Source organism: Mytilus galloprovincialis, chromosome 11 (assembly GCF_965363235.1).
Source record: "Mytilus galloprovincialis chromosome 11, xbMytGall1.hap1.1, whole genome shotgun sequence".
Classification (NCBI taxonomy): Eukaryota; Metazoa; Mollusca; class Bivalvia; order Mytilida; family Mytilidae; genus Mytilus; species Mytilus galloprovincialis.
Window position 1 is genome coordinate 77,121,281 of NC_134848.1, and position 72,089 is coordinate 77,193,369.

General features: G+C 32.9%; 1 protein-coding gene, 2 long non-coding RNA genes and 1 pseudogene across 3 annotated transcripts; 3 read left to right on the forward strand and 1 right to left on the reverse strand.

The window, feature by feature from the left end:
* Nucleotides 1-7,952: 7,952 nt before the first annotated feature.
* LOC143050910 (uncharacterized) lies at nt 7,953-8,779 on the reverse strand (annotated as a pseudogene).
* A 15,601-nt stretch (nt 8,780-24,380) lies between these two features.
* LOC143052838 (uncharacterized) lies at nt 24,381-29,489 on the forward strand. The gene is made up of 3 exons (XR_012971268.1): nt 24,381-26,264; nt 28,918-29,016; nt 29,390-29,489. It is a non-coding gene; the product is annotated as an uncharacterized LOC143052838 (long non-coding RNA).
* Nucleotides 29,490-32,620: 3,131 nt separating this feature from the next.
* On the forward strand, nt 32,621-43,726 carry LOC143050911 (E3 ubiquitin-protein ligase TRIM71-like). The gene is made up of 7 exons (XM_076224015.1): nt 32,621-33,425; nt 34,730-34,786; nt 35,357-35,422; nt 36,248-36,268; nt 38,625-38,643; nt 43,456-43,458; nt 43,583-43,726. Exons 1-7 carry the CDS (start codon nt 32,647-32,649, stop codon nt 43,724-43,726), a joined length of 1,089 nt encoding a protein of 362 aa, XP_076080130.1. The 5' UTR covers nt 32,621-32,646.
* A 7,608-nt stretch (nt 43,727-51,334) lies between these two features.
* On the forward strand, nt 51,335-52,669 carry LOC143051402 (uncharacterized). Its single transcript, XR_012970749.1, has 2 exons — nt 51,335-51,653; nt 52,484-52,669. It is a non-coding gene; the product is annotated as an uncharacterized LOC143051402 (long non-coding RNA).
* Nucleotides 52,670-72,089: the final 19,420 nt, after the last annotated feature.

A 72,089-nucleotide genomic window follows, 5' to 3' on the forward strand; every position in this document is an offset into this window, starting at 1 on the left:
TTCTCTTGAACTGAATTTTAATGTGCGTATTGTTATGCGTTTACTTTACTACATTGGTTAGAGGTATAGGGGGAGGGTTGAGATCTCACAAACATGTTTAACCCCGCCGCATTTTTGCGCCTGTCCCAAGTCAGGAGCCTCTTGCCTTTGTTAGTCTTGTATTATTTTAATTTTTGTTTCTTGTGTACAATTTGGAAATTAGTATGGCGTTCATTATCACTGGACTAGTATATATTTGTTTAGGGGCCAGCTGAATGACGCCTCCGGGTGCGGGAATTTCTCGCTACATTGAAGACCTGTTGGTGACCCTCTGCTGTTGTTTTTTATTTGGTCGGGTTGTTGTCTCTTTGACACATTCCCCATTTTCATTCTCAATTTTACTATAAGTTTTATCAAGAAAATTGAGAGCATTTACAACCATTTTTCATAAACTGAATATATTCATTGATTCCATTGGGCATAACTCTTTTGGAAAAAATGGATCGGCCAAAATTATAAAACTTGACTTGCAATATGCTTATATTAACCTATAGAATAAGTTAAATCTGGTAAGACAAATATAAACACCTTACAATCATTCCATAAACATAAAGTAGTTCACCTAATAATAGAATACTTTTAGTATCTAAAGAAAAAGGCCAAATCAAGAGAAATTCAATATACACAGCATAGGTTTCTGACACAGAATGAATGTGGTCCAAGAGCTTAAAAACTTGAAATTGGACATTGACCTATTAGTTAGATGGCCCAATATTCAAACAATAAATATAGGAAGATGTGGTATGAGTGCCAATGAGACAACTCTCTATCCGAGTAACAATTTATAAAAGTAAACCATTTATATAGGTCAAGGTTCGGCCTTCAACACAGAACCTTGGCTCACACCGAACAGCAAACTACAAAAAAGGTCCCCAAGAACTACTGGTGTAAAACCATTCAAACGGGAAAACAAACGGTCTAAAGTGTTTTTTTTTTTCTGTTTATAGTTTATCCTGACCTTTTTTTACATCAATTGTCATACTGTCTTTTTTTTTTTTTTTGCAAAGTGTTTCATCTTGCCTTGCATCCAGGTCAAACTTCCCCCTCCGCCCAACACACATAAAAAACAAATTATAGCTCACTTAAGGGGAGGGTTTGGCATCAATAAACTAGTCTGACTCCACCAAATCCTGCACAATACCGTATGTGTCTGTCCCAAGTCAGGAGCCTGTAATTCAGCAGTTCAAGATGTCGTTTGTTCACATTTGTTTTACATTTGTAATTTTCATTAAATGTCTTTTATATAATACATGTAGCTGACTTTGTGGTATGTGTTTTGCTCATTGTTCAAGCAATCTTCAGACTTGTATCATAATTTATAGCTGTTAACGTCTATGTCGTTTGATCTCTGGTGGAGAATAGGACTCTTCCCATTTGCAATCATACCACATCTTCTTATTTCTATATTTACATTTAAGTATATGTAAAGTAGACCATTCATGCACTATAGGAGTCCACTTCTTATAATTTACAAGGTGATAAGACCTGCCGCTGTAATAGACTGGGTCATATTTTCAGCCTTAAAATATATGAATAGGTGTGAAAAACTATCAGAAGTATAATACATGTATGATAAGGCTGTTAATTCATAGATGTGTATTGTTATAGTTCTCAGTAGTAGTAGTCTCAGACTCAGGTTAATTGAGGCTTATTATACTTTAATTGTCATATGCAAAGCCCTGTAATTTTTTTAAGTTGCAAGTCTCGTTTTGCCTTAAAGTAAACATAGCATAAGGACTTGGAGCCTCAGATTTGAGCTTTAATCAAATGGGATGATTTTCTCGGTAATTCCATAATATGATACTTGTACTGAAATCACTCATACTTAAAATTGGGAAAAGGTTACATGAACATTATTACCTACGCAATGTATGAAAAGGTATATAAATATATATACATTTTTAAATCTAAATTATATGAAAAGAGGGGAGTAGTTGATCCCCAGGGACACCTCTATATATTATATGTAAAATAGCTAAGTATTTATTGCTAGAGAGGTAATAAATTTGGTTGCACAGTTTCATCGTTTTAATACAACTCATAAACAAATACAAATACCACACAAGACACGATTATACAGGTCTGCATCAGTAAAAGTAATTAAGTCCTGTGGTGACATTAGATAAACAATTTTACCTTTTATACATTTTATCAAGTATATGATGTCCTCCCCCTCCTTTTTCCAAGTTTATCTTATTGTCTAAAGAGTATACAAATTATATGGTTTTTATGGTATGTATGAGTGTCTTAATCTTGTAACATCCTCATCATGAGATATATAAATAGGTAATGAAACGGATTACCCAATGCAATTAAATCTATATTACAATATCGTTCTCATGTTTATAAATATCTACAGTCTTAGTCTGATTACAGTTTTTCGTGAAAAAGAAATCTTTAGGCTTTTATCCTATAATCAAACAACATGTGCCTAATAATATTTATCTTTTGTTGTACGTTTAGGGTACGTAAAATTATCCATCAAAACAAAAAAACTTTCGTTGCGTTGAACTTCATAAATTTTCCATGTTGCGAATTCGTTCACCGGTTTCTTCCAGTTAATTGACAAGTCACCCATTTCAATGTATCTATTTACAGTAAATGTTGGTTCACCAGTGGAAAAACCAGAGTTCTTTGTATCATGTATCTCTGCCCATTCTTCATAACTTAAAGAAAAACAGCAGCAGATGATCGCGTGAGCGTCCATGGATTTTGCGTCATAATATAAAAAAAGGTAACCGTGAAAAGATTTCCGGCTATTCGTATTCGACGTACCATGCACGCTTTCGTTCATTTACGTTATATGAGGGCTCGGTGGTTCCACTTCCGATAGACAAGAAGATAGGACGTGCCGCTGGAATAAGTCACCTTTTCAAGCTTAAAACAAAAGTGAAAAGTTCGGGAACTATCAACAGTATATGATAAGATCAATAAAGTTGCAATAATTTCGTCTGTTATCTTTTTTAGTGTTCCGGACCGTGTTTTATCGACATATTTTCTCTCTTTTGGCACTTTGATATTGGACTTTTACATTACACTCCACACACAATTCTAACAATATGGGAAAAGGCATACATTTTTAAAATTTCAATTATATGGAAAGGGTGGTGTAACAGAAGCCCAACGTAACCCTTATCAATTTAAGTATTAGAGCGTCACTAGTATGAGGGTCTGGAACACCGCTATTTGTTAAAAAGAAATGACATAAGAGGGAATTAGCAGGCTTATATGCTTGATGTTTTTTTTTTATTATTAGTAATTTAGTTAACATTCAAAATGGAGTACGTTTATATGATGTCAATATAAATGTCATCCTCATGATACAGTTTGAGAATACATCCCCTATCAATTAAATGTAAGAGTGACCCCCCACCCCCGAGTATCGGGGTCTGGAACACCGCTATTTGTCGAAAAGAAATAACATAAGAGGGAAATAGCATGCAGCTTTACAAAAGCATTACATTCGCTGCATGTCTATTTGTGCATGGTTAATATTGTATACTGGCATGTATACCATGACATTTTTTCTGAAATATCCGTTATTATCAAAACTTCGTTTAGCTTTAATTTGTTATTAGTTTAAGTGTTCTTATACAAATTCAAAGTTTTGCTTTGATATAAGACAAACCGTTTTGAAGAACCAACGTTATATCTTAAATGCTTATTGATATGGCATGTTGATGTGGCAACTACTTTTGCAAACATTATTTTAAGCATTATGTTATATAGTAAATCTTACATCTTGTGTTTCATTTTGGCACTGCATATGGCATGTTTTCATAACACACAATTGTCGATTCGTACTTATTCAGCTTTAAAAAAAACCATGTATGGATTAATTCATACGTTGAGCTTGATACATATACTAGCTTACTTTTTTGTATTCTTTGGTCGGTATTTTAAGGCATTTGACCGTGTTATTTGTTGTTTTGCTATGTATTGATATAGATAAAGCCTTTTAAAGTGTTTATAGTTTGTTCGTGAACATGTACTGATCAAATATGTCAGTTTTACAACTCACGTTTACAGTTTGTATTGTACAATATTACCACTTTTTGGGGCAAGCATTATCTCAGCAGAGTTTTTTAAAATTATATTACTGGTGTATGACTTATTATACCCACTTGTTTGATGACACAGCTTATTCTTCAGCCCTGGGAGTGTCTTTATGACACCCATATTTCAATTTATATAATCATCGATCACAAAGATTAAATATGCATACATCGACAAACTGAGAAAACACATCAGGAAAATAGCTTTTAAATGAAAAATAGCCACGCAGTCTTTCAGAGATTATCATCAACATCACCTTTGTCAAATTAAAACAAATTAAAGATGTTGCTTACATTTTTTTAAACATTAAATGACAACGTTCCTATGTAAATGCGATACTAAAATATTCATGGTTGACCACACAACGTGTTCGTCCTTTACATTCTCTAAAACAAGTATTATATCATTAACAATTTCAATGTTTTATTGTTCATAACCTTTTGTCGGTAAGTGACACTTAGCAAACCGATAAGTATGAATAATAGCTTTGAGCATTTGTTGTTATAGACAATATATGACAAACGGCCAATATTAAGATGTGGTGCAATTGTATGATGTAATGTTGAAAATTGAATTCAAAGTGCAGAACAATGTGATTAAATAAACGTGGATACTTTAATCAGATTGATTACGCCTTGATTACAAATCCTTTATAGAAAAAAAACAGAAAGTAAATATAACAGCATGTGATTAAATATTTCCAATGAGGCAGCTATCAAGAAGAAGCATAATGAAATTAGGGGGTAGTAACAAAACTTCAGCCTACTAATTTTAATAATTGGCATTATAATAATATAAGTTGAAGAGATCCCTACATGACAGTATGTGAAGTAATTTAAACGTGAAAACTTTCACTCATTAGTTCGACTAGTAAATCTGAGCGACTCGCTCGACATAATATAATATTTTCTTATTTTAGCTGTTTGTGTGGAGGGTAAGTACTTTAGATAAAACTTACTATCCATATTTCGTTTCTATTGCTTGGCAGTACATAGTATGAATAAGTCATACAAAGACGAAGAGATCGTAGTTTTAAAAGTATTAGTATCACAATTAAACGAAGTATGACATGCTTATTTTGAGTTGTTTTGTTTGAATCTTCCAATTAGCATTATTTAATTTAGTTATGCAACGGCATGACAGGAATGTGGAGAGAATAGACTTGTCCTGCAGTAGTCCTTTTAACATCTGTTTTGAAGGGTTCAAGAAAGATTAAACTTATATTTACAAATTGTTTCTTTAGAAGGACAGTATTGATTTAGTTTGATTTGATGGTTGTTTCTGACATAGATTGTTTCCACTTGAAAGCATACGACAATATGAAGGACGAGCCATTCACAATTAAAAAACATATACGAACAACTTTTTAAAATGAAAATAACCATGATAATGGTATTTTGATGCATACATTTATAGTGTTGTAACTACAATTCCCTTCTTTTTTATCGAATGCAACCTACAAAATCAATCTACTACCGGGTTTGTAATAACATGTGCATCACGACGGGTGCCGTATGTGGAGCAGAATCTGTTCACCCACTCGGAGCTCCTGCGATTTACTCTGGTGTTTTTGAGTGTTCGTGTTGCGTCGTCGTTAGTTTTATATGTTGTGTTGTGTGTGCTATTGTTTTTCTGATTGTCTTTTACTTTTTATCCATGTCAATGTCAGTTTATTTTTGATCTATGAAATGTCTTTCTAATATCTTTCACCCTCTTTCATAGCATCAATGAATGTTTATTGTATTCATTTTTTGCAGAGTTTGGAAGTGTATCCCAGAATAGTAAAGACACATACTGTACCATTCGCCAGAAAGAGAAATATACACGTATTTTCTTCTGAACTAAACAATGGAACACAATTTGAAGCTTATGTATGCTTAAACGTTAATTTTGTTATTATATATATGATTCTGGTTTATACAATTATTAAAATAGTTATCTACATTGAGGTTTTAACAACATGCGAATACAGTTTTACTCGTTACATCACACGAATCATTCTAACTTCATTGACATTTCCTTATAACTGATACGAACTGCATCCATTATTTTCATTATTTTATACACAATTTGCTAGTTTAAATTAATTGTACATATGTGTTACACAACTACAATTTATACAATAGTGTATTTTGATATATTTAAAACAGCAATCCAATAAATTGATTTCACCTTTCAAGTAATCATAGAAGAATTCTTAGTGTAGACTTATACGTAATGAAAACAGCATAGTTATGTCGGGTATGTCGATAAGCAATTGATTCTAACCAAATTAATAATGTGCAAGAGTACTCGTAAGTTTTTCAAGTTATGCACACATGTAAAATGAATATTCTGACACATATTTGATTAAAAAGTAAAATAACAAAATTTACGATCTCAATTCAAAATGGAAAGTCAATTATCAAATTTCAAAATTTAAAACTCAAATATCAACTGAATGGATGAAACAAACTCTGATATTGCTGACTTGTTTTTATGAAGAAAATTGTAAAAAATGGAAGAAAATGAATAAATTAGTGTTGAAGAAAAATTCATTGTTTCTGCGTTTTAACTAATAGTCCGGCAGATAGGTGAAACAAGGTGGGTGTGATGGTTAAAGCACTTAATTAGGCACGATTTTCGTTCTTGGTGTTTCCAAAAATGTTAGCTATGGATCCATTTTGCAATTTCAATATGGCAGCTTATTCCTAGAGTTAAAAAATGTGGTTACAGCTAACTAGCCCTGGACTTATTGACAGCAGGATTTTTTTAGTCCTGGTCGAAGAAATGCTAGCCCATCAAAACTGACCTGCTACCCCATGTATGCCTTACAAATCAGAGTCTGCTGCATAATACAGGGTGGGTGTCATGTTTTGAAGGGGATATTAACCACTATTAAACTAGTTCATTTTTTTTTTTTTAAATTATACATACTTTATTGAAAACTTTCACATTTGTTAGTTTGATACAGAAAGTACCGGTACCTTATCCCGGCCTCGTTAAACATTAGATTGTATATTTAGAAAAATTGTTAGTAATTGTTAGTACTCAAAATTACAAAATATATATACAGTATATTATTGTGTATCAATTATTTCAATATTGATCAATAAAGTGAGAATTTTATTTAAGAGAGAATGTGAGAAGAGAAGAGAAAATAATAAATAATTAAAACACAAATACAAAACAAAAAACAAAAAATAAAAACTAGAGAAAAAAAATAAAAATAAAAAATAGAAAGTCCTTGAAATTTGGAATTTGGCAGCAGTAATTTTTTTGGCAACATTAAATAGATTTGGCAAAGTTGGTTTTCCATTGTAAATAATTCATACAAACACAACATAGATATTAGAGAATGTATATGCATTTTAGGCACAAAACAAGAACAAAAGACAATAAACAATAAACAACATACAACAGTATATTAAATAAAAACATATATGATGGTGTGAAAAGGCTAAAATAAAATACATAGGGTAATGCTAATTAAGTTGCTTAAGTGTAAATTATTCTAATAATGGAAGCCAGGGGTCCCAGTAGAGGTTGGCAATGTGAAGAGGCTTTGTTTTAAAAAATATATTCTTTTCTAGTATTAGATTTTCTTTTAGATAGTTTTTCAGCCCTGCAAAATTTACTTGATTTTCACACAGTTTTGTTCTATAGATAAAGAATTTTGATAAAAGTATTATTAAGTTTTTTATTTTATTATTTTCTGTTTTTCCTAAATTTCCAAATAAAATTATATCCATGTTAAATGGAATAATTATTTGTGTTTGGTTATAAATCCAGTCCATGAGTCTTATCCACAGATCTGCTATTTTATGGCATGTCCAAAATATGTGTTCAATATCTTCAGTAACTTCACTGCAGAAAGTTCATTTATCGCTTTGTTTTATTTTTATCTTAAATAAAAATGTATTTGTGCCCAATATTCTGTGTATTATTCTATATTGGAACCAGTGGAGTTTTGAGCTTTTTGTGGAGTAAAAAGACATATTATGCACAGTTTTCCAATCAAAATTTTTGTTGAGTGTTAAGGACCATTTTTCTTCACATCTAAGTTTAGTACTGCTTTTTTCAAATAAAACATTATACATATCTTTCGAGCCTTTTCTTGATAAAAAGAAATTCTTATATTATTTGGCATAATTGGTCCTAGTGTTTTATAACAATTGTTTATAGATATATAGTTTTTTAAAGCCTTTCTATATGATTTTATTGATGAAATGACCCCATTATAAGTAAGAAAGTTTGACTTAATTTTATAAATGTTTTGGAATTGTTGAAAAGTCATTAGTTTTCCCTCATCGTTTAATAAATCATTTATCAAAAAGATCCCTTTATCTATCCAGTCTTTATAGAAAATGGATGTTGTTCCTATTTTTATGTTTTCATTATTCCAGAGCGAATCTGATAAAAACTCCTCTTCATTTTTTGGTATGAATTTATTTTGTAAATCTGTCCAAGCTTTAAAAACTTCTTCCCAAAAAGGGTTTTTACATCTTTTTGTTGGGCCTAAATAAACAAGGTTTTCAATACTAATTTTTTCAGTACTTTCTAATAGCTTATTTAGTTTTGGGTTGTTTTTCAACAATCGTCTTATCCAAATTAGTTTCAATCCTTTTATATATTTGTCAATATCTATCATTTTCAGCCCTCCTAATTTGTGTTCAGAACATAATATTTCTCTTTTTATCTTGTCAGGTTTGTTTTCCCAAATAAACGAATAAAGGAGAAGGGGCTATAAGGGGCAAAATTGTCAGTTAGTTGTTTTAAAGTATGTTTGCATGGTGCTTGTAATGTTAAAAACAGATGGTTCAATTTTGAAATAATTAGTGTCTTAATGATAGTTATTTTTCCAACTGGTGTTAATGTTTGTTTAGACCAAATTTTTATTATATTTTCAATTTCTTTAATTCTTGGACCATAATTCAACAGTTCCATTTCATGCAAATTGACAGAAAAGTTTATTCCTAGTAATGTAAACCTACTGGAACCCCATTCCAATCCCCATTTTACACACATTGGGTCTTGACTATATTTTTTTTTTGCCTATCCACACCACCTTTGTTTTGTCCAAGTTCATATGGAGACCAGACATTTCAGCATATTTTTGGAGTAAGCGAAAAGATGCATCTAGAGATTCAGGTACACCGTCAAGTATTATTGATGTGTCATCTGCGTATTGGGAGATAAGATATTCTGTGTCATCAATTTTAATTCCTTTAATTTCTTTGTTTTTTCTGATTAAAATTCCTAGAATTTCAGCACATAAAAGAAAAATATAAGGTGATAAAGGATCCCCTTGTCTACAGCCTCTTTGAATCTGAAAGAAATCTGATAAAAAACAGTTTTGGGATACTGATGAGCTTATATTTGTGTAAAAAGTCTTTATCCAAAGTTTTATAGAGGGTCCAAAATTGAAAAAGTCTAATACTTCATTTATGAATTTCCATGATACCGAATCAAAAGCTTTTTCAAAATCTATGAGAAGGAGAAGACCTGGCAAATCATTTACCTCTGTATAGAATAAAATATCATATATGAGACGAGTGTTTTCTCCAATATATCTTCCAGGAATAAAACCTGTCTGATCATTGCTAATAATAATGGGTAGAACAGATTTTATACGCTCTGCTATACAACTTGATGCTAGTTTATATGTTGTATTCAAAAGACTTATTGGTCGCCAATTTTTCATAAACTGTCTAGGTTTATCACCTTTTGGTAAACAAGTAATAATACCCTGTTTTTGAGTTATTGATAATTCCCCTCTTTTGTAACCATAAATTATAGATCTGAAAACAAATTTTCCTACATTTATCCAAAAGAATTTAAAGAACTCATTTGTAAAACCATCTGACCCTGGACTTTTCTCATTTTTCATTCTACGCATAGCTGTTGTCAATTCATTATAAGTTATCTCCCCCTCTAAAGATTCTTTTAAAGTATCATTTAATTTTTTAATATCAGAATCAGGTATTTCACTATTAAGATTTACTTCACTCAAGCTTTCTGTTTTAGTATACAGTTTTTTATAGTAATTTTTGGCCTCTTCTAATATTTTATCTTGTTTACAAATAGTTCATTTTTATCCGTTGTATTACTGTGGGTCATAAAAGGGGCTCGCGGGTCTAAATCATTTTTTTTAATTTAATAGGATTTCTCTATGGGTTTCTATAAATGAACTTTATCTTACACCTACATGTAATAGAAAAATAAAATAAAACTAGATTTGTAATTGCTAGTAATAACTGATGGCACCCTTCCCCCTTTGCCAGGTGAGCGGCAGCCATTTTGAAAATTCAAAAGTGAAAAATCAACTCTGCTTATACTAGTGACCATTTCTGTAAAGTTTCATCCAGATTGCAGGATTTTTTTTTTGACCTTTTTGCATTGTTTCCATGGCAGACTGGTAACATCCGACATTTTGGAAATTCCAACGCCAAATGCCACATTTTCCAATGCTGTTCGTCGTTACCTTGGAGTTTCATGAAGTTTGGAGCATCTTGAAATTTTTGGTGTAGTTTCCATGACAACATAGTAGTTCCAATGAGTTCCAAAATCATCAAACACCTGTATATAGTGGGCACCTACATTGTATTATTAAAATATAATGATTCTGGGTTAAAGCATATCCAAACAGTTCACCAAAACAAAAAACTTAATTTTTGCACATTTGTTCCGTTTCCATGGTAACGGCAGCCATATTTAACCATTCCATGCTTCGTGCACAACCTAACATGGGGGTCCTCACTATAGTAGAGTTCCATCAACATTGGTCCCTTGGATTTCGAGAAATCACCTGGACAATTGTGTGGAAGAAAATTTAGACTAGTGACCTATCAAAATGAGCAAGTCTTCAATATAGTATAATGTATATTATCGTTTAATGTTGATTTATCTGAATAAATATTGTTAAAACTAAGTCTTCAATACAGTTAGAATTAACATATGATTTAGAAACTACTGCCTTTGATCCTACAAAAAAAGATGCCAACAATGACAACTTGTTACATTTAAATGTGTTTTATGAATTTATTTTACTTTATCATCACTTTCTTCGTCTGTCGAAACCTTTAAGATTTTTTCTCAGTACTGTTTTGTTTTTCTAAAGGGACGTAACACCACTACTAACTGTGTATGAAATAAGCCCTGCCTCCTTATTACCTTATATGGAATATAAAGGGACGTAACTCCTCTACTTACCGTGTATGAAATAAGCCCCGCCTCCCAACTAACCTAATATTAAATATACACGGTTTCCACGAAGACGCTTTAACCAATCATATTCCTAGAAATGTATAGGAGGTAAGATAAATTATAGTCCATTGATATTGGAAACAGTTAGAACTAGAACAACCGCTTACAAACCAAAGGAAGAATTCGTGTAAGGCGGAACAGGGGAGTACATCAATTTTTAAAACGGGGTTTCAACCCAGGATAAAGGGGAGGTGTTCCCAACCATCTGTACCTATTGAAGACAAGTGATCGTCATAAAAGGAGGGTTATAACTCCGCCTTTAGCCCTGGATCCAATACTGGGAAACCTAGAACTGAAGAACTTTCTACTACCTTAAATTATGTGATATATTTTGTATTAATCATATGAAGACTATACCCTTGGCATGAACGGAGAACCTTGTAAATGTTATTTTTTTCATCCCCCGTCCCCCTAATGTAATGCACCGAAATTAAGATGATATCAAGACAATTTCTTCGACATGTCTCCGAGTCTCCGAGCACAGAACAATGTAATCACCGCATTCGATCCCTGATTTTTTCACACGACCATCCACTGCTGTGATCGGGTGTGGAGACTACATTTCTGTTTTTTTCTAAAGGTTTTGCTTTTACACAAAAAAAAACTGTTTTCATATCCAAACTACACAAAAGAAACTGAGCACGAGATCGTATAAAAGTCACTTAGTGTCAGGTTGTGAGGATACATGTTGATCAGTTTGATCACATATATAGATTTCTGTTGTTTCTAATTTAAAGTTCCCCAAGGGTGACTGGGGAAACGAAATATGGGCACTTGGTCTTCTCCCGACCGGCAGTAAAAAGTTCGCAGTCACGTTTGGTCAGAATGGGGAATTTAAATCCGATGCCTCGTGAAAAGAGAGTGCCACGTTCTTTGCACGTTAATAACCCTTGCAACAACTCTTTGAGGGGTCCGTAGGTGGCCTGTTGCAATGCAAAATTTCTGTCCCAATCCAATATACTATCATTTTCCAGTGGCAGTCCATATTTTCCCGACCATCATCCCGAATGGTCTCTCTTATGAATAGACCTACCTATTATTTTTATTGTTAACTTGTTCTCCTCCTGAATATGCATGAAATATTTGCGACTGGACGTTAAGCAACCAACAATCAATCAATCAATCTAATTTAAAGACGCAACACTTTTGCCTCCTGGTGCAAGTCTCATAACATCACTGATTATTCGCCCAAAGAAAGTAGAATATCAAGAGAAGTTGGTTGTAGCATCACCTTGTCACACACCAAATCTCCGCGAAACTTCAATAGTACTTTTTTCCCCGACCACTTGCATGCATATTAATTGCTCTGAGGTTACACATTGACATACAATGTATTTTTTATTTTTAATTTCTATCTAAAAAAAACAGCCAACTCTAAGTTTGAAAGTTTTACTTGGGAATAGTATTATATTTATGTATTCATCATTCCGAAAATATCTACGAAAATAGCGGGAAATTTAAACAAAAAATATATTTTTTTGGATTTTAAGGTAACTACCCCAAACCGTAAATTGAGGGGTACCCCATTAAAGAGATAACATACAAAAATATGACAATAGAAACTTTTTATGCCCAGACGGAAATTAAAATATAGATATTATTCTATCATTTAAAACAATTTGCAGCCGTTTGATATTCTGACCATTAAACTCGTTAACTAAGCGTCTTTTTCGATGTCAGTTGCAGTACTACTAGTTTGATTGGATTATCGGAATGTATTATTTTGTTACTTTGCTATACATGAAAAGCGAGATAACTCAGATGTACATTATTCTAAAGCTTTTGTTTTGATTCAAATGATACCTCAAATAATTTTTTTTTTTTTAAATCAACATGTTTTATATAGTTGAAGGAAGGATTTGTAAAGTATATAAATCCTTGATTGAATGCTGAAAGTGTACTAGAATCACTAAATACATAGATTTTTTTTTTTAAAATCCGTTATCTTATCAAAATCTCTATATACTGCTATTGGTTTAAGATTTTCTGCAATACCTTCTAGATCATTAGAACTTCGGCAACCGCACAACGAAGTGGGAAGGAAACATTGTGATAAAATAAAAGAAAGGAAAAAAACAGCATGGAAGTTATTCATCTCTCTCTCCACATTAGAATTTCACTCTGCTCTCTCTCTCTCTCTTTTTTTTTCTCTCATAATATTTGTGATTTGTGTTTGTTGTATATTATTACATTTATAACGTTTACTTAACAAAATAATAGGCTGAATTTTAAATATCCAAACGACCTATTGAAGTCCATACCATGTATTTCGTTACAATTTATATTGTATCTCAATAATGAAGATAAAAAAAATAACTTTGATAAAACTCGACGAACGGATGATTGTATTCATTATGAAACTGACCCAAAACGTAAGGTGAGATAGATTTGGGATAAATGTTTAAATCTAAGTTTAGTACAATACAAGTATTTAAATACCATATTTGTGGGACAACTAAATAAAACCATCATAAATAGTTCCGCATAGAACATCTATATAATGTTATCAGTTTGTTTAAACATTTTGGTAATTTAAACCGTTATAATGACAGGTATGCACAGTATCCCTTCGAAAGGCCTCGGTAAGTATTGATTGTATCGAAATATTTATTTTGGAGTCGTTAACATTGCAACCTTATCAAAAATGGGGACCACATTTTGGTAAGTAATATAAACACGAACTTTTGATGTTTATGTCAAGTCAATCTAATATTTACGTACATAAGCCGAATGATGTATTTTTTTCTGTTGAACATTTTAAAGTTTAAAATTTTAACATGTTTAAGGTGTAATTTATAAACAAAAAAAATATCCAATGCGGAAGATAAACTTTAACTAGGGTACATTTAAACGTGACAAACAAATCAAATCTATACATGTCCAAACCACTGCGGTTGTCTTATGGTATCGAGTGAGAGCCATCGTTGATTGAGCATATTGAGCCCTGCCTCGTTATATTTTAGACTTTGAATTTAGTGTTTTCCGCATTCAGAATTAAGTGCAACGTATTGCCGGGTCACACCCACTTATCTTATCAGTCTGGATAGATAAGGTTACATTATTATGACATCTCGGTGTCATCTTTCTGAATGTGCATGTAATATTTGCCGCTGACTGTTAACACTCAAATGACAAATTAGTTATGTAACAACTGGAATTCTTTTTTTAATTTTGTCGTGAAAGATAATGCATTTTTTTTATTTCTTGTCAGTCATGCCCCAAAATATAAAAGATAAACACAGTATAATCCATGACGTGTACGTAGTATGATTGCCATTGAAACAACTCTCCACAAGAGACCAAATGATACAGTAAAACAACTATAAATCACCGTACGGCCTTTAACAATGAGCAAACACATACCACATAGTCAGCTATAAAAGGTCCCGAAATGACAAATGTAAAACAATTCTAACGTGAAAACTAAAGGCCTAAATTATGTACAAAATAATTAACGAATAGCAAACATGTAACACAGCAACAAACGACAACCACTGAATTACAGGCTCCTGACTTGGGACATGCACACTGAGAATGTGGTGGGATTAAACTAGTTTGTTGGTGCAAAACCTTCCCCCTAACTTGGAACAGTGTAATAGCTGAGTTTAAGGCCTCAAGGAAAACTAAAGTCGCTTTGCTAGGGTTCAGGATATTTATTACTCAGTAACGTAAAACACCCTGTAATAACAATGATAAAGTTATACTAATTTTACAGATCAAATAATAAATTAGTAATATACGTGATAAGTATAATATTCTTTCATTACATATAATGGTATTATACAAAACATTACACTTTAAAAATACATTTAAGTTATGAACATAATGAGATCAAATATTATGTTTAATCATCAGATCATAGTATTAATGTCTTTACATATAATATTCAATTGTTCAGATTAACAACATTGATAAATTAAACAAATATTAAAAGCATCTAAAATCAAGGGAAATAACTCTTTATCAAAACTATGTGCTTAACATACTCCATAGTTAATTCAACCTTTTAAGGTTCATCATAACAAATGGACAAATATGGCCATATTTTCACCTCAAAAACTACTCTGTGTACAGACTTACCTGTGCTGTTTGGAAAGTTTTAATGCCTAGCATCCACTAGATATATAAATGTTAAATACATTTTGTGTTTAAGAAAGATAAAATCTTTCTTGGTTTTTGATGAGCATTTTTTTTCCTTTCTGCAGAAGGTGCAAAAATAAACAAACACCTGAATTACTTTGATACTGTCCACTCACTGACTCAGATAAACTCTTTAACTCACCTATAGTTGTGCAGATACCTGGTGTCCATGTCAATTAAGGACAATGAAAACAATACAAACCGGTTTTTTACCTGAGGGAGCATCTCATAGTTGTACCACAACTTAGTCAATTTTCACACCTTTTGCATGAAGGAAAAAAAATGCCCATCAAAATCCAAAAGAGATTTTATCTTTCTGAAACACAAAATGCATTTAACTTTTTTATATCTAGTGGATGCTAGGCATTAAAACTTTTCCAACTTTACAGGTAAGTCTGTACTCAGAGTAATTTTTGGCATGTAAATACAGCCATATTTGTCCGTTTGTTATGATGAACCTTAAACGAAATACATTATAATTCTAATAACATATTACTAATCCTTACCAACTTATGGAGCAAGGTAGTTACTGTCGTGGCACAAACCAATTCAAACGTACATACTGGTATATCACACAGTGATATTTATATAACAGCTTACAAATTCTGTAAACCAAAATTACAATGTTAAATAACGGATTTTAATGAAACCGTATTTAAACATAGACCTAATTATAAAACATACAATATAAATAATGTCCTTGTGTATAAAATAAAACATAACTCGGACAATACTTTAAATATGTGCAGAAACGTAGTTCGCTATCTAATACAACTTTGTTTATGTTTTCTATTGATAATCAATCAACAATGTTATTGTGTACGGACTAATTCACACAAATAATACACGGTGGTATTTAAAATCTACTCATAACAAAGTCTTATCGAATACACCTCAAAGTATCGATCGGAATGTGTGTACTTTCTAAAGTGATTTACATATAGCTCTAACGAATGACTACCAGTACTTTATATAATAAAATAAGTGTATAATATATGCATTTTATGTAGCGATAATACTTTTCGGGATCATAGAGAAAAATAACCATTCATACCAAAAATCATTCAATCTATGAAAATATATTAGAAATATTATTAAAGAAGTAGATAAAGAAAACTCACGTCAAAATGTCAAGTCTGTCAATGTAAATAGAATCATGACTATTCTCTATAAATTCTCAAACACTTCAATGGCTACTGGATATATACGTCTGCCCATTTTGACTCCATTAGTCCTTCTAACTCAAAACAAAGAACCTCGGAACTAAGCGGTAAAACTTTAAACTAACCAATCAAATCCAAGTAATCATGAATAATGTATGGAAACATTTCAGTGTAATAAAAGTTTATATGAAACAATATGTTTTGAAGTTTTATTTATATCAACATAATTATACATCTTTATTTAACAATTACAATATATACAAAATAAAGAGGCTACCACATTCTCCCCTGTGTTGGAAAAATGACTTCCACGTCATACGACTCCTCCTCCCTCTGACGAAGAAATGACGTTCTCGGCATTCTAAACTGGTATTTCTCTATGATGTTTCTTTCACAATCTCAATGATGGTACGTGTGATGTCATTCTCCATTCCTCTAAACATTCCTTCTTTCAGTTGTAACTTTAACCATTCTGCTTTCTGTAGCCAAGATGATGTTTGTCCAATAGCTTGTTTGGTGATATAATCTTTCAAATATGCAGGTGGTTTTCTAATTCTTGTTCTTGATGGTAATTCTCTTGGTGGTGTAGGTAATATTCTACGTCGTCTGAGCCTTATTGGTTGTTGCTGTGTGTTATCTTGAGCCGTTGTGTTATCTGAGTCTACCTCGGTATCACCTGATGTGTCTGGGAGCGTACTGCCATCCTGCTCATCCTGTTTGTCAGAAGTATCACCTCTGTCAATCTGGTCAGTCGCTTCTTGACCTGTTATAACATCAGCCCCAAGAGGTGGTTCACCAGTGTTTATCTGTACTGGAGGGATAACGTCTTGTCCAAAACCATTCTCTTGACTACCATCAACTAATAACTGATCGTCACCAGCCAAGTTGACGGTTCCTTGTTGCCCATCTACCACAGGTACAGCATCACTGTTGGTGTTGCTCTGTGCGTCTTCCTCTGGCAAATAAATCATATAGCCCTGCTCTGACTCCTCATCCGATTCTGTGTCAGTTTCCTCTTTGGTATTGTCGGAGTTCGTCTCCTTTTCCTCAAGGACTGTCTTTATAGGCGGTTTCCTTGGTGCAGGGTTTCTCGTAGGCTCTGTAGCCTTTTCCAAACCGGGCAGATGTCCAATTGGTAGAAGGAAGTTCCTATGCAATGTTGTTTTGCGTCCCTCTCCAGTTTCCTTCTGGACCACATAAACAGGTATGTCTTTGTTAGGCTGTCTAACAATTCTGTATGTGTCCTGTTCCCATTTATCTGCTATCTTATGCTTCCCTTCGAATGCAACTACTTTAACAAGTACTCGATCTCCAGGTTGCAAAATGGCTCCACGGGCTCTTTTGTCATATCCTTCTTTCGGTCTTCCAGGGTTGGGAAAGTATTACCCGCCCGGGAAAACCCAGGCGGGAATTCCCGGGTTTTCCCGGGCTGGGCAATTCTCCCAGAAATTGGTATTACTGGGTAATACTGGGCAATAAGACTTTTTAAGCTTATTTTAACACAAAATAGTAAAGTCTTGTTGTAGTTTCATAGTATTATAGCTAAATATATACATTTTATACAGATAACCATTGAGAGTCATGTTTCTAGAAGATTGAAAATTCAATTTCATTCTTTTCTCCACTACTTCTATGTAGGCAGATTACAAAATTTGAATATTTTACGATTATTAATACCTTGTTAATTTCCATGTGTTGTTTCAACTATCCAAACTTTAAAAAAAAAATGCATTTTATACCAGTGTTTATGTGAATTATAAATTTAAATGTCTATGCAATCATATTGCTAAATAAACAACCTACAGGGTCAAGTCATTAACCCTTATAGAAATGAAAAGGCTGAATATTGTTATATAAACAGATCAATGTCCTAATCTGAATAATTACTTATTAATTAGTGATACATGCACATATAAATAATGCAAAAGTAATTTTTCTTACATTTTCTTGTTAATTCTTAATGTAAGATATATACATTTGAAAAATGAATTCTTTGAATTTATGTTAACAGTTTGACCAATCTAGACGAGAGGGTGATTTAATAGACTTTCAGAAGAGAATTATTCCATTAATATTTGTGTAATGTGTGCCTACATGTTTACTTGTCTCATAGTTGCAAGAATAGTACTTTTTCAAATGTATATATACACTTTTATTATCACTCTCAAACAAGTCAACTAATTTATAAATCAAAATGTGTTTATAAATATCTTAAATGCATTGCCATTGAGTTTGATCACTGAATTCTCTTTAAAATTCAGGCCAGTATTTTATATTACCCAGTATTGCCCAGTATTTCCCATTAAAACCCAGTAAAACCCGGGTTTTCCCAGTATTTCCCACTGGGCTGGGCAATACTCATAAAACCCGGGTTTTTGCCAACCCTGCTTCCTTGTGCTGTCTTTGCTGAACGAGATGCAAGTTCATATGCTTTCTTCAGACGCTCCTTCATAGCTTCAGCATACTTTGTAGATGGTTCCTTAGTACCAGTATCCTCAATCCCAAATGCTATGTCCACAGGCAAACGTGGCTGTCTACCGAACATTAAGAAGTACGGAGAAAATCCGGTGGTTGTCTGTTTGGTACAGTTGTACGCATGTACGAGCCCAGCTACATGGGACTTCCAATCTTTCTTCTGCGTAGTCTGTAGAGTTCCAAGCATATTCAACAAGGTACGGTTGAATCTCTCTGTAAGTCCATTACCCATAGGATGGTAAGGTGTTGTTCGGGACTTTTCCATTCCTGTAATGTTGCAAAGTTCCTTGATGATCTTGCTTCCAAAGTTCGCTCCTTGATCAGAATGAATACGACTAGGCAATCCATAGTGAACAATGAAATTGTTGAAAAACGCATCTGCTGTGGTTCGTGCGGTCGGGTTCTTTGTAGGAACTGCTAAAGCATATCTCGTGAAGTGGTCTGTGATTACCAAAATATCTTCATATCCTCCTTTTGATCTTTCAAGTTTCAGGTAATCCATGCAAACCAGTTCTAAAGGTTGTGTTGTTTCTATGCTGATAAGTGGAGCTCTATCATTCAGAAGTTGTTTTCGACGAATACATCTTTCGCAGTTGGTAATCCAGTTCTCGATGTCTCTATTCATACCATACCAGATGAAGCGGTCACATACCAATGATAAGGTCTTGTCTCTTCCCTGGTGGCCCATGTCATCATGTAAAGATGTGAGAACTGTGGATATGCAATTTTCTGGGAGAACTAGTTGTCTTGAAGTTTCACCATCAGATTCTATCTCTCTATACAGCACTCCGTCTATAATCTTTAACTTCTCATAGTTGTTTAAGAACCAGTTGTTGAGTGGTGAATAACTCAGCTGTTGTTTATCTGGTTTACGATGTTCGTTTATCCAATATATCCAGTCTTTGATGAATCTGTCTTTCCGTTGTTCGGCATTAACATCAACTAACTTCTGAGATGGTAATGAATGATCCACAGATGTATCTGAAATAATCGATAAGCTCTGGTGATGAGGTTGAGCATGTTGCAGGTTACAGATGGCTTTCACTGACTCTGGTTGAATGGTTTCATTACATCTAGATAATCCTGGAAGTCTAGATAATCCATCGGCATCTGCATTAGCCTTTCCTGGTCTGTATACAATGTTGAAGTTGTAAGATGACAGAGCTGCTATCCATCTGTGTCCGGTAGCATCTAGTTTAGCTGACGTCAAGACATAGGTGAGTGGGTTATTGTCCGTTACTACAGTGAAGGTGTTTCCAAATAGGCAGTCGTGAAACTTTTCTGTCACTGCCCACTTCAAAGCTAAGAACTCCAATTTGTGGACAGGGTAATTCTTCTCGGATTTACTCAAACCTCGACTGGCATAAGCAATGACTATCTTCTTCTCATTCTGTTCCTGGTACAACACAGAACCTAGTCCAAGCATCGATGCATCTGTATGAAGTTCAAAGGGCTTGGAGTATGATGGAAATCCAAGGATCGGGTGGCATGTGAGCTTTGACTTCAGTTGTTGAAATGCATCTTCTTGTGATTTTCCCCATATCCATGATGTATTAGCTGGTTGTAGTTTCGTCTTGCGCTTTCGTGTCTTCTTAGGTGGTGGCATAAGGTCAGTAAGCGGTCTGGCAATCTTCGAAAAGTCTTTAATAAACTTCCGGTAGTATCCAATGAATCCCAGGAACTGTCTTACCTCGTCTGCAGATGTTGGAGGTGGCCAGTTGACAACTTTCTCTATCTTCGCTGGGTCCGGTTGTATACCATCACTAGATACTATATGACCAATGTACTTTACATTTTTCTGGAAAAATGCGCACTTATTTGGTGAAAGCTTGAGTCCACTCTCTCGTAGTCTCTGTAGAACTCTTTGTAGTCTATCTAGATGTTCTTCGTAGGTATCTGAGAAGATGATCAGGTCATCAAGGTAGATGAAACATATGTTCAGTGGCTGGACTGTTGACGAGTCCCAATGGCAGTCTGTTGAATTCATAAAATCCAAGGGGTCCTACGGTGAACGCTGTACGTTGTTTATGGGTTTCCTCTAGCTCTACCTGATGATATCCACTTTTCATGTCTAGTACTGTGTAAAAGTTGTTTCCTCCAAGTGCATCAAGTATTTCCTCGCTTCTTGGCAATGCGTAGGCGTCTCTATAGGTGTTCTGGTTCAATTGACGATAATCTATGCACATGCGCAGCTTTCCGTCCTTCTTGCGGCATAATACAACGTTTGAAGACCATGGTGAGTGAGACCGGCGGATAATCCCAGCAGCTAATAACTGTTGAAGATGGTCACGTACTTCGTTGATCATGGCTGGAGGAATACGGCGATGTCTCTGCTTAAAAGGTCTTTCATCCATGAGATCAATGCGGTGATGAACTGCTGTACTATGGCCAATGTCTATATCGCTCTTGCTGAAAACATCTCTGAACTGTTGGATCAATTTTTTTCCTTGCTGTAATTGCACATCTGACAAGTTCGTTGGCATGGTTACTTGATGTGTAGGATCATCTTCTAACTCAGCATCTATCTCTATATCAGCTACTGAAACTGGCTGTATCTCGCATAAGATGGCATTCGGCGAAATAGTAACTGTCCTAGTGGTGACGTTGCTTATGTGAACTGGAATAGTGCCGTTGTTTCTGTAACTGTATGACAACAATGTAGGAGCCACATCTAAGTCAGTTGGAATAGCTGCTTTCTCAGTTGGTTGTAGCATAGCACATACTTTGTGGTACGGTAATTCATGATCTGTGTAACCCTGAATAATTACATCTCTGTTTGGAAGAATCTTGATGGTTTTTCCTTCAGCTGATTTTACAAGTCCTAATCTGTTTGACCCCTTCTGCAGTTCCTTCTCTCTCAATAGCAAACATCGAAAGGTAAAGTACCAGTTGGTATGTAGGTTGACATCTTGAAGAAACTTTGAACCAAACCGTAACTTGACATCTTCCATGATTTCCTTTAAAATATTAGTACCAAGCAGTAGTGGAACCTCTCTGTTGTAAGTGCTGTCCGGTACAACCAAAAATAAACATAGGTGACGACTACCAGTTGTTGCTGCTCCTGGTAACTCGATGCTAGCTGTGGTGTATCCTAAGTATGGCATATCTTTTCCATCAGCACATTCTATCTTGATAATCAGGTCCAATGGCTGAATAATCTGATCTTGAAGATATCTGTTGTAAAATGTCTCGCTAACTGTACTAACGGTTGATCCTGTATCAAGTAAAGCTGATGTTGTAATGTCGTTGATCTTTACTGAAACTTCATTTGGACTTCCAAGTAAGCCAGGTGATTCTTTAGATGTTTGTTGTTGATAAGAAGCATAAGTACGGTCTTCAGCACCAATCTGTTGGAAGTTGTATGCCTTGCGAGAGTGATCTAGTATAACTCGACATCCTATAGCTATGTGACCTTCATTCCCACATCTGTAGCATATAAAAGGCTTCTTTCTATTGTCAAAAGGTATGCATGGTTCATGTGGTAAGTCCTGTTGCTGTGCTATATCATGTTCCTGGTCATACCAATACGGCTTATTCTTTCTACGTGATCGTCTACGTCTCCTTTTAGGTTGTTGGTTAAATATGTTGAGATCTTCTTCATATCTATCAAGGACGTGTCCAAGTCGTAACAACACCTGCTTAAAATCCGAACTCGACATACTAATCTAAATAAATGTGAACGTAAAAATATCAAACAAAAGTCTGAATGTGAATGAAATAATCTGTAATAAATCTATGTTCTATTCAGAACTTTCAGAATTCAAATAAAGTATATAAATAAATCAGATATAAATCTGCAAAAGAGAATAAGAATCAGTGCAAAGTGAAAAGAATAAATCAATAAAGTATGACTTAATAATTAAATCTGAAACTAAATTCAAGTAATTAAAGTAAGATCATGAAATTCAAAAGTAATTATGTGAAAATAATCAAAGCATATAATCAATATATCAATAAGAAATGTAAATGAAATATATGACAAATATGATTAATGAAATCTGAAAAAGAAAATTTTATTAATAGAATCTCAAGTACCTAAACAAGAATGTGAGAATGTAAAACTTTTACGTTTATAATCTCAACACAAAGTTTACAACAATACAAGTGTTACAATGTAAGTATGTTCACAACAATCACAACAATCACATGTATCAATCACAATCAATGTAATGTATGCACTATAGATCAACAATATATGTATGTATATCAATAAGTCAAGTTCAGTTTCAAAAAAAATTAAAACGTTTTCAAGTTCCAAGATACTTCAAGTCTCAACTAAGTACAATCCTAGTATGCTCAATCCTTGTTGAACAAACTAACCTCCAAATCTGACACAATGCACAACAGTTTATTCAAATCTCAAATGACCAAAGTGAAACTACAAACAACAAATCAAACTACAAATATCTCACTCGACTACAATAAACTATCAATGTATACGTCGAATGTCTAAGTAAAGTCAAGGGAAAATTAGTATAAGTATATTAGTATCAAATTAATCATTTATATTCAAATACTCAATAAGTCATGGGATATTATAACAATATAGTTATCACATAAAACTAATGACAAGTTATTGCTATATCATAATACTACACCAATATTATATCACATTCTCTGTATGTATACAAACAATTTATAAAATAGTCATCAGTATGTACTCATGTGAACATGAACAATCACATCTATATTTAAAAAAATATAATATACAAAATCACATATTCAAATTCAAAATCTAAGTATTACCACATATTATGCAATAATATGACATGGTTCTGTGTTTCACAAACTCATGGTTACTTGTGAGTCAGCCAACATACTCATAGATATAATATACTATCCCTGTATACCAAAAAAATAAAAATGAAAATCCTAAGTGTGTATGCAAGTGTTCTGTTTTTATTTCATCAATGCACAACTACAACTACTAAGTTCCAAGTATGAACTTCTAGGTGTGTAGTATAAGTTGTGTATTGCAATAAATCAACTAAGTGATACTAAGTCAGGTAAGTATCAACCAAATATCTAAGTCCAAATGTAAACAAGTATGAATGTAACTAAGTACCAATGTACCCAAGTATGAATGAACCTAAGTACAGATGCACCTAAATATGCACGGAAGTGTAAGTTAAATCGGGTATCAACTGTAGTGTAATGCTAATATGTGTATGTGTAATCGAGTATCAATGTATCAATGTATGCTATCAACAAATACTAAGTACTGTATGTATACTAGTATATGTGTAAACTAAATTCAACTAGACCGCACGAACTACAGCAGATGCGTTTTTCAACAACTTCATTGTACACTATGGATTGCCTAGTCGTATTCATTCTGATCAAGGAGCTAACTTTGAGAGCAAGATCATCAAAGAACTCTGCAACATTACAGGAATGGAAAAGTCCCGAACAACACCTTACCATCATATGGGTAACGGACTTACAGAGAGATTCAACCGTACCTTGTTGAATATGCTTGGAACTCTACAGACTACGCAGAAGAGAGACTGGAAGTCCCACGTAGCTGGACTTGTACATGCGTACAACTGTACCAAACAGACAACCACTGGATTTTCTCCGTATTTCTAGATGTTTGGTAGACATCCACGTTTGCCTGTAGACATAGCATTTGGGATTGAGGATACTGGTACTAAGGAACCATCTACAAAGTAGGCTGAAGCAATGAAGGAGCGTCTGAAGAAAGCATATGAACTTGCATCTCGTTCAGCAAAGACAGCACAAAGTCGACAGAAAGAAGGATACGATAAAAGAGCCCGTGGAGCCATTTTGCAACCTGGAGATCGTGTACTTGTTAAAGTAGTTGCTTTCGAAGGGAAGCATAAGATAGAGGATAAATGGGAAGAGGACACGTACAGGATTGTTAGACAGCCTAACATGGACATACCTGTTTATGTGGTCCTGAAGGAAAATGGAGAAGGACGCAAAAGAACACTGCACAGAAACCTCTTTCTACCAATTGGACATCTGCCCGGTTTGGAAAAGGCTACAGAGCCTAAGAGAAACCCTGCACCAAGGAAACCGCCTATAAAGACAGTCCTTGAGGAAAAGAAGACAAACTCCGACAGTACCAAAGAGGAAACTGACACAGAATCGGACGAGGAGTCAGAGCAGGGCTATATTATTTATTTGCCAGAGGAAGACGCACAGAGCAACACCAACAGTGATGCTGTACCTATGGTAGATGGGCAACAAGGAACCGTCAACTTGGCTGGTGACGATCAGTTATTAGTTGATGGTAGTCAAGAGAATGGTTTTGGACAAGACGTTATCCCTCCAGTACAGATAAACACTGGTTAACCACCTCTTGGGGCTGATGTGATAACAGGTCAAGAAGCGACTGACCAGATTGACAGAGGTGATACTTCTGACAAACAGGATGAGCAGGATGGCAGTACGCTCCCAGACACATCAGGTGATACCGAGGCAGACACAGATAACACAACGGCTCAAGATAACACACAGCAACAACCATCAAGGCTCAGACGACGTAGAATATTACCTACACCACCAAGAGAATTACCATCAAGAACAAGAATTAGAAAACCACCTGCATGTTTGAAAGACTATATCACCAAACAAGCTATTGGACAAACATCATCTTGGCTACAGAAAGTAGAGTGGTTAACAAGACAACTGAAAGACGGAATGTTTAGAGGAATGGAGAATGACATCACACGTACCATCATTGAGATTGTGAAAGAAACATCATAGTAATACCAGTTTAGAATGCCGAGAATGTCATTTCTTCGTCAGAGGGAGGAGGAGTCGTATGACGTGGAAGTCATTCTTCCAATACAGGGGAGAATGTGGTAGCCTCTTTATTTTGTTATATTTTAATTGTAAAATAAAGATGTATAATTATGTTAATATTAAATAAACTTCATAAGATATTGTATCATATAAACTTTTATTACACTGAAATGTTTCCATACATTATTCATGATTACTTGGATTTGATTGGTTAGTTTAAAGTTTTACCGCTCAGTTCCTAGTTTCTTTGTTTTGAGCAAAAAAGACTAATGGAGTCAAAATGGACAGACGTTTATGTTCAATAGCCATTGAAATAGTTTGAAAGTATATTGAATAGTCAGCATTGTATTATATTGACAGACTTGACATTTTGACGTGAGTTTTCTTTATCTAATTCTTTATTAATATTTCTAATATATATGTTCATAGATTGAATGATTTTTGGTATGAAAGGTTATTTTTCTCTATGATCCCGAAAAGTATTATCGCTACATAAAATGCATATATTATACACTTATTTTATTATATAAAGTACTGGTAGTCATTCGTTAGAGGTTGCACTTTGTAAATACAGCTGTTTCTCAAAACACGCCTCTTTTGGGGAGTAATTGAATATTCATAGAAAATTGATTTTGTTTACATACTGGTTCCCAGTTATACTCTCTGTGTTCCATATCGCAGAGACAGAACTTGGGAATGTTACCAGTAAATAGACACGTGCATATTGTTTACATTGAAATCTGTGGTAACCTTTCATTTGAGGTAGGGGTAGTTAAGAAAATTAGTGTAAGTTTAAACTCTGAGAAGTTCAGGGCATATAAACGTTGAAAATATGCCGCACAGCCCTATATTTCGACCTTTGAAAAAAATTGTGGTGCATATGAACTTTCAATTCTAGGATAAGATTTTTTTCAAAACTTCATAGTAAAATTGGTACAGTTTTAGCCGTTAAAGGAGTTCCTATGGGAAATTGCATTGTCAATATTTACAGAAATGCAACCTATATAGGGTGAAAAAGGGGAACATTCAGAATTTAACCAAATTTGCTTTATTTCACAGATTTTAAGAAATTAACTGAAATAAGAAGTTTTATAAATATTTAATGAAGATTGATAGAATCCTGGGCCTTAAATATGATGACTCAGCATAAATTCAGAGTTTACAGTATGCATAGTTTACTTAAAGTCCTGGATACAAAATTAAATCATAATATTTGCATATTTGTAAGTTAAATTGTTAAGAAGTGCTTATATTTACTCTTCGCAGTCATTGAAACTCATAGATCCTTCCTGAATATTATTTATGGGGTATTTGTGTCCTTTCGATAACCCAAAAGTAAGCCGCAACACCTAAGTCTGCTTTTTTGTCACCACGGCATAATAAATACAAGCTAGAAAAACAAAAATATCTCAAAAAAACTTACAATAGTGTGTTCTATCCTGAATATGTACTAAATATTCCAAATTGCTAGAAACAGCAGAATGATTTAGGAAATTTGAGGCCCCAGGGACAAAAAACATAGCAAATTGTCTACCCCCTAGGTCATAAAACAAATAATTTAACTTGTAAATGCTATGAATTTATGATTTTAAAGTTCTTGATATAGAAAACAATAACTATGCTTGGAAGTTATGCAAAAATCAGATGTTAGCAGTCATCTCTACAACATTTTAAGTGAATTTATATCTCAGACTGGTATCTGCATACATACAACTATTGCAAATATGGCTTTGTTTGAACACTTCTAGTATATATAGTAGCTAAATTGTGTCAGATATATGGTTACAGATGATACTGTTGTGACAAGAATTCTATATTGACCACTTGAGGCAGAAAATGTGTTCTTTAATTGACAAATAGGCATACAGTAAGATGTGGACTGGAGATAGAGGCTGGATTGGATACTTTATATAATCTTGAATGTTGTAATGATTGACTGCTGAACATTACAATTGTGATATTCTGATATGCTTTCAATATGTTATAAAAACAGTTTTTAACAGGTTTTAGGCATTTTTTATCAGAAAATATGCAAATAGGGTAAGCTGGCAATCATTAAAGTCTTGTTTTCAAATTCTTTAAAAAATTGAAACAGGGGAGGGGGTATAAAATGTATAGTAAAGAAAAACTTAGAGTATACACAGTGATTTCTTTAAGACTTTAATTCTGATAAATGAGTATTAATGTGAGAAAAACTGATTTTAGAGAGTTTTCTATTTGAATAAATGTCTCTATAGGTTGCACTTTGTAAATACAGCTGTTTCTCAAAACACGCCTCTTTTGGGGAGTAATTGAATATTCATAGAAAATTGATTTTGTTTACATACTGGTTCCCAGTTATACTCTCTGTGTTCCATATCGCAGAGACAGAACTTGGGAATGTTACCAGTAAATAAACACGTGCATATTGTTTACATTGAAATCTGTGGTAACCTTTCATTTGAGGTAGGGGTAGTTAAGAAAATTAGTGTAAGTTTAAACTCTGAGAAGTTCAGGGCATATAAACGTTGAAAATATGCCGCACAGACCTATATTTTGACCTTTGAAAAAAATTGTGGTGCATATGAACTTTCAATTCTAGGATAAGATTTTTTTCAAAACTTCATAGTAAAATTGGTACAGTTTTAGCCGTAAAAGGAGTTCCTATGGGAAATTGCATTGTCAATATTTACAGAAATGCAACCTATAGCTATATGTAAAACAGTTTAGAAAGTACACACATTCCGACCGATATTTTGAGGTGTATTCGATAAGACTTTGTTATGAGTAGATTTTAAATACCACCGTGTATTACTTGTGTGAATTAGTCCGTACACAATAACATTGTTGATTGATTATAAATGGAAAACATAAACAAAGTTGCATTAGATAGCGAACTACGTTTCTGCACATATTTAAAGTATTGTCCGAGTTATGTTTTATTTTATACACAAGGACATTATTTATATTGTATGTTTTATAATAAGGTCTATGTTTAAATACGGTTTCATTAAAATCCGTTATTTAACATTGTAATTTTGGTTTACAGAATTTGTAAGCTGTTATATAAATATCACTGTGTGATATACCAGTATGTACGTTTGAATTGGTTTGTGCCACAACAGTAACTACCTTGCTCCACAAGTTGGTAAGGATTAGTAATATGTTATTAGAATTATAATGTATTTTGTTTAAAAGGTTGAATTAACTATGGAGTATGTTAAGCACATAGTTTTGATAAAGAGTTATTTCCCTTGAGTTTAGATGCTTTTAATATTTGTGTAATTTATCAATGTTGTTAATCTGAACAACTGAATATTATATGTAAAGACATTAATACTATGATTTGATGATTAAACATAATATTTGATCTCATTATGTTGATAACTTAAATGTATTTTTAAAGTGCAATGTTTTGTATAATACCATTATATGTAATGAAAGAATATTATACTTATCATGTGTATTACTAATTTTATTTGATCTGTAAAATTAGAATAACTTTATCATTGTTATTACAGGGTGTTTTACGTTACTGATTAATAAATATCCTGAACCCTAGCAAAGCGACTTTAGTTTTCCTTGAGGCCTAAAAGTCAGCTATTACATTGTCATTAAACAATATAAAAGAGCACGTTATAGAAAAATATGTAGTAGATACATACTTCGCCATTCTTTCAAATATACATCAAAATATAATAATATAGGATAACTCAGTATAAAGAACTAGTCATATTTTCATTGAGACCCTTTGAGACAAAAATAAATGTCACACACTACAGTTAACATTTAAAATGATCTTGACATCAAAATACAACAACTAATAAGTTCCATAATCATGATAATATTTTTAAAGGTATGAACGGTAAACTATGCCATGCCTTGGTTGCAGTATAATGAATAGATTATTTTCAACGGCAGGGTTATCAACTTTTAGATGAATCGTGAAAAAAAAAATGAATTGTATCCTTCCTTTCATCGAGTTCGATATTATAAATACATGTAGCAGTCAGAAGGTCGACACCTCAGGATCATTGTCTTCGTCTTTTTAATTTAAGGTTTCAACTGTATAATCATAATTGTACCTTAAACAAGACACTTGTGTAAAAATTGCTCATTGTAGTGAACATGAAATGATTCCGGACCGTTTGTAGTACGCCTGGATTCTGTTAATAGTAGTAATGCACAAATACTTGGGGAAATATGGACTTAATGTTTGTGCCTTGAGCCACACATGACTTAACCTGTAGTAAAATTGAATGCCGCGCAAATGTAACAAAAAACTGCACACAAACGTTTTCCATTCTCAATGTTATTCGTTCTCTCCTAGTTTACGTTTGTTCGAAAACAATATATATGCCTGATGATGATATTTAGTTCTAAATTACAACTTGTAAAAAGAAAAATGAACCGTTCTTTCTTTACGCTGCTGACTTTACATCCTCAGGAATTTTTGGCTAATTTGGATCGAAGCGATTCGATGAAATTTCATAGGAGTTATCTACCTTTACCAAATAAATTTGTCGGTATGTTTTTTTAACTCATAAACCGTTAACCGTATAACCCAGGAAAGTTTTTATTTGAGGTCCCTGGGTCCTAACTTAGAAATATAGGTCAAGGTCAAAGGTCAAGGTCATATTTTAGATTTTCATATGTCTTTGATTTCCCTATAATTCTTGAATGGTTATAGATACAGAAAATTTAAGCAGTGAAAAATGCTAAGTACTTCAAGTGGCAACTTTGTTACATTATGACTGTATTGGTTTTACCATTATGTAAGGGACATAACCCCCATTGATGGTTTATAAAAAGCCATTATTAGGCAAAACTCTTAAACAAAAGGTCCTTGGCCCATACGGTCTTTTGCAATGACATTGTAGAGCAATGACCTTGACGAAGGTCACAAGGTCAAAGGTCAAGGTCATGTACTAAGAGGCAAATTTTGTGATTTTTGGCACTATTTAAAGAGTTTTATGTGTGTTTGAATTCCAACCAACCAACCAACCAACCAACCAACCAACCAATCAATCAATCAATCAATCAATCAATCAGTGCATGAATGTTTCTGTTTCATGTGTTTAATCAAGATCTTTTTTGTTTCTATTTCGCTGTTTCAATTGCCCTATCTAACGTGTTTAATCAATCAATCAATCAATTAATCAATCAACCAACCAACCAACCAACAAACCAACCAATCAATCGGTGCATGCAATTTTCTGTCTCATGTGTTTAATCAAGATCTTTTTTGTTTCTTTTTCGCTGTTTAAATTGACCCTATTCAACGTGTTTAATCAACCAACCAACCAATCAATCAATCAATCAATCAATCAATCAATCAATTAATTAATCAATCAATCAATCATCTAACCAACCAACCAACTAACCAACCAACCAATCAATCAATCAATCATTGTATGTATGCTTCCGTTATGTGTGTTTAATACGGGGTCCAAGTTCTCATTTGAGTTTTTCCGCTTGTTTCAAGAAAAAAAAAATTCACATGTATTCTGAAACTACAAGTCCAATCGACCTGAAAATCAGCAGGGCATACATGTACTAAAGGTTCATAAAAAAACTTGGTGCGGATATCTCTCAAGACATTTCCTAGAGAAAAAAAATGGCAATGCTGTAAAAATCGCTTGCTAGGTCCGTAAATCTCAGTGACATCCTACAATAAAATGTCCGCTCCTTGATTAAAATACTAATCTGTGTTACAAACTGGTGCTGAAAAATGTACATTTTAAGAAAATAATCGTTAAATGTGTATTAAAGTTACACCGGAACAATTAAATCCAAAACATGCACTGCTGGTGAACTGTGATCAACATGTCAATTTCCTACAATGACAAAAGAAATTACATTGTGTACATTCCGTCTCTATACATGTTGTCTGTTCAACATCCCGACCTAAAGAGAAATAAAAATACTAAGTTTTCGTTATTATAAACCCAAGTCACGTGATGTCTCCTCAATCTGGCGCGCGCGCTGGACCTAAAATAAAATAAAAACTTTCCAAACTAAACATGAAACTTCTCCGGTAACATAATAATATAGACCCTTTACAAAAACAAACAAATAAACAAAAACCAACACCCCCCCCCCCCCAATCAATCATGTTTCAAAGGGGGAAAGACTGTCTACAATTGCTTTTAGAAAGCAATTGATTTATATTTATACTTGTAATTGTTTATATAAGTTTAGCTATACATACTGCAGTTATGATCATATAATTATACTTGTAATTGTTTATATAAGTCTATCTATATATACTGCAGTTATGATAATACAATTATACTTGTAATTGTTTATATAAGTATATCTATACATACTGTAGTTATGATAATATAATTATACTTGTAATTGTTTATATAAGTCTATCTATACATACTGCAGTTATGATAATATAAATATACTTGTAATTGTTTATATACATTATGTTTACATTAGTTTATCATAAATCCAGGTCAATATTTAGGTCATTAATAAAGCCGTACCATAGTCCAGTAGTCAATACAATGAAGTCTTTATATAAACTATTCAAACGATGTCCTTATTATAACTTAAAGTGTCAATGACCAATTTCATTAATAAAGCCGTACCATGGTCCAGTAGTCAATACAAGGAAGTCTTTATATAAACTATTCAAATGATATCCTTATAATAACTTAAAGTGTTTCATTTAAATACACGACATACATATATAACCGATATTGATTTAAATATAGAGCGTTGTTGTCATTGGTTATATACCTTACCTGTATATTACACATTCAACACGATGAGCGACAAAATGGCACAGGCAGCATCTAAAACTTGTGAGATTTGTGTTAGTGCCTCTGGATCTCATTACTGCTTAGAGTGTGAACAGTACTTTTGTGAAAATTGTAAAGGCTTTCATAAACGGCAGAGAGGGACAAAGAACCACCAGTTCCAGTCTTCCTCTGATGTTATACCGGAAGGTAAATCCAAATGTAAAGACCACAATGAAGACGTAAGTTTTGTATGTAATACCTGTAACATAGCGGTATGTAGCAGTTGTGTGACTGGCAGTCACTCAGGCCATGCCTTTTCCAAACTCCTCGACAGCATATCACAGCTGAAGGAGACGAATACAACTGACCTGCGTAGTAAGGTACATGAGGCAACCCAAAACATGAAGCAGATAGAAGAAGGTCTAAAGGCATTTGATGTGAAGGTGGAAGGAATAGTCAAAGCTATAACAGAAGAAGGTACAAAGATAAAGACTATGGTTGATAAATGTATCTCAGAGAAGATTGCATCGGTCAAGGATCAATCCAGGAAGGAAAGGGACAAATTAACAAAGCTATTGGAAGATACTCAAATGGATTTGGAGGCAGGACGCGACTTAGACAAGAAAATACATGAACTCAACAATACACGAAACGATGGAAAATTGTTGCAGTCTTTACAGAAGCTTACAGATTACATCGCAAAGCTGACGGTAAAGCCTATACCTGAATTTCCTTACATACAGTATACTGCAAAGTCTGCAACAGATAACGACGTTAAACAGCTGTTTGGTAACTACATAATCAGGTAATTCTACTAAAAATGACTGAGCATTTTGTAGTCGTCATTCATTTTTCAATATAACCATAATCGGAACTAAACACATTTATTATTAATAAACCAGTTGTTGGCATGACACGGGTTATGCTCTTCTCATATATGTTATGATGGTATGATACTAAACCCCTCACGGGGAGGATTGTGCCTGATATTCATATGATGAAGACATATTTTTTCAATCAGTTTAATTGAAGTCCGGAGCTGGCATGTCAGTAGTAGTCTGATATTATTTATGTATTATTGTGATTTTTTTTTTATTTTCTTTGGTTACATCTTCTGACATCAGACTCGGACTTCTCTTGAACTTTAATTTGCGTATTGTTATGCGTTTACTTTTCTGCATTGGCTAGAGGTATAGGGGGAGGGTTGAGATCTCACAAACATTTTTAACCCAGCCGCATTTTTTAGCCTGTCCAAAGTCAGGAGCCTCTGGCCTTTGTTAGTCTTGTATCATTTTAACTTTTAGTTTCTTGTGTACATTTGGAGTTTAGTATGGTGTTCATTATCACTGAACCAGTATATATTTGTTTAGGGGCCAGCTGAAGGACGCCTCTAAGTGCGATGATTTCTCGTTGCATTGAAGACCTGTTGGTGACCTTCTACTGTTGTCTGCTCTATGGTCGGGTTGTTGTCTCTTTCCCCATTTTCATTCTCAATTTTATAGTATCTTAAAGAGACACGTATTTTTGCAAAATCAAAATTATGTTGTTTTTTAAAATATCAACTTATGTCTGGATATTATATGACAGACGAAGGAGAGATAATTCATGAAATACAAATATGTGGTCTTTACAAATGTATTGTTTAATATTATGGATTCACAATGTGCGGATAAATACGGGGTCTATGGCAGTGTACATTTTAAGTTGTATTGAAACATGTACATGTACCAACCATGACAACACGTAAAAATGCAAAAATACTTGCTTTCAAAAAATTACAGATATATCTTTTTTTTTCTCGTTATTTAGAAATTTTAATCTAATTTCATGCATTTTATGCAATATTATAATATAAATAAAGACAATAGAAGTATACCGCTTTACAATAGACATAAATCGATTAAACTGGAAAATAATGCGAACACAACTGAGGGAAACACACATAAACTACAAGTGGAAAGCAAAAGAACAATATTAACACTGTACTGCTACAAAAACAAACGCCAACATACAAAGAAAAGGATTATGTGTTAACAACTGTTATAATCCTGACACTTGACAGAACACTTTGAGAAAAAAATGTAAAAAGTTCAGTTGTTCTTTTATCAGTGAAATGCGTACACAACAAACCATGAACAGAGAAAGAGAATTGCCTTCACCAAAGAGGTAGGGAAATATATTTGTATATTATACAGTTTTTAAAGTTACGTATTTGACAATGTAAACTTGTTATCAAGTGTTAGAGTGAATTACACATAATCTTCTTGTATACTTCACCATTTGACGTTGCAAGGGTCTGATTAAATTTGTATTAAATATTGTGTACACAAGTTTACCATTTAATATTATTTTCGATAAATCAATTAGAAAGTCTCTCTGATTTATGTCTCTCCTCTTTTTTCCACTACGTACGTTAGAACACACTGGCTTGATCAAAATTGCATTTAAGTAAATAAATCTTCTTATTATATGCAAACGCATACTAGAAGCATAAATTATTTTCAATAGTGTTTAAACTTTGTTGCATTTAATTTTCGTAAATATACTGCTCATTTAAATGTGCCTGCATGTCTAGTTTAAACATATAGGATGTCTCTCTGTTGTATGTCTCTCCTCTTTTTTCCGAGATTCAGTCACATAATATATGACTCTTGCATATATTTCAAATGCTGTTTGCTATTTTTGCACTGATTATGTGTCTACCAGTTAGTAATAGCTTAGTGTTGCTAATTATAGTGATACCAAACAGGAAGTGAACCCAAAAGAGCGAAGGAGAAACGTGTGGAAATGCGATACGTGTGGGTAAGTTCCTTGTATTGATGGACATGACACAAAGATGTATATATGTATCATATGGCGTATCCAAAGTATGAAGACATAACGTTTTTTATTCCTTAATTTCAATGAAGTGAAGAATATGTTTGGTCTTCGAAAATGCAACTTCTGTCATTTGTTCTTATTTAAAACCAAATCCATTGTAGATGATTGCAATGTTTCAGAAATATTTTAAACCAATTGATGAAAAAAAACAGAAAGAGTGTTTAAGAGCAGAATTCTACCTCTCAACTTGTAAATACTTTGATATTTAAGCATAGGGAAAGTTGAGATCTCACTAAACTTCTCTAACGCCGCCGCATTTTTTGCGTCTTTCTAAATTCAGGAGCCTTTGGTCTTTGTCTTTTCAATTTTATTTCAGTTCATTAATGCGATTGGAGAATAGTATGGCGTCTATTTTCACAGAGCTTGCAGGACTTTTTCGCTGTTTACAGACCCATTTGTGGCCGTCGGCTGTTTTTTACTCTTAAGTCTAGTTTTTGTCTCTTTGACACATTCATCATTTGATTTTCCATTCTCAATTTTACATAGATGACATTCTTAAAGGGAAGCATGTATGATGCGAGGACAATTAAAAAAAAAGGTCGTCCAATACTATACTCAGTTCTTGATAAACCATTGATGTCTGTTTGATTGAGAATTCCAGAACAACATTGAGCAGCCTCAGTCCTCAATAATGAACGACACATCACATGTTCACATTGAACAGAAGCAAATATACTGGCCTGTTTGTTTAGACATCTTTCACTTACACATATATAACTAACACCATTGATCTGTTCTATCTTTCAGAAAAGAAGAGATTACTGATATGTAAGTATTATCTACGTCTATTGTAAAAGTATTTAAAACGGTCATCTACTACAGACAAGTTTAACAAATACATTTTGTGTATCTTAATCACTTGATCGTTCCGATACTACACATGTTATAAAAGAATAAATATTAAACACTGACCATTAGATACATACTGCAATATTAAAACAAGATCTTGATGATATCAGCTGGATATGATTGAGTATTACCACGTTTACGATATTTTCTTGTCATTCGATTTAGTTTTTGAAGTGTTAGATTAAGTTTGTAAGTTTTCAACAATTTTATTTTCTAATTTCAATCAGGTAGCTAATGACTTTTCATGATTTTCTTGATTGCGAAATACTTATACCACAGAGGACATTTTACTCCCCAAACAGCAAGATGTTTACATGAGTAACACGACAAATGCAACATCTGAGTTTTCTATGTATTGTTTTAAAATTGTTGTTTGACTTGTTGTCTTTTTTGTTCAGGTGTTGTATTTTTTCATTGGTTTTTTAGTATTTTCGAATGCCCATTTTATCTTGTTGAACTGGTCTTTTGAGAAAATAAACAATGATATTATATAATATAAACAGAATACTGGAATCGAAAAAATGGTCCACTTATAACATATTTTATTTGTTTCGCTCACACATTGTTGTCAATTTGATGGAATTATATGCGACTGTCATACAGATTACAGGTTAAGTTAAGTTAGTTTTAAAACCAAATTTACCCCCTCATTTCCGTATGAGGAAATGATTGTACCAAGTCAGGAATATGACAAAGGTTTTTATTCGTTTGATGTCTTTAAGGTTTTGATTTGCCATTTGGTAAAGGACTTTTAATTTTGAATTATATGTTGTCTTGTATGTTGGTTTAAAGTAATAATATATTTTTGAATCCTTAAGAAAAAAGGAATACTAAAGTGACATTTATTACAGTAGTGAAATCCGAGTGGAACTTAACATTGTTTTATTTAGTTTATTCGGGACTGATGATGATTTCGTAGTTATGTTGTCCTTTGTTGTTTGTTTTTTAAATAATTTTAAAATGTGTTTTACATTGGTATTAAGTGTTTTAAAACGTATTTAATTTATTTCCTCGGCTTGTATTAACGTACAACAAAACCAATGCTTGCTTAGACCCCGTTCACACTAGGACATTTTTATCGACCTAAACTACACCGATTCACTTTAGATCGATTTAAGGGCCAATGTGATCGCTTTGAATCGAACTTCAATCGGTCTAAACTAAAACACCAAAAGAGGTAGTTTAGTTTGAATCGATCTAAAGTAAACCGATCTTACTTTAAATGTGAACGCAGACATCGGTTTAAATTAGTACGATTGGATCGAAAATAACGTATGCGCATGTACAGCGCCAAAACTATCTCATAGGTTCGTTGTTTAACCCATATTTCTCTGTTTACAGACATTTAAAACAAACTGAAAACATTTTGTCTACGCCATCGCATAGATTTGCGAAGTCTGTGTCTTCTTTTCTTATGAAACTTTTCAGGAACCGCAATATTTCGTCGTTTTGTAACTTCGTTACTACATATGTTTTTTTCAAAATTAAAGAAAACGGCAATAACACCTGTACCAAAATGTTAACTTCTGATTCAGGAAAAACAATGATGTTATCTATTTTTTTTTCAAGTGTTTGTGTCAGGGTATCAATAGATGAATTCAATGAATCAGTTCTATTTATACACAATGTTCACAGTTTTACGTGTAAAAAGGTTAGATCGATTGCGTTTTTAACTGTAGTGTGAACGCAGTGGATCGGTTTATACCGATAGAGATCGTTATGATTAAAGATAATGTGAACGCTAACTAGTTTTATTTAGATCGATTCAAATTAGATCGATTAACTAGTGTGAACGGGGTCTTATTATATATAAAAAAATCAATAAAGTAATCATAAAATGCATGTATCAAAATTAAATTGTGTGAACCTGGATTATAAAGCCCGTACATAGATATATTATTAGCAATCTCCATAGTTATGTAACAAAGGTGATACAACATCAAACTGCGACAGATTATAGAAGTGTCATTTCGTTGTTCATGTCACATTTCTAAGTTTAAAACAGTTGAACATTGTAAGATGTACACCTTCTGCTAAATATGTCTGATCTAACTAGAAACAAAATAATCATAACTTTGATTTCAAAATTATCTCAAAAGCATTGGTAAAACAATGCAATGTTCTTTTACAATTAAGTATATCGATGATGTCTTGTCTTGTAAATCAATAAACCACATTTCAATGTGTGCTTATATCTCATATATCACAGTGAATTTAAAATTAAGGATATAACCGAAAGAACAAGTTTTGCTTCTTATTTTGATTTTTTTTTCAGAATTAACATCTTCCATCTAGTAACTGTGACAAATAATTTCAACTATCCATTTATCATTTTGTCATTTGTTAGCACTAACATACTGATTCGACATATAACTTTCGAGTCACATAACTTTACGGTCACAATTAAGGCTACTGGGTCTTATCTCACTAACGACATGTCAAGGTTTCCTGGATCTTTAATTATAATAACAGTTGTCTGATTCTCAAATTTACCACTCGTATCGTATTCCAGATATCGCCATTATGACGAAATTATGATTTGCATTGCAAGTCAAACATGTACATCAGAAATAATTTACTCCATTTACGTACATGAATAAGAGACCATGTAATTCTTCAAGTTTGTTGTTGATTTGCCTCTCCTTATCGAACTGATGAGATTTGATCACCAGTTAAATATGTTTCCATCAAGATATAGTTAGCATAGTTGATAAAGAAAATTAATAAAGAGAGATCTACTTTTTTCTATCAAAATAATCAACAAATATCAAATAACTATTAAACACATGGACTTATTTAATTATTGAATGAACTGAACTCTGTAAATTTTGTTGTTATTGTAAAGCAACTCCAGACGGTCTCTATGTACCTGTATTTGTATATCTAGCTACAAGAAACATATTAAATAAAATTTGATGATTGTATCAATAGTTAAATTTTCTCTAACAACTGTTAATACTGAAACTCGTACAAACCTCATAGTATTGCTTTGCACATACTATCCTTTATTGGGACTGTATTCATACAAATGAAATACATATAACTCTATATAAGCACATCTTTAAAGTTTTGTCTAAAAATCATTAACACTTCAAAACAATATTTAGCCATATTTACAAAGTGATGTTTCTTTATACTTTTAAGATTGCATTTTTATTTTTTTATTGTTTCAGTGACATGTAAGTGTTATGTACCAAATAGATAAGTATATTGTAATTAGTTACACAAAAGATATGAACGAAAGGATAATACACAACAGTAAATATTTTTTAAGTGTTTGTATTGACATTGGAAAAAAGGTGTTCAGTAGATAAAGACGCAATTGACAGAAGCAAAAATCAAAGAGATATTTTGACTTGTTAAGTGTTAAGGATAAACACCTCTGAGGAGCATACAATTTCTAGAATTAAACTTTTGTATTTCAAAATTTGATTTTTGACTGAACAAAATTATTGGTGAAGAAAAAATCATATGGTGGTTCACTTATTGCTTTGCTACGGCCTTTGAAAGTACCCACTTTTGTTGATTTTCCCGTTTTTCATAAATTTTTAACCATTTTGGGGTTATTATCCTTAAAATAATCACAAGTCCACAAATAAACTTTTTTCCATAATTTCAATAAAGATGATGTGGAACAATCTAAATAAATTTAACTTTAAAAAACTAACGATAGGTGTTAATAAGAGAAAGTTTTATCATAGTTTTATGTTTTTTCTTGTCACATTTAACATGCTGTCAATTTGGTAAATTTGTGGTTTTCTCTGTTTTACCAACAAAATGCATATTATTTCAACTTCTCTGTTATTAATGATTGAAAAGAAATATATATCAAAGAAATTTGAAATTAAAAAAAGTTAAATGAGATGTACATATCCTGGTTGAATCATTTCTTGTATTCCTCACCATACTGAACCATACTCGACTTAGTCTGATCAATACTCCACCTACTCTGATCAATACTCGACCTAATCTTAACCAACATAGACCTATTCTTTTGTATGTATTTATTGTATTTCATCAATTAAGGAACTGTTTTAACAACAGTTACTTCCCCTGACTAGTAAGTTGAATAACAATTTGAAATAACAATTGCATATTAAATATAGTATTGAACCGAAAATTTCACGATAAACATAATATTACTTGAACACCCCATTATCAACATTTACATATACATAAATCACAATAATATAAAAATAAAAGAAGCTGATCAGAACACAATTTGAGACTTATATTTTATTATTTTATTCAAAATTTTATGAATGTTTCAGATATATTTTATGGTTACTGTTTTCACTATTAATTTAAGATTAGTATATACTTATGGTGTCAGTTGATTTCAGTTCATAATACAGTGAACATCTTTTATTCTTAAATATATATATATGACATAGTATATAAAGCAACTTCATCAATTTAGAAAATGGCAACTTTCTTTAGATTCTACATTGTTCTATATATAACAATATAGTAATCATCTATTGCATTTTATATAAGGACATGCGTTCTAATTTTGCAGTACACATTTATTTCAATTGAATTTAAATATTTTATTGTTAAAATTAAGGACATGACATACAAGAAGCACTCAAATAAGGTGTAATTACCTCAGTATATTTGTACTTTAAAGGTAAAAAGAAATGCCATTTTTTATAAACTTGTATTTTTCTTATCTAGTGGAGTCAAAGGGCCTAAGGCTTGTGATTAAAGTTAAATAGGATGTTGCAATTTGGAATGTATGTTATTCTGAATTAAATACTCTCTGATCGGGTGTGATATTTTACATGAATATTCGAGTATGGTACAGACTGGCGGCGAGTAATGTCGAGTAAATTTAAGACCAATTAAGACTGGTCGTGTAAAAAACAGTATAGTCGAGTACAGATCTTGGCCATTTAAGACTTTGTTTTGTTTGTAGTGTATACGTTTAAATAATTAGACACAACAAGTTGTAAGTTGTAATTCCAAATGTTCCGGTCATGCAAGTCAGAGGATTAACTAGCTATAAAACCAGGTTTAATCCGCTATTTTTCCACATCAGAAAGTGTCTTTCCACACCAAGAATATGACAGCTGTTATCAATTCGTGTGATGTGTTTGAGCTTCTGATTTTGCAAGTTGGTTAAGGACTTTCCGTTTTAAATTTAGTATTTTTGTGTGTTTAGTAAACGAGTAAATTGGCTGTGTGACAGATTGTGGTATAACTGTGCATTTAAATATAACTGAAAATTGAAAAAAAAAAACAAACGCATTTATCTTTTTTATTATCTGAAATAATACTAATTGTATTCTTTATAAATAAAAGAATATTTGTATAGAACATGTAGCAAGCAGTTAAAAGAAGCAAAAACGTTCTTTAAGTTGTCTAAAATCCTTTCAACTGAAATTTCTACTCTATAGATTTTCCCTCGAAAACTTAATGTTGCTGAAACATGAATTTAACATTGAGAATGGAAATGGGGAATGTGTCAAAGAGACAACAACCTGACCAAATAAAAAACAACAGCAGAGGGTCACCAACAGGTCTTCAATGTAGCGAGAAATTCCCGCACCCGGAGGCGTCCTTCAGCTGGCCCCTAAACAAATATATACTAGTCCAGTGATAATAAACGCCATACCTAATTTCCAAATTGTACACAAGAAACTAAAATTAAAATAATACAAGACTAACAAAGGCAAGAGGCTCCTGACTTGGGACAGGCGCAATAATGCGGCGGGGTTAAACATGTTTGTGAGATCTCAACCCTCCCCCTATACCTCTAACCAATGTAGTAAAGTAAACGCATAACAATACGCACATTAAAATTCAGTTCAAGAGAAATCCGAGTCTGATGTCAGAAGATGTAACCAAAGAAAATAAACAAAATGACAATAATACATAAATAACAACAGACTACTAGCAGTTAACTGACATGCCAGCTCCAGACTTCAATTAAACTGACTGAAAGATTATGATTTCATCATATGAACATCAGGCACAATCCATCCCGTTAGGGGTTTAGTATCATACCATCATAACATATATGAGAAGAACATAACCCGTGTCATGCCAACAACTGTTTTTAGAATAAATGTGTTTAGTTCCGATGCAAAGACCTTATCAGTGACTCAATATTAACGCCAAAATATGCAATCTTTAATGACTTGACAACAGTATCGTAATTATATCCCTTCTTAATTTCCATTTTAATTAATATGTAAAATAATCATGGGGTCGTCAACTTTGGTTTATGGTATTTACCAATCCGTTATCAAGTTGCTTTTTAAAAACATAAACAATCGACATTTTATGGCCTCTAACACGATGATGTTACCCTTTTTTGACATTAGGTGCTAAATTTTTTTTTTTACCTTGAAAAAAAAAAGAAAAATCAATGGAATAGATATTTGAGATTGGAAAATTTAAAAACAAATTTAGGGACGTTATTCGTCTATGTGATTTTTAATAAATATTTACCTATTTTTAATTAATTTCATCAGTAATATTTCAAAAATAAGAAAAGATAAATGCATTTTTTTCGATATTCAGTTAAAAAAAACGACATTGCATGTCTTGATTTTCTACATTAATTTACAATAAAAGAAGGTGTGATTAGTGTAGTAAAGTAAAACAATACACATAACATTACAATGATGAATGTCAGACGTCCATTCCTTTACAAAAGAGATGGAAGCTACCAAATAGACGTTCAAACTAATTTGTCAAATGTAAACTGTCTACGTCACGGCGAAATTCGATGGTTTCTAAATTTACTTTCATATGAAATATCTATAGCGAAATGTATAAAACCTATGACGTATAATAACAAAAACTGTGGAAATTTATGTCCATAGAGAACATACAAAAATATGATTATATCGTCTTTACGTCAACTTTCTTGAGAATAATGAACCAAATTTGATTCTTTATCATAAGGCACCAAATCATGCAAATATCCCATATCAACATTGACATAAATACTTTTTAATAATCTGACATAACAAACTCTCATCTTAAAATGTTCTTCTCTCACATTACTACTTATTCAACTTATTCCATTGACGTTGTATTAATTTATTGCTTAATTGTATGCTTTATTTTATAATTATTTATTTGATTTTTTTCAGCTGGTAAGTGTCAAATACAAAACAGATAAGTATAGCGTACAAATACATATGCAATTCATTGTATACAACGGTGGTAATAGAATACTTTAGTAAATCAATAAATATACCTTTTAAATGATTATCTCAGACGCGTATTCCGTCTACAAAAGAGGCTGAAGATGCCAAAGAGAGATTATCTCAGACGCGTGTTCCTTCTACAAAAGAGGCTAAAGATGCCAAAGAGAGATTCAAACTCATCAGTCAAACTGGCAACGACATGGCAAAAGCATAAAGAGACAAACAACAATATACACAGCAACAAAATAACGAAAACAAACAGGACGATTTCGTGCACTATTTCCTAGATTTCACTGCATGGGAGACGCTGAAAGCTGAGATGATGAAACCCAAGGACGAATAATAACCATTATATTTAAGGATATATATGACCATAGAGAACATATATAAAACTGGTCAAATCAACCCAAGTTCAACATTCCTAAAGGCTGTTGAAACCTACATTTCTTTAAAATTGATGAATTTATAAATCGACACTTTGAAAATATACCTTTTCACCTTTCAATAATTGATAAAGGACTATAATATTGACTGGTCTGAAAGAACAAATTGACATCTCAACATGCTCCACAATCGCTTTACTACTTATTCAATTAATTGTACTGTCATTTTTATACTTCATTGCTAAATAGTATGCTGTATTCTATGCCTCTATTAATGAATTGAATATAACACATATTCGTGTTTAATGATACATTGCATACTACCAGTGTGTTGTATACATATGTTGAGAAGAATTTCGCCAATTGTATACATTATGCATCCATTATCATTCTGTCTTTCAAAAATATTAAAACAACTTGAAAAATTGATCTCCAAAAGACAAAATGATAAGGTTTGAACAGTCATTTACATTTTTTAAAGGAGATATTCATATTTGAAACTAATTTATATTTATTTTTCAGGTCAAAGTAAGTGTTATATACCAACCAGATAAGTATATTATGATTAGTTGACAAAAGTAAAGAAAATAAGAACAAGTAAAAGTGAATGCTGTATGTGGTGTTTTTCCCCAAATAGGAAAAATTTATGTTGAAAGTTATCAAAGGTACAAGGATTATAATTTAATATCCAAGACGCGCGTTTCGTCTGCATATTACTTATCAGTGACGCTCAGATCAAAATAGTTATAAAGCCAATTAAGTACAAAGTTGTAGAGAATTGACGACCCAAAATTCCAAAAAGTTGTGCCAAATACGGCTAAATTGCAACATATGTTGTTCATATGTTTAAAAACATATGTAAACATATGTTAAGGCCCGACATCTTTAAAAAAAAAAAAGGAAAACATTTTACACAAATGAAAAAACATATGTTTTTAAAATCATATTTGTTAAAAATATATGCTCTTCGTATGTTTTCATACCAAGCCTAAATATATGTTGTGTTTTTTTGGTTTTTTTTTGCGATAGATTTATGTTTTAATAGGTTTTTCTTTGTTGTCTTTTTTGTTGTTGTCAAGAACTCATTTTGAGTGTAAATAATTCATTGTGATAAGTTGTTGCTTTAAAAAATAAATAACCCAAAATACAAAACTCCAAAGAAAATACATGCCAAAATCAGAAGTTCAAAGAAATAAAAAAAAACTGTATACAGGCATTCCTTTATGCAGAAAAATAACAGTGCTCCATAATAATATATCAAGTAGAACTTATCTTTTTATTAAGTTGTTTCTTCTCTATTCATATTTTTGTCTCTTTGGCATACCACATTTCTGTTGTGTATATTCTATTTTCGTCTATTTGTGCCGTTGTTCTCCTCTTATATTTAATGCGTTTCCCTCAGTTTTGGTTTGTTACCCCGATTTTGTTTTTTGTCCATAGATTTACGAGTTTTGAACAGCGGTATACTACTGTTGCCTTTGTTTGTCTCTTCGACACATATCATTTGTATGGTCTATATTCTATTTTCATACGTTAGTCTCTTTGACATAATCCATTTCCATTTTCTATATTTTATTTTCATATGTTTGTCTCTTTGACATAGCCCATTTCTATTTTCTCTATTCTATTTTCATATTTTTGTCTCCTTGACATACCCCATTATTATTATTTCAATTTTATTCTCATATGTGTGCCTTTTTGACATATCCCATTTCTATTGTTTCTATTCTATTTTCATATGTTAGTCTCTTTGACATAATCCATTTCCATTTTCTATATTTTATTTTCATATTTTTGTTTCTTTCACATACCCCATTTCGACTGTCGACTATGCAGTTGTTTCATAATTTTTATATCAAGTAGAACTTTTTTTTAATAAGTTGTTTCTTCTATATTCATATTTTTTGTCTCTTTGGTATACCACATTTCTATTGTCTTTTTTCTATTTTCATATGTGTGTCTCTTTGATATATTCCATTTCTATTTTCTATAATGTTTTTTCATATTTTTGTCCCTTTGACATACCCCATTTTTATTGTCTATATTCTATTTTCATATGATATATGCGAAATTTCTATTGCTACATCAACATACACAGATATGTAATTGTCTTCACTGCTGGCTATTACTGGTGCATGTATATGCAGCTGCTTTTTGGAAATATCCTGTATGATTAAGAAAAACAACTTGATTGACTTTAAGTTCAATATTGTATCAATTTAAAATAAATGTTCTTTGATTCTGTTTCTTTACTTTTCACATTTTTGTTATCTATCAATAGGCAATATTAAAACAAACATGTTATTTTGTTCTCAGAAATATTTATAAATAAAACAAATGTGCTTTGGAGGGGGCGTTCTTTTTCTTGTATACTAAATATTTCAAACTAACCCTCAAACTTCACAGACAAAGACATTACTATAATAGTTACTACAACCATTTTCCATAAACTGAATATATCCATTGATTCCAAGGGTCATAACTCTTTTGGAAAAAAATTGATCGGTCAAGGTTATAAAACTTGACTGGAAATATGCATATATTAACCTATAAAATAAGTTAAATCTGGCAAGACAAATATAAACACCTTACAATCATTCCATAAACATAAAGTAGTTCACCTAATAATAGTATACTTATAGTATCTAAAAAAAAGGCCAAATCAAGAGAAATTCAATATACACAGCATAGGTTTCGTACACAGAATGAATGTGGTCCAAGACCTTAAAAACTTGAAATTGGACATGTACCTATTAGTTTGATGGCCCAATATCCAAAAAATAAATACATGGTTTAGATTTAGCATATCAAAGAACCCCAAGAATTCAAGTTTTGATGAAATCAAACAAAGTTTAATTTTGGACCCTTTTGACCTCAATGTGGACTTATTTGATAACGGGGCCCAAAAATCAAAATGTAAATACATGGTTAGATTTAGCATATCATGAAACCCATATAATCAATGTTTGTTGAAATCAAAAACCAAAAATATAATTTTGGACCCCGATTGGGACCAATTTGAAACTAGCAGAATGCTTATTTAACCCCCTTTTTAGGCCCTTTATTTCAAACTGTCCTTTTCACATTTAAGTCAAGTAAAACTATCAAAGTCAATTAACCATGACTGAGGGATTTTTTGCGTGGTTCCTCTTAAACTGACCTAATTACAATTTTAAACACAATTTGTATGACTTCGCCTCTGTTAAAACAGCATGACTAAGACTCACCTTCACGACTGTTGTCGCAAGACAAAAAAAAAGAACAAGCAATGAAAGTGTTAATAGAGCTTTCAACGCTTTGGTTCTATAAAATTTACTTTAAAAAAATAATAGTTTGCTTAGATTATTCTGCTTCTTGAAGTACATGTACAAGGTGTACTTTCATTGAAAAGGCTAAAAGAAATAATGTATGACATGTTTATTCTTATAATAATAATGAAATTACAATATATATGCCAAATTGCATAAACGTTATATGGCCACATTGGCTGTTTTTGAACTTTTAAAACAAAAACAACAGATCTTGACTTGACCTGAAAAAAAAATTACTATATAAACAGTATTGAATTATTTGAATGTTCAGGAGCCTGTTATTCAGTTGTTGTCGTTTGTTTATGTGTTACATTTTTTTTCGTTCATTTTCTGTACATAAGTTAGGCCGTTAGTTTTCTCGTTTGAATTGTCTTAAATAGTCAACTGTAGCTGACCATGCGGTATGGGCTTTACTCATTGTTGAAGGCCGTATGGTGACCTATAGTTAATGTCGGTGTCATTGGTCTCTTGAGGAGAGTTGTCTCATTGGCAATCATACCACATCTTCTTTTTATATAATCGATCTTATGCTTTTAAATCCATATGACCGTTGTATGAAGTGATGAAAAATGTTGTCCTGCAATTTTATTTTCCCATTCTATTCAGTCCTAGATATAGGAAGATGTATCATCCAAGTAACAATTTATAAAAGTAAACCATTTATATAGGTCAAGGTTCGGCCTTCAACACAGAGCCTTGGTTCACACCGAACAGCAAACTCCAAAAAGGTCCCCAAGAACTACTAGTGTAAAACCATTCAAACGAGAAAACAAACGGTCTAAAGTCTTTTTTTTTCTATTTATAGTTTATCCTGACTTTTTTTTACATCAATTGTCATCCTGTCTTTTTTTTGCAAAGTGTTTTATCTTGCCTTTCATTCCAGGCCAATCTTCCCTCTCCCCCCAACACACATAAAAAAAACAAATTATAGCTCACTTAAGGGGAGACTTTTGCATCAATAAACTAGTCTGACTCCACCAAATCCTGCACAATGCCGTATGTGCCTGTCCCAAGTCAGGAGCCTTTAATTCAGCTGTTCAAGATGTCGTTTGTTCACATTTGTTTTACATTTGTCATTTTCATGAAATGTCTTTTATATAATAAACATGTAGCTGACTTTGTGGCTTTGCTCATTGTTCAAGCCATTTTCAGAATTGTATCATAATTTATAGTTGTTAACTTCTATGTTGTTTAATCTCTGGTGGAGAATAGGACTCCTATTACAAATTTTGACATTTTCTCAAAACATTTATTTTTCAATGTCCTTTGTAACATATGACAAAATATGAAAATCATATGTTTTTCATATGTTACAAACGCACCCCAGCAGTGGCATTGATCCAGTGGCGTTAACAGTTATCAAAGGTACCAGAATTATAATTAAATAGGCCAGACGCGCGTTTCGGCTACATACGACTCATCAAAGACGCTCAGATCAAAATAGTTATCAAGCCAAACAAGTACAAAGTTGAAGAGCATTGACGATCCAAAATTTCAAAAAAGGTGTGTGTCAAATACGGCAAAGGTAATCAGAATATCCTTAGTGTTTCGAAAAATTCAAAGTTTTGTAAATCGGAAAGTTTTAAAAAGGACCATATAATTGATTTTCATGTCAACACCGAAGTGCTGACTTCTGGGCTGGTGATAAGCTCGGGGACGAAATTATAACATGTAATAGAAATGAACTAGAGAGATCACTGAACTAGTATATATAATTTTATCGGGCCGAAGAACGCCTCCGGGAGCGTGAATTTCTCTCTGCATTGTAGACCTCTTGGTGACCTTCTGCTGTTGTTTTTTTCTATGGTCGGGTTGTTGTCTCTTTGACACATTCCCAATTTCCTTTCTCAATTTTATTATGACTACACATACAAAACAAGTGTCCGTACTTTATTGAAGACAGTTATGTCTAAGTAAATAACCGTTTATTGTAACTAATAAAAAACGTTTAAAACCTTCAGCTCCCACATTCAGGAAATCACAGTTTCTTCTAAATATAAACAATATTTCAAGACAATATGCTGAACCTATTAAGTAAAACGCTACATCTGGTGTTTTAGATGAGTATTTTCCCTTTTGTGATTCTCTCAAATTGTTTATAAGATTTTAACTGTATTAATATTTCTATCTTTCAGTCCAATGTAAGTGTAAAGTACCAAACAGATAAGTATATTGTGCAATGTTGTGATGAGTTAAAAAAATGAAGAATAAAAGAATAAGTGATAGTGAAATTGTATCTCACGTTTTTATTGAATGGGAAAATATAAAAAAAAAATGATTAAAGACATAATTATATAAAAGTAAAAAAAAACCTATTCGGATAATACTTTTTTTGTAGTTTGTGTGTTTTGTTCATAGCTCTTCATATCTTTAATAAGCTTTAGATATTCAAATATTTTGGCCTCGATCATCATTGAACATTAATGTAGGAATGCGCATCTGGTGCAGAACAATTGGTACTGTTTGTTTTGTTTCAGATGATTTCTCACATTACAAGACTGTAATGTTTTATTTAGTAATTGTTTATTGAAACTAATGAAAGTACATTCATGCATATAGCTTTACATAAGCATTAAATTTGCTGCATGTCTATTTGTGCATGGTTAATATTGTATACTGGCATGTATACCATGACATTTTTCTGAAATATCCGTATTTATCAAAACTTCGTGTAGCTTTGTGATTGGTTAAAGTGTTCTTATACACATTTTAAGTTTTGCTTTGATATAAGACAAATAATAATAAGAACCAACGTTGATGTAGCAACTACTTTTGTTAACATTATTTAAGCATTCTATTAAATAGTAAACCTTACATCTTGCGTTTGATTTTGGCACTGAATATGGTATTTTTTTTAACACACAATTGTCGATTCGTACTTATTCAGCTTTAAAAAAAACATGTGTGTATAAATAAGTTCATACTTTGAGCTTGATAGATGTACTAGCTTACTTTTGTATTCTTTGGTCGGTATTTTAAGGCATTTGACCGTGTTATTTGTTGTTATGCTATGTATTGATTTAGATAAAGCCTTTTAAAGTTGTCTTTGGCATTTGGCATATTAATTATGCTGTCAATCCAATGCTAGGGAGACGTATAGCCACATAACTATGAACTTTCCCAAAATCCCCCACCTGCAATTCAGTGTTTATAGTTTGTTCGTGTACAGTACTGATTAAATATGTCAATTTTACAACTCACGTTTACAGTCTGTATTGTAAAATGTTTCCACTTTTACGGGCAAGCATTATCTCAGCAGAGTTTTCTAACTTATATTACTGGTGTATGACTTATTATACTCACTTGTTTAATGACACAGCTTATTGTTCATCCCTGTGAGTGTCTTTATGACACCTATATTTCAATTTATATAATCATCGATCACAAAGGTTGAATATGCAACAAACTTGGACACACATCAGGAAAATAGTTTCCAAATGAAAAATAGCCAGGCAGTCCTTCAGAGATTATCATCAACATCACCTTTGTCAAATTAAAACAAATTGAAGATGTTGCCAACATCTATTAAAACAATAAATGACAACGTTCCTATATTAATGCGATACTAAAATATTCATGGTTGACCACACAACTTGTTCGTCCTTTATATTCTCTAAAACAAGTTTTATATCATTGACAATTTCAATGTTTTAATGTTCATAACCTTTTGTCGGTAAGTGTCACTTAGCAAACCGATAAGTATGAATAATAGCTTTGAGCATTTGTTGTTATAGAAAATATATGACAAACGGCCAATATTAATATGTGGTGCATTTGTATGATGTAATGTTCAAAATTGAATTCAAAATGCAGAACAATGTTACTGTGAATTCCATGGGATAAAATAAACGTGGATACTTTAATCAGATTGATTACGCCTTGATTACCAATCCTTAATAAAAAAAAAAACAGGAAGTAAAATTAAGAACATGTGATTAAATATTTCCAATGAGGCAGCTATCAAGAAGAAGCATAATGACAATAGGTGGTAGTAACAAAAAGTAAGCCTACTTATTTTATTAATTGGCTTTATAATACCGTATTATACGTTGTGGTGCATTTGTATGATGTAATGTTGAAAATTGAATTCAAAATGCAGAACAATGTGATCAAATAAACGGGGATACTTTAATCAGATTGATTACGCCTTGATTACAAATCCTTTATAGAAAATACCAGGAAGTAAAATTAAGAACATGTGATTAAATATTTCCAATGAGGCAGCTATTAAGAAGAAGCATAATGACAATAGGTGGTAGTAACAAAACGTTAGCCTACTTATTTTAATAATTGGCGTTATAATAATAATAAGTTGAAGAGATCCCTACATGACAGTATGTGAGATAATTTAAACGTGAAAACTTTCACTGATTAGTTCGACTAGTAAATCCGAGCGACTCGCTCTACATAATATAATATTTTCTTATTTTAGGTGTGAGTGTGGAGGGTAAGTACTTTAAAACTTACTATCCATATTTCGTATCTATTGCTTGGCAGTACATAGTATGAATAATACATACAAAGACGAAGAGATCGTAGTTTTAAAAGTATTAGTATCACAATTAATCGTATGACATGCTTATTTTGAGTTGTTTTGTTTGATTCTTCCAATTAGCATTATTTAATTTAGTTATGTAACGGCACGACAGGAATGTGGAGAGAATAGACTTGTCCTGTAGTAGTCTTTTTAACTTCTGTTTGTGAGGGTTCACGAAAGATTAAACTTATATTTACAAATAATTTCTTTAGAAGGACAGTATTGATTTAGTTTGATTAGATGGTTGTCTCTGACATAGATTGTTTCCACTTGAAAGCATACGACAATATGAAGGACGAACCATTCACAATTAAAAAACATATACGAACAACTGTTTTTATTTTTAAAATGAAAATAATCATGATAATGGTATTTTGATGCATACATTTATAGTGTTGTAACTACAATTCCCTTCTTTTTTAACGAATGCGACCTACCAAATCAATCAATTACCGGGTTTGTAATAACATGTGCAACACGACGGGTGCCGTATGTGGAGCAGGATCTGTTCACCCTCCCGGAGCTCCTGTGATTAACTCTGGTGTTTTTGAGTGTTCGTATTGCGTCGTCGTTAGTTTTATATGTTGTGTTGTGTGTGCTATTGTTTTTTCTGATTGTCTTTTACTTTTTGTCCATGTCGTTGTCAGTTTATTTATGATCTATGAAATTGAATGTCTTTGTAATATCTTTCACCCTCTTTCATAGCGTCAATGAATGTTTATTTTATTTATTTTTTGCAGACAATGGAAGAGTATCCGAGAATAGTAAAGACACATACTGTACCATTCGCCAGAAAGAGAAATATACACGTATCTTCTTCTGAACTAAACAATGGAACACAATTTGAAGCTTATGTATGCTTAAACGTTAATTTTGTTGTTATATATATATATGATTCTGATTTATCATTAAAATAGTTATCTACATTGAGGTCATTCTAACTTCATTGACATTTCCTTATAACTGATAAGAACTGCACCCATTATCTTCACTATTTTATACACAATTTGCTAGTTTAAATTAATTGTACATATGTGTTACACAACTACAATTTATACAATAGTGTATTTGATATATTTAAACAGCAATCCACTAAATTGATTTCACCTTTCAAGTAATCATAGAAGAATTCTTAGTGTAGACTTATACGTAATGAAAACAGCATAGTTATGTCGGGTATGTCGATAAACAATTGAATCGAACCAAATTAATAATGTGCAAGAATACTCGTAAGTTGACTTATTTTTTTCAAGTTATGCACACATGTAAAATGAATATTCTGACACATGTTTGATTAACAAGTAAAATAACAAAATTAACGATCTCAATTCAAAATGGAAGTCAATAATCAAATTTCAAAATTTAAAACTCAAATATCAACTGAATGGATGAAACAAATTCTTATATTGCTGACTTGTTTTTATGAAGAAAATGGTAAAAAATGGAAGAAAATGAGTAAATTAGTGTTTAAGAAAAAGTCATTGTTTCTGCGTTTTAACTAATAGTCCGGCAGATAGGTGAAACAAGGTGGGTGTGATGGTTAAAGCACTTAATTAGGCACGATTTTCGTTCTTGGTGTTTCAAAAAATATTAGCTATTGATCCATTTTGCAATTTCAATATGGCAGCTTATTCCTAGAGTTAAAAAATGTGGTTACAGCTAACTAGCCCTGGACTTATTGACAGCAGGATTTTTTTAGTCCTGGTCGAAGAAATGCTAGCCCATCAAAACTGACCTGCTACCCCATGTATGCCTTACAAATCAGAGTCTGCTGCATAATACAAGGTGGGTGTCATGTTTTGAAGGGGATATTAACCACTATTAAACTAGTTCATTTTTTTTTTTAAATTATACATACTTTATTGAAAACTTTCACATTTGTTAGTTTGATACAGAAAGTACCGGTGACTTATTGGCAGCAGGATTTTACTAGTCCTGGTCGAAGAACTGCTAGCCCATCAAAACTTACCTGCTACCCCATGTATGCCTTACAAATCAGAGTTTGCTGCATAATACAGGGTGGGTGTCATTGTTTGAAGGGGAAATTAACCACTATTAAACTAGTTCATTTTTATCCGTTGTAGTACTATGGGTCATAAAAGGGGCTCGCGGGTCTAAATCATTTTTTTTTTTATTTAATAGGATTTCTCTATGGGTTTCTATAAATGAACTTTATCTTATACCTAATGGAAAAATAAAATAAAACTAGATTTATAATTGCTAGCAATAACTGATGGCACCCTTCCCCCTTTGCCAGGTTAGCGGCAGCCATTTTGAAAATTCAAAAGTGAAAACTCAACTCTGCTTATACTAGTGACCATTTCTGTAAAGTTTTGACCTGTTTGCATTGTGTCCATGGCAAACTGGTAACAACAGACATTTCGGAAATTCCATTAAGTTTGGAGCCTTTTGAAATTTTTGATGTAGTTTCTATGACAACATAGTAGTTCCAATGAGTTCCAAAATCATCAAACACCTGTATATAGTGGGCACCTACATTGCAATAAATATAATGATTCTGAGTTAAAGCATATCCAAACAGTTCACCAAAACAAAAAACTTAATTTTTGCATATTTGTTCCGTTTCCATGGTAACGGCAGCCATATTAAACCATTCCATGCTTCGTGCACAACCTAACATAGGGGTCCTCACTATATTGGAGTTCCATCAACATTGGTCCCTTTGATTTCGAGAAATCACCTGGGTAAAATGTGAGGAAGAAAATTTAGACTAGTGACCTATCAAAATGAGGAAGTCTTCAATATAGTATAATGTATATTATCGTTTAATGTTGATTTATCTGAATAAATATTGTTTAAACTAAGTCTTCAATACAGTTAGCATTAACATATGATTTAGAAACTACTTCCTTTGATCCTACAAAAAAGATGCCAACAATGACAACTTGTTAGATTTAAATGTGTTTTATGAATTTATTTTACTTTATCATCACTTTCTTCGTCTTTCGAAACCTTTAAGATTTTTTCTCAGTACTGTTTTGTTTTCTAAAGGGACGTACAATGTATCACCACTACTAACTGTGTATGAAATAAGCCCTGCCTCCTTATTACCTTATATGGAATATAAAGGGACGTAACTCCCCTACTAACCGTGTATGAAATAAGCATCGCCTCCCAACTAACATAATATTAAATATACACGGTTTCCACGAGGACGCTTTAACCAATCACATTCCTAGAAATGTATAGCAGGTAAGATAAATTATAGTCCATTGATATTGGAAACGGTTAGAACTAGAACAACCACTTACAAACAAAAGGAAGAATTCGTGTAAGGCGGAACAGGGGAGTACATCAATTTTTTAAACGGGGTTTCAACCCAGGATAAAGGGGAGGTGTTCCCAACCATCTGTCCCAATTAAAGACAAGTGATCGTCATAAAAAGAGGGTTCTAACTAACCCTTTAGCCCTGGATCCAATACTGCGGAACTTAGAACTGAAGAACTTTCTACTACCTTTATTTATGTGACAAAATTGTAAATGTAAAATTTTTCATCCCCCGTCCTCCTTAATGTAATGCACCGAAATTGAGATGATATCAAGACAATTTATTCGACATGTCTCCGAGTCTCCGAACACAGAACAATGTAATCACAGCATTCTATCCCTGATTTTTTCGCACGACCAAGTACTGCTGTGATCGGGTGTGGAGACTACATTTCTGTTTTTTTATAAAGGTTTTGCTTTTACACAAAAAAAAACTGTTTTCATATCCAAACTACATAGAAGAAACTGAGCGCGAGATCGTATAAAAGTCACTTAGTGTCAGGTTGTGAAGATACATGTTGATCAGTTTGATCACATAAATAGATTTCTGTTGTTTCTAATTTAAAGTTCCCCAAGGGTGACTGGGGATACGAAATATGGTCACTTGGTCTTCTCCCGACCGGCAGTAAAAAGTTCGCAGTCACGTCTGGTCAAAATGGGGACGTTAAATCCGCTGCCTCGTGTAAAGAGAGTGCCACGTTTCTTTGCACGTTAATAACCCTTGAAACAACTCTTTGAGGGGTCCGTAGGTGGCCTGTTGCAATGCAAAATTTCTGTCCCAATCCAATATACTATCATTTTTCAGTGGCAGTCCAAATTTTTCCCGACCATCATCCCGAATGGTCTCTCTTATGAATACACCTACCTATTGCTTTTATTGTTAACTTGTTCTCGGCCTGAATATGCATGAAATATTTGCCACTGGACGTTAAGCAACCAACAATCAATCAATCAATCTAATTTAAAGACGCAACACTTTTGCCTTCTGGTGCATTTCTCATAACATCACTGATGATTCGCCCAAATAAAGTAGAATATCAAGAAAAGTTGGTTGTAGCACACCAAATCTCTGCGAAACGTCAATAGTACTTTTTTCCCTACCACTTGCATGCATATGAATTGCTCTGAGGTTAAACATTGACATACAATGTATTTTTTTTTTTTTGTAATTTCTATCTAAAAAACAGCCAACTATAAGTTTGAAAGTTTTACTTGGGGATAGTATTGTATTTATGTCTTCATCATTCCGAAGATATTTAAGAAAAAAGCGGGAAATTTAAACAACAAATATATTTTTTTGGATTTTTAAGGTAACTACCCCAAACTGTAAATTGAGGTCCATTAAAGAGATACAAATATGTGACAATAGAAACTTTTTACGACCAGACGGAAATTAAAATATAGATATTATTCTATCATTTAAAACAATTTGCAGCCGTTTTGATTGTATTCATTATAAAACTGACCCAAAACGTAAGGTGAGATAGATTTGGGATAAATGTTTAAATCTAAGTTTAGTACAATCAAGTATTTAAATACCATATTTGTGGGGACAACTAAATAAAACCATCATTAATAGTTCCGCATAGAACATCTATATAATGTTATCAGTTTGTTTAAACATTTTGATAATTTAAACTGTTATAATGACAGGTATGCACAGTATCCCTTCGTAAGGCCTCGGTAAGTATTGATTGTATCGAAATATTTATTTTGGAGTCGTTAACATTGCAACCTTATCAAAAATGGGGACCACATTTTTGGTAAGTAATATAAACACGAACTTTTGATGTTTATGTCAAGTCAATCTAATATTTACGTACATAAGCCGATAATGGAGACCACATTTTGGTAAGTAATATAAACACGAACTTTTGATGTTTATGTCAAGTCAATCTAATATTTACGTACATAAGCCGATAATGGGGACCACATTTTGGTAAGTAATATAAACACGAACTTTTGATGTTTATGTCAAGTCAATCTAATATTTACGTACATAAGCCGATAATGGGGACCACATTTTGGTAAGTAATATAAACACGAACTTTTGATGTTTATGTCAAGTAAAACTAATATTTACGTACATAAGCCGATAATGGGGACCACATTTTGGTAAGTAATATAAACACGAACTTTTGATGTTTATGTCAAGTCAAACTAATATTTACGTACATAAGCCGATAATGGGGACCACATTTTGGTAAGTAATATAAACACGAACTTTTGATGTTTATGTCAAGTAAAACTAATATTTACGTACATAAGCCGAGTGATACATTTTTTTCTGTTGAACTTTTTAAATTTTAAAATTTTAACATGTTTAAGGTGTAATTTATAAACCAAACAAATATCCAATGCGGAAGATAAACTTTAACTTGGGTACATTTAAACGTGACAATCAAATCTATACATGTCCAAACCACTGCGGTTGTCTTGTGATATCGAGTGAAAGCGATCGTTGATTGAGCATGTTGAGCCCTGCCTCGTTATATTTTAGACTTTGAATTTAGTGTTTTCCGCATTCAGAATTAAGTGCAACGTATTGCAGGGTCACACCCACTTATCTTATCAGTCTGGATAGATAAGGTTACATTATTATGACATCTCGGAGTCATCTTTCTGAATATGCATGTAATATTTGCCGCTGACTGTTAACACTCAAATGACAAATTAGTTATGTAACAACTGAACAAATTTTTTTTTTTAATTTTGTCGTGAAAGATTATGCATGTTTTTATTTCTTGTCAGTCATGCCCCAAAATATAAAAGATAAACACAGTATAATCCATGACTTGTACGTAGTATGATTGCCATTGAGACAACTCCCCACAAGAGACCAAATGATACAGTAAAAACAACTATAAATCACCGTACGGCCTTTAACAATGAGCAAACACATACCACATAGTCAGCTATAAAAGGTCCCGAAATGACAAATGTAAAACAATTCTAACGTGAAAACTAAAGGCCTAAATTATGTACAAAATAATTAACGAATAGCAAACATGTAACACAGCAACAAACGACAACCACTGAATTACATGCTCCTGACTTGGGACATGCGCACTGAGAATGTGGTGGGATTAAACTAGTTTGTTGGTGCAAAACCTTCCCCCTAACTTGGAACAGTGGTGCAATGGTCTCTTATGAATAGACCTAACTATTGTTTTTATTGTTAACTTGTTCTCGTCCTGAATATGCATGACATATTTGCCACTGGACGTTAAGCAACCAGTGGTGCAATGGTACAATTAAAAAACGAACTATACAAAACCATAAACAAAAACAAATAAGAGAAACTGCAATAAACGACAACTACTCAATTACAGTTTATATTTCATGTTTGTATATACTATGTTTGTCTGTCATTCCAGTGCATATAATGTTATCTTTATAAGATATCAGCTATATATAAGTGTGTGAGCAACTTGACGGGTGTCACATATGGAGTAGGACTTGCTTACTCTTTCTGAGATCATCTCAACTTTTGGTGGGTTTCCTATTGCTCAATCTTTAGTGTTGTATGGGGTTCGTATTGCTCAGTCTTAAGTGTTTGATGGGGTTTGTGTTTCTCAGTCTTTAGTGTTTTATGGGGTTCGTGTTGCTCAGTCTTTAGTGTTTGATGGGGTTCGTGTTTCTCAGTCTTTAGTGTTTTATGGGGTTCGTGTTGCTCAGTCTTTACTGTTTTATGGGGTTCGTGTTGCTCAGTCTTAAGTGGTTGATGGAGTTAGTGTTGCTCAGTCTTTAGTGTTTTATGGGATTCGTGTTGCTCAGTCTTTATTGTTTTATGGGGTTCGTGTTGCTCAGTCTTAAGTGTTTGATGGAGTTAGTGTTGCTCAGTATTTAGTGTTTTATGGGATTCGTGTTGCTCAGTCTTTATTGTTTTATGGGGTTAGTGTTTCTCAGTCTTTAGTGTTTTATGGGGTTCGTGTTGCCCAGTCTTTAGTGTTTTATGTAGTGTTTTGTATAATGTTGTTTGTATGGGGTTCGTGTTGCTCAGTCTTTAGTGTTTTATGTAGTGTTTTGTATACTGTTGTTTGTATGGGGTTCGTGTTGCCCGGTCTTGAGTGTTTTATGTAGTGTTTTGTATACTGTTGTTTGTATGGGGTTCGTGTTGCTCAGTCTTTAGTGTTTTATGTTGTGTTTTGTATACTGTTGTTTGTCTTTTGATCGTGTTTTGTTTTTGACATGATACTGTCATTTTAATTTCGACGTATGAGTTAGATTACCCCTTTGGTAGCGTGTATCTCTCTTTTAAGAGCACTAATTCGTATTTTAAAGACGTGTTTTATAGTTTCAAAATATATTTTTTCTAACGGTCTGCCAACTCGTGATTGCGTTAATAAATTTTTTAACTAAATAAGTTATTGAGCAGGGTCATTATGAAGAGATCAGCAAAGTCAAATGAGTTTTATAAATGAGGTATTATAAATCCAATAGGACAAGAAATTCATTGTCTTATGGAATTTCCCCAAAGATTGACTGAGAACTAGGAATATGGTCACTTTGGTCTTTCTCTGACCGACAGTAAACTCCTTGCAGTGGCGTAGCTATGCAATTCGAAGTGTACGCCCGAACCCTAGAGAGGGTAATACTGGCCGCAACATACACCATCGGGTACGTGACAGAACTCGTGTCCGGGTTCAAGAGGTCTATGCCCCAATGAAACTCACGCGTTATCAAGAAAGAAATATCTCACCAATAGCAACATACTTTGGAGACGTATTTGTTTTTTCTTTCTTATCTTTAATGTATTCATTGTGTTGATTGGGAATCTAATGGTCAATGTTTTTAGAGAAAACAGTTCTAAACAGTTACTGTAAAACATATGTTCCTAGTTTTAAATATTTAAGTTTTACACGGCAATCTCTACACAAACATTACAGAAAAAGGGACGATTTTCCGTTCACTCGTGTTAATTTTCCTTTTTAAGACTGTGAGGTTTATTTGGCCCCCTCTTACGGTGTTTATATATTTCAACTCGTGTGCTATGCTCGTGTATGTAGTGACGTTTTGGATTTCAATAAACGTAAACTATGGATTACAGTAAATTATCAAGTCAAGGACTTCGTTACCACAAATTACTGAAAATCACTAAATTCTTCCATAGATACAAAGATTAGGCTGTCTGGCTGTACCTGTAGAAAACTTATTACAAAAGCGAATCATCCTAATTTCTACGGTGATGTTGCATGGTTTACCGATCCTGTTAACTTTGATACGATCCTTGTAACTGATTATTACATTGTATTTTGATACAGATATGTACATTTACGATCCTACAATCTGTCCATACCTATATTTTGGCAGTAATGACGTCTTTACACTAAAGCCATCGGATGTTGGATGTGCACTGACTGATGATTGATCGGTTGTTGGTTGCTCAACGTCCAGTGTCAAGTATTTCATGTATGTTCAGGATGAGAACAAATTTCTATAAATATAATTTTTCGGTCCGGATCCTGTTATAGAGACCATCTAGATGAATGTCGGGGAAATTTAGACTGCCACTGGGAAAATAGGGCAAATTAGATAAGGACAAACATTTTGCCTTGCAACATGCCACCTAGGAACCCATCTGCCCAAAGAGTGGTTGGGGGGGGGGGGGGGTTCTTGACATCAAAGAACATGGTATCTCTCTCTACAAGAGGTATCGGATTAAACTCTGTATTCTAATCGAATGTGGCTGTGAACTTGTACATCCCGGACATCAAAACGCACGCCTCACTTTAACAAGGGTTTCACTGTCGGTCGGAAGATGGGCTGTAGACTAATAGTGACCATATTTTTATTCTCAGTCATCCCAGGGTTTAACTAATTGATATTTTAGTCTTAGAAACATGATTTTTGTTAGGGTGTTACGGACTTTGAACTAGCTTTCAATAACTGCAAGTACTCTCAGACGTTATTTGTACTTTATAACATTTTTGATTCGAGCGTCACTGATGAGTCTTTTGTAGACGAAACGCGCGTCTGGCGTAAATATTAAATTTTATTCCTGGTATCTATGATGAGTTTATCTGTACTTTGTATTTTTTCTGTTTTTTTGCGTGTGTTTTGTATTGATCTAGTGATTTCAGTCTTTTAACACTGATTTTTATAATTTGTTCGTATGTTGTTCTGTCATTTTGTTTAGTTTCTTTTGTTACCTATTCTGACATCGGACTCGGACTTCTTTCAACCTGAGTTTTACTGTGCGTATTGCTGTGTGGTTTTTTTTCCTACATTTGCTAGAGGTATAGGGGGAGGGTTGAAAAACATGTTTAACCCCGCCGCATTTTTGCGCCTGTCCCAAGTCAGGAGCCTTTGGCCTGTGTTAATCTTTTATGATTTTTAATTTTGATTTCTTTTATATATTTCGGAGTTGAGTATGAGGTCCATTATCACTGAACTAGTACACATTTTTTTGTTTAGGGGCCACCTGAAGAACGCTTCCGGGTGCGGGATTTTCTCGCTGTATTGAGGCTTCAGCTATTTTCCGCTCTTTAGTCGGGTTGTTCTCTCTTTGACACATTCCCTATTTCCAATCTCAATTTTATCGTAGAGGATATCATCCCACCATAGATGATTAGGTGTAATATATAAATAAAACTACGTATCGTATCTCGTCTTCCCTATATATACTGTATAATAAAGAATACTTCAGTAGGAAATTGAGTATTAATTCAAAGTACATTCAGTTTTTGAAAGAAAATGAACAAATATATGATAATTATGATATCACAATGCTCGTGTAGATTTAACTAATATTATTTCTTTATTTTTTTTTTCGATTATCTTTTTTCTTCCAAAATTCGTATGCACGCTCGGGCGTTTTGGCGTTAACGTAGCTACTCGCATGCCTTGCCAAAATTGGGTATCAGCTGGCTGTGTGGGATGAACAAGTACAACGTCACGTCCGGTCAGAGTGTTAAATCCGATGCCTGATGTACAGAGAGTCATGTGTCAGAGTCTTTGCACATTAAGAAACTATGCAACAATTCTTTGACTTTGAAGGGTTCGTAAGTGGCCTGTTGAGAGCAAAAATGCCTGTCACAATCCTATATATATACCAACAATTTCTATTTGTAGTAAAATTTTCCAAGACCTTTAGCCTGAACGGCATCTATTACAGTGCATTCTATCATATTCTATTGTTCATCTGTTTTCGTCAATAACATGCATGAACTATTTGCTACTGGACGTTAATCAACTATAATAATTTTTTTAATTATTTCTAATGTTACCCTCAGAAATGTGTGTAAATGATGAAAATAAAGCAATGTTTGGACGGGGTTAAGTTTTTTTTAAACACAAGGGAGTTATTGCAATAAATTTTGAAATTCTTTTCAAAAGGATTTTCACTAAAAAGTCACTTTACCTTTATAAGGATTTTGCAAAATGTGCTACTGCAATTTTGATCAAATCCTGTTGGTTGACAATCTGATTAAAAAACAAATCTAGAGGCCACGCTTTGCTTACAAGCGTCTGAAAAAAAAACACTTTTACTTTCTGTGTTTGGAATAATTACATCAGGTAATTAAAAGTTAGCCTTCAAATTATGAAGGTGTGTTGCCCCTTATAAAAACCCTAGGTTCCCGAAATGTATTTAAAACAGAAAGTAGAGCGGAGTGTTGCCAGATACCTGTATAAAGCAAAACGTGGACACATACTATATTTTTGCATGATTAGGGCCCCGCCTCTCTTTAAATCTACCTCTGTAACATAGGTCCAATCTAGTAATTTTCAAACTTAAAATCCCCCCGCTTTGTGAGCTTTATAATTGTGTATGCTCTTAAGCAGCATACATAGTCAGAATACACAATGATAAAGCTCAAATGGCGGGGGAGTGTAGTTATATAAAAAGAAGAAAAAAAGATATGGTTTAATTGCTAATAAGACAACTCTCCACAAGATACCAAATGACACATACATTAACAACTAGTGCCGATAGTGTGAATACTAACAACATTAAATGCTCTTGCATTATCTCCTTTTGTGAAACATTGAAGAGGAACGGAAAATTGATAAAATATATCACATTGTAATCAGATATTTAAAAGTAATTTTGTACAATAAATTGGTTGAACATATATCAAATGGTCGCCCCCTTTTAAAAGCTTATTATCAATGCCAACGTCAATGTAAAGGTTCATGATTATTTATTTTCCTTGAGAAAACACATTTCTTACTTACTAGTAAAGTCTTATTTCAAAACTCTAGGTACTTCTAACATTTGTACATTTTGTAGATATAAATGGTTTTCAATACAAAAAGGTATATAAACATTATCCTTGTATCATTTTTATAGGTGCTATATCGTGTTTTTTTTCTTTTAAGGGTGATGGATTTTACATAAAGCTGAAGTATGACAAAGTTGAAGTTGATTGTATTTGTTCTTTGCGCAGCTATAGTATGCCAAGTATGTGCACAAGGTATGTCCTATACGTATAAATATACAAATAAGGCGATGGGGTATGATTACCAATGAGACAACTATCCACCAAAGTCCCAATTGTGGATGTAAGCAATTATAGGCAACCGTACGGTCTTCAACAATGAGGAAAAAAAACTCATATCGTATAGTCGGCGATGTGAGTTTTTTCAATCGCCGCATGTTTATGATTGCATTATTTGACCAGAAATAAAATCCTATGGAAATAATATTTGTAGGAGTTCATCGTACCTTTTGCCCCGTATATATAACATATTAATTTCATTATTTATAGAATTTTGACATGGATTCATCAGTAGAAAGTACTAGAAACCCCAAAGCGTGCGTCTTTTAAAATAGGCTTGCGTGAGTGTTTTGCTTAACGTCCAGGGGCAAATACCAGATGCAAAATAAGATAACAACGAATTAATTAACTCACTGGCCATTATAAAATATGTAGAAAACAAAGAACTCTTCCGATGCATAGCACCAATAGTATGTATCTCCTAGTAAGGACTTTTTATCTATCTTTGATTTTTATGCCCCACCTACGATAGTAGAGGGGCATTATATTTTCTGGTCTGTGCGTCCGTTCGTCTGTCCGTCCGTCCGTTCGTTCGTTCGTTCGTCCGTCTGTCCCGCTTCAGGTTAAAGTTTTTGGTCAAGGTAGTTTTTAAAGAAGTAGAAGTCCAATCAACTTGAAACTTAGTATACATGTTCCCTTTGATAAGATCATTCTAATTTTAATGCCAAATTAGAGAATTTATTCCAATTTCACGGTCCACTAAACATAGAAAATGATAGTGCGAGTGGGGCATCCGTGTACTGTGGACACATTCTTGTTCTATAAGTTTTATTTGTGCTTAGTATCGATTAGTTGACACAGCGATTTCCAGTCCGTTCTTGAGTGTGCTGTTACACTAGATAAGAAAGTGAGAGAGGAGGGGGAAAACGCCCACAATGTTTATGTGTCTGTTCCAAGTAAGGAGCTTTAATTCAATGGTTGTCTAGCTTACTATACGGTATATATATTGCTGACTGTTAAAATTGTGGCAACAGGATGCAAGAAAAAAAATCCATACAAGACACATAATATATCCACGGATATTTAGGTACTATTTTGCTAAACTACTTGCTGCAAATTATTTATTACTAATTGAAAAAAGCTGAGCGAAAACTTAATAGTATAAACCTTAATGTTAAACCGTTTTAAGCAAACTCATCAGAGATACCAGGACAAAAATGTTGTATGTCATACGCGAGTTTCATCTACAAAAGACTCATTAGTGACGCTCGAATCAAACAAGATAAAAAGGCAAAATAAAGTACGAAGATAAAGAGCATTGAGGACACAAAATTCCGGAAGATTTGTCAAATACAGACAATGTTATCTATACATTGTAATTTTTTCTCTATTTTAGGATCTATACACAATGACAATGCTGCAGCCTCGAACGAGCCAACAAGGTTGGTACAGTACATGATATATACGGACAGAAGGTTTACCACAATGCAGGCATTGTCAAAATGCCGGCATATCACGGGATGGGTTAATATGAAAATAAAGAGATGTGTTAGAGAGATATGATATGGTTGCCAAGAAGCAGCTATCCACCAAAATTCAAATGAAGTGGATGTTAGCAATTATTCTAGGCAACTTTACGGCCTTCAACATTGAGAAAATTACATACCGTTTTGAAAAAGTTCAACTTGCGGAATCATTTACTATAGGTTGAATTTACAGCTAATTGCTGTTGTTTAGAAACTCATATATGTACGCAATGTGAATTAATTTTAGGTTACATTGTGTACATCAAATAAGACAGCTACATGAAAACATCTGTACGCGTTTAAATAGTCCAACAACCAATAAGCAGACGCAGTTATCGGATTTACGTAATGGTGTACACATTGTGTGTCTGGTTGAGTATTTTTCTTAAATTCATCAGGGATTCGGATGAGAGCGGACTCAGCTGTCCAACTCACCCCACATGTGTTCAATTGGAGGTATATCAGGCTAAACAAGCACGTTCATTTCATTTTATTAACATAACAAAATAAATAGCCAATTTTGCGATGTAAGCACTCGTGCCTGTTTGAACAATCCGAAGGCTTGATTGACATTTTCATCACCGAGTAGAGGCATTGCAAAATAAAAATAAAGCTTTCAATAGATTAAACTAATGCCCTCAATGCAACGCATGTTTTAAAAATGAAAACCAGATGAAACAATTATTAAGATATCGGAAAAACCTCGTTAGCAATTTCATGCTGATTTTCGCCTTTTTATTTTACTCAGCAGATAAATGTAGATCCGGCGTAAATGACAAATTTAAAAATGTGTTATAACTTTTATTTAAAAAAACTAATTAAATAATGTTGCGTTTTTAAAGTCCGTTAGTATATAAAAATCATCATTTACCATAGGTAAACATTGCAGTTTGAATGTATTTATTTAAAAAAAAGAAAGCAAAAGTAAATCTTCTGTCATTGACATAACGGTTGCCACATGCACATGTAAATACATTATATTTGATTTATATTAACTTTAACATTTCAGTATGGCTATAGGGGCTATCGTCGCTACTGCTGTTCTTTGTGGAATTGGTGCCATATTGTGTATTGGAGGACTGGTGTTCTCATGCAAGAAATGTGTAACAGGTATATTCATCGCACCTGGTATCCCGATCCGAAGCTGCAGAGGGATCCGAGAAGCAATTATTGAAAAGTTTGTAACGGTGGGTAAAATCTGGATACCCATCGTTACAAACATTGCAGTAACTGGTCCTCGGGATTCGGATCCCTCCGCGGATTTCACATTGAGATACCCGTTGTGTTTATATTTATATTTTGATTTATAATTATAATCTGCACTTTTAAGATTAATACGTGGATAAACATTGTCCAATATGAAAATATAAGTTGCCAATACCATATCTGACTATGTTAGCTTACAGACATTTCTTTATCTATGGCGTTGTCAGTTTATTTTTTCGTCTACCAATGAGTTATAAGTGACGATCGAATCGAAAAAGTAAAATAAGGACAATTTGAAGTATGACGTTGAAGATTATTTAGGACCATAAATTCCGGCAAATTTTGTCAATACAGCCTTATATATTATATTGCTTGGGTAGAAAACCTAAGTATTTCAAACATTTATATTTATCATAAATTACTACTTCGTGCATACAGTAATGCAAAACACTACAAAGGAACATCACAGTATGACTAAATAGATGATGACAACTTTACTACAAAGAAACATCGCAGTATGACTATATAGATGATGACAACTTTACTACAAAGAAACATCGCAGTATGACTATATAGATGATGACAACTTTACTACAAAGAAACATCGCAGTATGACTATATAGATGATGACAACTTTACTACAAAGAAACATAGCAGTATGACTATATAGATGATGATAACTTTACTACAAAGAAACATAGCAGTATGACTATATAGATGATGACAACTTTACTACAAAGAAACATCACAGTATGACTATATAGATGATGACAAATTTACTACAAAGAAACATCGCAGTATGACTATATAGATGATGACAACTTTACTACAAAGAAACATAGCAGTATGACTATATAGATGATGACAACTTTACTACAAAGAAACATAGCAGTATGACTATATAGTTGATGACAACTTTACTACAAAGAAACATCGCAGTATAACTATATAGATGATGACAACTTTACTACAAAGAAACATCGCAGTATGACTATATAGATGATGACAACTTTACTACAAAGAAACATAGCAGTATGACTATATAGATGATGATAACTTTACTACAAAGAAACATAGCAGTATGACTATATAGATGATGACAACTTTACTACAAAGAAACATCACAGTATGACTATATAGATGATGACAACTTTACTACAAAGAAACATCGCAGTATGACTATATAGATGATGACAACTTTACTACAAAGAAACATCGCAGTATGACTATATAGATGATAACAACTTTACTACAAAGAAACATCACAGTATGACTATATAGATGATGACAACTTTACTACAAAGAAACATCGCAGTATGACTATATAGATGATGACAACTTTACTACAAAGAAACATAGCAGTATGACTATATAGATGATGATAACTTTACTACAAAGAAACATCGCAGTATGACTATATAGATGATGACAACTTTACTACAAAGAAACATCACAGTATGACTATATAGATGATGACAACTTTACTACAAAGAAACATCGCAGTATGACTATATAGATGATGACAACTTTACTACAAAGAAACATAGCAGTATGACTATATAGATGATGACAACTTTACTACAAAGAAACATAGCAGTATGACTACATGTATATAGATGATGACAACTTTACTACAAATAAACATCACAGTATGACTATATAGATGATGACAACTTTACTACAAAGAAACATAGCAGTATGACTATATAGTTGATGACAACTTTACTACAAAGAAACATCGCAGTATAACTATATAGATGATGACAACTTTACTACAAAGAAACATCGCAGTATGACTATATAGATGATGACAACTTTACTACAAAGAAACATAGCAGTATGACTATATAGATGATGATAACTTTACTACAAAGAAACATAGCAGTATGACTATATAGATGATGACAACTTTACTACAAAGAAACATCACAGTATGACTATATAGATGATGACAACTTTACTACAAAGAAACATCGCAGTATGACTATATAGATGATGACAACTTTACTACAAAGAAACATCGCAGTATGACTATATAGATGATAACAACTTTACTACAAAGAAACATCACAGTATGACTATATAGATGATGACAACTTTACTACAAAGAAACATCGCAGTATGACTATATAGATGATGACAACTTTACTACAAAGAAACATAGCAGTATGACTATATAGATGATGATAACTTTACTACAAAGAAACATCGCAGTATGACTATATAGATGATGACAACTTTACTACAAAGAAACATCACAGTATGACTATATAGATGATGACAACTTTCTGATTCTTTTAAAATTTTCAATTTGTAATGGGTCAGTTACTTTGATGATAAACTTACAATACGATTTTGGGTATGATCGCTTTTATATTTAAGGTGGTATACTTTTTATTAGGAGTCTTCTGCCATCTGAAGTTGCAAAAGAGCAGAACACTTTATGTCTAGATTTTCAATAAAGTCAGCAAATTTCGATGCAGGAATGCAATTCACTAATACTTGAAGAAAGGCATTTTCTATTGTTGTTTAAACTATCAAACCACCTTTACTATAAATCAGAAACTCACAGGAATTGAATGAGAACTAGTCACAATTAAGAAAAGTAAAAGAACTGAAATGAAATACAGAAGTCCAAGCAAAATTCAAAACGGAAAGTTCCTTATCAAATGGCAAAATCAAAACGGAAAGTTCCTTATCAAATGGCAAAATCAAAACGGAAAGTTCCTTATCAAATGACAAAATCAAAAGCCCATTTACATCAAACAAATGGAAAACAACTATCATATTCCTGACTTAGCACAGGTATTTCCTCATGCAGAAAAAGGTTGATTAAGGCACCACCCGAATTTCCTGATCTCACTTTACCGAATTAACAATTTGAGTGGCTAATATCTAAAAAAATGATTAAATCATACATGAGGACCCCAACAATGAAAATATTGATATAAAGCCCGCGTTTTATAGGAGTTCGTATTGTAGAAGTAAATAGGATTTTAGCAGAGAATTATGCAATTTTTTTAAAAACATACCCGGGAAAAGATAAACATGTCCCAAGTAAGGGGGTGGTTTGGACGCCCGCTTACATGTTTAACACCGCTACATTCTGTATGTGCCTGTCACAAGGAACCTGTACATCAGTGGTTGTCGTTTATTGCTGTATATCATATATGTATTTCGTTCATTGTTGTTTTCATAAATTAGGCCTATGTTGTTTGGGTTTTGCTCATTGTTGAAGGTCGTACAGTGATTTGATTTTTACTTTTGGTGTTTTAATGCCACTTTTAAGCACCACTTTTGGGCTGTTTCGTGGCAGCCAATTTTTATTGGTGGAGGAAGCCGGAGTGCCCGGAGAAAACCACCAAACTGCGATAGGAAAACTGACAGTCCTAGTCAATTAAGATTGGCGTCGAGTGCACCCGCACGAGCGGGGTTCGAACTCACAACCTCAGTGTTGACTGGCTAGTGATTCCAGTAGTAACTTATTAGACCACTCGGCCACTGAGGCTACGTCGTACAGTGAACTATAATTGTTAACTTCTATGTCATTTGGTCTCTAATTGAGAGTTATCTCACTGGCGATTAGATAACATCTTCTTATTTTTGTATACACATTAATTTTCTTGTTGACATTTTGCTTGAAAAACATGCCAAAATAACATATTTTCCGATAATAAAAAAAAAAAAAAAAATCTAATAAAAAAAACACTGATACTTTTTTTTATTCAAAATTTTTTCTTTTTAATTTTAGATGGAATAATAGTCTAACAAGAAGAAAATAAAATATTAGTTTCGTCGAACAGTGATTCCATTTACCAACACATGTTTGTGTCTTTTTTATTTCAATATACATGTGATTAAGTTTATTGATACTTGATCAGATTCTAGTACATTTACTACATGTAATCACGCTATTTAATTTTGTGTCAGACAATTGAAAGATTTAAAAATGTTCTTGATATTATTATAATGTACTGTAAAGCATTGAATAGAAATATGCTAAGATTTAATTTTTATTAAAACTGTTTTATTAATTTGTTTTGGCTTTCTTTGGTCAAACTGACTGTAAACTACTTTCTTCGACATTTTGAAAAACATGAAATTCTGACAAGAATTATAAAGAATACATCTGATTGTTTACTGAGTTATGTATGAGGGATACTAAAGCAAGGTAACAACCTCAACATAACTCGATTCTGATTGATTGCTTGATTGACTGTTGTTGTCTTCTTTACGTCCAGTGGCAAATATTTCATGCATATGTAGGACAAGAACTAAATTACAGTAGGTCTTGCAATAGGAGGTTGACCTTGATGAATGACGGAATATTTGAAATGTCAATGGAAAATGAGAGTTTTGACTAGGGACATAAATATAGCTTTTCAACAGACGAACCCTATCAAGAGTTGTTGTAAGCGTTCTCCGGTGATGAAAATGCCACTTTGGCAAAGATTTACTACCGGTGGGAAGGAAATCAATGATTACCATATTTCCATACCCAAAGTCACCCTTGGGGTCACTCGACTATGATTTTAAACTCGTTCAGTCACCATAACGTATCGAATTAAAGTAAGCGATTCACAAAACTCCAGAAACACCACCATATGTAATTCCATTCTAAAATATGTCCAGCTCAAGTGGTCCCGTTACTACAGTGGAGATGACTTCTAACCTCTCATTAGAACTGTCAGAATAATCTGTCATAGAACTGTTCTAACCTGTCCTAGAACAGTTCTACCTAGAACAGTTCTACCCTAAAACTGTTCTAAGTAGAACTGTCAGAATCAGTTCTAGGTAGAACTGACTAAATCAGTTCTAGGAAGAACTGTCAGGATCAGTTCTAGGGTAGAACTGTCTAAAACTGTTCTAGTTAGAACTGTCCAAATCAGTTCTAACCGTAGAACTGTCAGCAGAACTGACTAAATCAGTCTGGACTGTAGAACAGTTCTAAATGACGTCACTGCAGTAAGGGCACTTTAGAATTTAGAATAAAAAAATCACTTCCAATTACTTTGGTATATAATAGCAGATTTTCTTTATTTCTTACTGATCAAATGTTACATGCACAAATATCGAAGTGAAAAGAGAGGTTATCCAACTCATCGCAGAAATATTTTTATAAGATTGCATTATATATTAGAAATAATGACCCTGCTAAATTTAAAGAGTAGATGCTATAGTGTAGAGCTTAAAATACTATAGTGATAACTGTCTGTTGTAGAATACTGTGAGATGACCTCTAGATTATTTCGTTCTTTTTTCCTTCTTTCACAGTTATCTTCAAAATTTAAGTAATGACAACTTATTCAATAACACAAATATCAAAAATATTAAACGTTTACTACAAACATTCACTTTTTGTTAGGTCATTATATCGGCAAACAGAATTTAGTATAAACAAGAATGTGATTCTCCATTTTACTTGTGAGTTCAACAAATTGCTGCTTCGACTCATTTCTTTTCATTGTTTGATTATTACAACAGGAAACATCAGTAATTCTAAACAGTGGTCCCATGCCTGGTACATTGTTTTTTTTACTGTTTACATATACACTGAATATGTACAGATGCAATAATTTGCAGTTTTTGTTTTTATTGATATGTTAAACAAAACATATATGTTTGATGTTTGTTTTTTGGTTTTAATAATTATTCAGTTTATTGCACAATTGGTTGTTAACAAATACCCTAAAAGGCACAACTATCCCAAGTAGGTTTAACCCTGTGTGTGAATTATAAAATGAGCCAGGGGATTCACAAGATAAACTTATTATAAGTTTCAAAAGGGGTTAATAGAATATTACAATCCATATAGTTTACAAAATCTGCATGGCAACAAATCCGGAAAACATACGTTCTCTCTGTTTACGTTTTTCTACTTATTT

Excerpts from the sequence above, each read along its gene's own strand:
- LOC143050911 (XM_076224015.1), top strand. The coding sequence starts at position 32,647 with ATGAGCGACAAAATGGCACAGGCAGCATCTAAAACTTGTGAGATTTGT. Across the intron at positions 34,787-35,356 it reads GAATTGCCTTCACCAAAGAG|TGATACCAAACAGGAAGTGA; the intron begins GTAGGGAAATAT and ends TGCTAATTATAG. Across the intron at positions 35,423-36,247 it reads TGGAAATGCGATACGTGTGG|AAAAGAAGAGATTACTGATA; the intron begins GTAAGTTCCTTG and ends TCTATCTTTCAG.